Here is a 72,089-nt window from a genome sequence, read left to right on the forward strand (position 1 = left end):
CATCAATCTCAGAACATAGTGGATACTAGGGATCAAACCCTAACAAAACTAACTCAATTACATGATAAATCACATCCAACCCATCACCGTCCAGCAAGCCTACGATGGAATTACTCACACACGGTGGTGAGCATCATCAAATTGGTGATGGAGGAAGGTTGATGATGACGATGGTGATGGATTCCCCTCTCCGGAGCCCCGAACGGACTCCAGATCAGCCCTCCCGAGAGAGTTTAGGGCTTGGCGGCGGCTCCGTATCGTAAAACGCGATGAATCTTTCTCCCTAGTTTTTTTCTCCCCGAAAGTGAATATATGGAGTCCAGGTTGAGATCGGTGGAGCGTTAGGGGGCCCACGAGGCAGGGGGGCGCCCCCCACCCTCGTGGACAGGTGGAGGCCCCCCTGACATGGATCTTCCTTCCCGTATTTATTATATATTCCAAAATAATTCTCCGTTGATTTTCAGGTCATTTCGAGAACTTTTATTTCTGCACAAAAATAACACCATGGCAATTCTGCTGAAAACAGCATCAGTCCGGGTTAGTTCCATTCAAATCATGCAAGTTAGAGTCCAAAACAAGGGCAAAAGTGTTTGGAACAGTAGATACGACGGAGACGTATCAACTCCCCCAAGCTTAAACCTTTGCTTGTCCTCAAGCAATTCAGTTGGTAAACTGAAAGTGATAAAGAAAAACTTTTACAAACTCTGCTTGCTGTTGTTGTTGTAAATATGTAAAGCCAACATTCAAGTTTTCAGCAAAGATTATGGACTAACCATATTCACAATAACATTTAGGTCTCATGTTTACTCATATCAATGGCATAATCAACTAGCAAGAAATAATAAATCTCAGATGACAACACTTTCTCAAAAAAATCATGATATGATATAACAAGATGGTATCTCGCCGGCCCTTTCTGAGACCGCAAAACATAAATGCAGAGCACTTTTTTAAAGATCAAGGACTGACTAGACATTGTAATTCATGATAAAAGAGATCCAGTCAAGTCATACTCAATGTAAACTAACAGTAATGGATGCAAATGACAGCGGTGCTCTCCAACTGGTGCTTTTTAATAAGAGGACGACGACTCAGCATAAAAGTAAATAGATAGGCCCTTCGCAGAGGGAAGCAGGGATTTGTAGAGGTGCTAGAGCTCGGTTTTGAAATAGATATGAATAATATTTTGAGCAGTATACTTTCATTGTCAACATAACAACCAAGAGATGGCGATATCTTCCATGCTACACACATTATAGGCGGTTCCCAAACAGAATGGTAAAGTTTATACTCCCCCTCCACCAACAAGCATCAATCCATGGCTTGCTTGAAACAACGAGTGTCTCCAACTAACAAGAGTCCCGGGGGAGTTTTGTTTGCAGTTATTTTGATTTGATTTGCATAAAGCATGGGACTGGGCATCCTGGTGACCAACCATTTTCTCGTTAGTGAGGAGCGGAGTCCACTCCTCTTGAGAATAACCTGCCTAACATGGAAGATACAGACAGCCCAAGTTGATACATGAGCTATTCGAGCATACAAAACAAGATGTTTATTTGAAGGTTTAGAGTTTGGCACATACAAATTTACTTGGAACGCCAGGTAGATACCGTATGTAGGTAGGTATGATGGACTCATATGGAACAACTTTGGGGTTTATGGAATTGGATGCACAAGAAGTATTCCCGCTTAGTACAGGTGAAGGCTAGCAAAAGACTGGGAAGCAACCCGCTAGAGAGCAACAACAGTCATGAACATGCATTAAAATTAATCAACACCCAATGCAAGCATGAGTAGGATATAATGCACCATGAACATAAATATCGTAGAGGCTATGTTGATTTTGTTTCAACTACATGCATGAACATGTGCCAAGTCAAGCCACTCGAATCATTCAAAAGAGGATACCACCCTATCATACCACATCACAACCATTTTAATAGCATGTTGGCACGCAAGGTAAACCATTATAAGCTCCTAGCTGATTAAGCATGGCATAAGCAACTATAATCTCTAATTGTCATTGCAAACATGTTTATTCATAATAGGCTGAATCAGGAACGATGAACTAATCATATTTACAAAAACAAGAGAGGTCGAGTTCATACCAGCTTTTCTCATCTCAACAAGTTCATCATATAATCATCATTATTGCCTTTCACTTGCACGACCGAATAGTGTGGATAATAATAATAGTGCACGTGCATTGGACTAAGCTAGAATCTGCAAGCATTCAATTCAAGAGAGAAGAGAAGGTAATATGGGCTCTTTTGTCAGATCAACAATAATGCATATAAAAGCACTTTAACATTTTAATCATGGTCTTCTCCTCTTGACCCCCAAAGGAAAGAAAAGAAATAAAACTATTTACACAGGAAAGCTCCCAACAAGCAAAACAAGAACGAGAAATCTTTTTGGGTTTTCTTTTTAATTACTACTACAAGCATGGAAAGTAAACTAATTAAAAGCTGCAACTATTTTTTTGTTTTTCTTAAGGTTTATTAAACACACAAGAAGAAAGCATAAAAAAGGAAAATAAACTAGCATGGATGATACAATGAAAAAGTATGAGCACCGACAACTAGCAATGAGTGTGTGAACATGAATGTAATGTCGGTGAGAAATACATACTCCCCCAAGCTTAGGCTTTTGTCCTAAGTTGGTCTATGGCCACGGCTGGCCTGGCGGATATCCAAAGTAATAGTTGGGGTCGTACTGTGAAGAAGCCTCGGATTGCCACTGGTTGGCAATCACCTCCGGATCCCACTGATAATCAGACTGTCGTGGAGGATCAAATTGTGGTTCTGGCTCCGGCTCTGTAGCTGATGTAGGGTTCCGGTAGGCGTGAATGGCCTCTAGCGAAACAAGGTACTTGCCTACAGATAAATCAAAAAAGGAAGGAGAAGGCAAGGTAATAGTCTCAAGATGATTTTTACCAAATATTAATTTGTACTTAAGCGCCTTTTCCCTATTCTTAACAATAAAATCATGTGCTACCATACTCTTATAATCTAGATAAACAGGAGGCAACAACTTCTCTTCCTTCTCATAATGCCTAATAGGTATATTAAAGTGTGCAGCGAGGCACGAGGCGAAGATGCCTCCAAGGACGGGGCCCTTAGTACGGTTAAGATTTAACCGCTTTGCAATAATAGCGCCCATACTGAATGTGTCATCACGAAATAAGGCATGGCACAAAATAACAATATCAGGGGCACTCAGGTTTCCACAGTTTCCATGCCCAATTAAGCATCTACTAACAAATATAGCAAAGTAACGTAGAACAGGAAAGTGTATGCTAGTAATTCATGTGTCGGAAACCTTCCTCGTTTCCCCTACAGTAATGGTATCAATAAACCCATCCACATCGTCACGATGTGATTCCTCTACGCTGCCCTCGAAAGGGATCAAACAAACTCAACAAAAATCATGAAGTGACATCTCCTTATGCTCATCATATAAATAAAATTCCACCGTAGGTGGTGAGCTCCTAGCATGGAAATGAAAGTTTTGCACAAAGATATTGGTGAGTAAGAGATACTATTCGCATTGGTCGTGGAGGAAGGCGGTGAGGCCTGCATTCTCAGCCAATTTATAGAAATCATCATAAACCTCGGCTGCTCTCAAGAAATTATCAAAAGGCCATTCACACGGCCGAACTTCCGCGTGCGAGGGAGATTATATTTGGGCCTCTTATCCTCCTCATGTTGCTTATCCTTTGAGCTTCGGCTCGATGAGCCCCTCAAAAATCTCTTCATCTTTTTCTGAAAATTTCTGAAATTTTAGTAACTTCAAAATAAAAGTGAACCGAACTCAACAATATTGATAGCAACTACTCCTACAAGTGCCTAGAGGCAATATCATGCATCAAAACTACTTTTGACCATATAAATTTCACATGCAAGCTCAAGAACAAGGTCACCTAAGCAGCAAATATATGCAATAAATAAAGCACTATAAAAAAACTAATTGGACCATTGGAGGAGTCACATACCAAGGAACAATCCCCCAAAGCAGTTTTGTGAGAGGTGCTTTGAGCAAGAAGTTTGAAAATGGCAGCAAAATGAGCTTGGACTCGGGTTTGAGCTGGTTAGTGATGTTTGTAGGAGGAAGAAGGAATGTGTGGTAGCTGGAATAAGTGGAGGGGAGCCACCGTGGGCCCACGAGGCAGGGGGGCGCGCCCAGGGGGGTAGGGCGCGCCCTCCACCCTCGTGGCCAGGTGCTTGCTCCACCTGCTGTGTTCTCAGTGCCAGATATTCCCAAATATTCCAGAAAAAAGCATATTTAAATTTCAGGGCATTTGGAGAACTTTTATTTTCGGGGTATTTTTATTGCATGGATAATTCAGAAGACAAAAGTTACTATTTTTGCTTTATTTAATATAAATAACAGAAAGTAAAATGTAACATCCCAAATTTTCAATTTGGAATGTTATACATTAGGTCATCATGCATATCATATTTTATTTTGCTTTTGGTTTTGATCATAGAAAATCCTAAGCAACTCAAGGACCCACGGAGAGAGTTGGGGATTTCGTTATTTACGTATTTGAGTTTTCTCAAATTATGTAAACAGGATCATTTGATTTTATTTATTTTATCATCAATTATTTCTATTACAAAAATATGAGAGAGGGAATAAAATGACTTTCCCAAAATATAGAAATATTGAGGATTTAATAAAAAATCAAATAAGATTTTTTCGGAGTTTTTCGGTATTTTTATTTGAATTTAGGAAAAATGCGCGTTTTTCAAATTTGTAGTTTGGGCCCAGATAAATGTTCACTTTATCGGGCTTGATTTTAGCAACCCGGCAAAATTTATTTCGTGATTTTTGGAGTCCGTTTAGTATTTCTTTTTATTTTTCTTCCGAGCGGATTTAAAAAAAAACGCGTAACCGACTCCGGGCCGTACCCGGCCGGGAAACCTCCGCCCGAGGCGCCTTTAAATAGCGCCCGAGGCCCGGGCCGAGAGAGCCAGCCCACCTCGCCGCCGCTGGCCATCACCGCCGCCGCCGGAGCGCGCGCCTTTCGAGGTTCGCCGCCGCCTCGTTTTCCGTGCAGTTTTTTTTTAAAAAAAATTTCTGTTCGTAAGGTGCTAGCGCTTCTGAAAGACTATGTCTCGGTCATTCATCTTCTCAAACATCCTGCAGTGCGAGAAACAAACGGAGGCGATCGAGTCTTGTGGGGAAAAGTGCGCAAACCTCTGCAGAGTGTATAAACTAATCATGATTAGCCGTGTCCCCGGTTATGGACTTTTTGAGTATCTAGTACCTGGATTTTCATGTGAATCTCAACATGTTACTCTAAATTAATTTTGATGGGTTTTAATGATGTTACTCAATTGGGATTGAGAATGCTGTCAACCATTCTCAATGTTTAACAACCACCATGATAGTAATTAATTTTATTCCTTTGAAGTAGGGAAAAATTGGCTTTACGCAAAAACTGTAACCATAGAGCTTTCCACCAGCCAAATATGCATATAGTATAGCTGTTGCATTCCATTACTCTCTATGTGTTATCTTGCCAGCATATTCCATGTGCTGACCCGTTTTCGGGCTGCAACGTTAATGTTGCAGACTTTTTCAGACGACGATTAAGGAGTTTAGGTCGTGGTTCTATACTCAGTGATGCCGTTGGAGTTGATGGACTCACTTATCTTCCAAGCCTTCCGCTGTTATCGTTATTAGATGGCCTTAAGCCATATTTATTGTAATAAGTTCTCTTTTGAGACACTCGATGTAATAAGTGTGTGATTGCTACTCTGCTATAAATCCTCCGAGTACTGTGTGGTGTCAGCATTACTGATCCAAGGATGACACCGGAGCACAGAGATCAGACTGTTTGAGGTCTGGTCGCTACAGAGATGGTATCAGAGCACACGCTAACTGTAGGACACGACCACTAAGCTAAAGACCTAGATCACTCTCTTCTCTTCTGACTTCTCATCTTTTCTACTCTTTAGGATGGTGGATGCAAGGAACAAGTTCACACAACCAGATGAAGATACACCCTTTGGACGCCACCTGAAGGAAGTCACTAGATACCTGAACATAGGAATACCAAGCTTCACGGGAACCTACAATGCCACTTTACTTGAAGAAGAGCGCTGGATGATACAAGTTCAAGTTCCAGGAAGGACGTTCATGCCAGTCACTGAGCCCATAGAGTTTTCTTTTGATGCCCCAACTTGGAGTCTAGGAAAGAGCATGGCAGCTCACATCGCCATGGGACGCATTGGAGAAGTCTACCGCAAGGATCTCAAGGATACTATCTACCAGATTTGTGGGCGCCGAGATGAACACTGGGAGATGATCAGCACCAGGAAAAATAGATCAATCACAGCTTTTATCCAGGAGTTAAACCAGCACATTCGACGACAGGAGAATTAGATGTGCGCCGACATGATAGATCTGAAGAAGGCTAAGACTAGAATCAAGGAACTAGAGGAAGAACTCAAGGCTACACACGAAGATTATGAAGAAGAAATTGAAGTATTGGTGGATAAGAATGCCGACCTAACAAAGAAGATTGGAATATTTATGGGAGGCCCGACACCCGTAGATGAAGACGAAGAACCCAAGGAGATTAGCCCGGAGGACTACATCATCATTGCCGCCACCGACTCAGAACAAGATAGTAGCGATGATGACTATGTGGATGAAGCAGGAGCAGATATCATGGAGTCTACAACCGTAGAATATTTCTAGTAGACCACCTCATCAGTAGTAGTAGTCCACCATGTAAATATAGTAGTCCGAGCACTTTTTGCGATAGCTAGATCGATTGTATGCCTTTGATTGATTGATTGAAGTGAATTGTGTGCTTTTTCCTCATGTGCATATGGGTAGTGTTTTCTCTTTAGACCCCCTCTATTCTTATATCTCATCTTTTCTAAAACCCTCAGATGCCTCCGAGACGTGACCCCGGATTTGCCTTTCCGCCGGAGCTCACCCAGTTGATCCAGTAGCAGAACACTTTGATGCAGTTGCTAGTTCAGAATCAAAATCAGGGGAACAACAACAACAACCCACCACCACCACCACCTGTTGACCACTTAGCCCGTTTTCTTAGGCTAAATCCGCCGGTGTTTTCCAGTAGCACCGAGCCGATAGTAGCAGATGATTGGCTCCGCAAGATAGCTAGGGAGTTGACCACCGCGGGATGCACAGATGTGGAGAAGGTGAAGTTTGCCGCACATCAGTTAGAAGGACCCGCAGCATCTTGGTGGGAGAATTTCACAGCCACTTTCCCAGTCGACACTGTCACATGGGACCAGTTTCAACAGGCTTTTCGCACCGCCCATGTTTCAGCAGGAGCAATGGCCATGAAGAAGCGTGAGTTTCGTAACTTGCGCCAAGGAGGACGGACAGTTGGCCAGTATGTGGAGGAGTTTAGTAAGCTAGCACGTTATGCCCCAGATGACGTTGCTACGGATGCAGCTAAGTAGGAGAAATTCCTGGAAGGACTGAATGATGAATTGAGCATGCAGTTGATGGTAGCCACCTTCAACAACTACCAGGAGTTGGTAGATCGTGCTCTTATGATTGAAGGGAAGCAGCAGCAAATTGAGAACCGCAAGAGGAAGTATGGACAAGGAAAGTATAATTCAGGAGCTCAGCAGAAGCCTCGTTTTACCCCTAGGCCAGGAAGACATTTTCAGCATACCCATGGAGTAGGTAGCTCGCACAATCACAATGACACCAAGAATGGTAATGGGAATGGAGGAAGTAATGGACAGAACCGCAGCACCCTATCAACCCCAGCCAAAAAGGATTTGAGCCACGTCACTTGCTTTAAGTGTCAGAAGACCGGACACTTTGCAAACGAATGTCCTGAAGGCCAAAATGGCAATGGAAGTTCTGGAAAGAAGCCGAACCCTTTCAACAGGGGACAGGTGAACCACGTTAGCGTGGAGGAGGTTGAAGCTCAGCCCGATGCAGTAATAGGTAAGTTTTTGGTTAAGTCATTTACTGCACTCGTTCTTTTTGATACTGGTGCATCGCATTCATACATCTCAAGGGGATTTGTGGATAAGAATAACCTACCAACCCAAGCCCTTAGGTCACCCATGTTAGTAACCTCACCAGGAGCAGAGTATGTGGCAAGTCTATGGTGTGATCGGTTACCATTAAGGATTGGTAACTATGTTTTTCCCTCAGACCTAATAGTATTGGAATCTCAAGGATTGGATGTGATATTAGGCATGGATTGGTTATCAAAGTATGAAGGGAATATTGAGTGTGCTAGTAAGTCAATTTTGCTTACCACACAAGAAGGGAGAAGGATCAAGTATGTATCCCGACATGTACCAAAAAGGACACAAGTGAATTGCCTAACAGGAGTTGTGCAGGAGGAAGTACCAGTGGTAAAGGATTTTCCTGATGTATTTCCCGAAGAGTTGCCAGGCATGCCACCGGATAGAGACATGGAGTTTTTGATTGAGCTTTTACCAGGCACTGGGCCAATATCAAAGAGACCGTATAGGATGCCAGCAAAAGATTTGGTGGAAATTAAGAAACAGATTAAGGAGTTACTGGATAAGGGATATATTCGCCCAAGCTCTTCGCCTTGGGGATCGCCAGTACTTCTAGTGGAGAAGAAGGATGGATCATTAAGAATGGTTGTTGATTATCGAGGATTGAACGAAGTAACGATCAAGAACAAGTACCCGCTACCAATGATCAATGATCTGTTTGATCGATTTCAAGGAGCTAAAGTGTTTTCCAAGATTGATTTGCGATCAGGATACCACGAGTTGAAGATTCGAGAACAGGATATTCCTAAGACAGCTTTTACCACCAGGTGTGGGCTGTATGAGTATACCGTTATGTCATTTGGACTGACTAACGCGCCTGCCTATTTTATGAACATGATGAACAAAGTGTTTATGGAGTTTTTGGATAAGTTCGTCGTAGTGTTCATTGATGATATCCTGGTATATTCGAAGAATGAAGAGGAACATAAGGAGCATTTGCGTTTGGTACTTGGAAAGCTCCGAGAACATCAGTTATATGCCAAGTTCAGCAAATGTGAATTTTGGTTGAAGGAAGTAGGATTCCTCGGACACGTTATATCCGGAGAAGGTATAGCAGTAGATCCCGCTAAAGTTGAAACCGTGACCAAGTGGGAAGCACCAACAACAGTTGGGGAGATCCGGAGTTTTCTTGGACTCGCAGGATACTACCGGAGATTTATTGAGAATTTCTCAAAGATTGCAAAGCCTATGACGGAGTTGCTGAAGAAGGATACTAAGTTCAAATGGACCGAGGAGTGTGAGGCTAGTTTCCAGGAGTTGAAGAAACGTTTGGTTACCTCACCAGTATTGATTTTGCCAGACCAAACCAAGGATTATGAGGTGTATTGCGACGCTTCACGTCGAGGACTTGGAGCAGTGCTTATGCAGGAAGGAAGAGTTGTTTCGTATGCTTCACGACAACTGAGGCCTCACGAATTGAATTACACTACGCATGATTTGGGGTTAGCAGCCGTAGTGCATGCATTGAAGACATGGAGACATTTCCTCATCGGAATCATTGTGAGGTGTACACGGATCACAAGAGTTTGAAGTACATTTTCACACAGAAGGAGTTGAATCTCAGACAAAGGAGATGGTTGGAGCTTATCAAGGATTATGATATGAAGTTGCATTATCACCCCGGGAAGGCTAATGTAGTAGCTGAGGCATTAAGCCGCAAGAGCCATGTCAATACGTTAATAACGGGAGAAATACCCAAGGAGTTAGCAGATAATTTTCGTGAACTATGTTTGGAAATAGTTCCGAGAGGCTAAGTAGCAGCATTGGAGATTCAGTCAACATTGATGGACAGAATCAGAGAAGCTCAGGAAACTGACAAAGAGATTGCTGCTATAAAGGAGAAACTGAGCAAAGGAAAAGCTAAAGGATTTCGCGAGGATGAGCATGACACCCTATGGTTTGAAGACCGTATTTATGTACCCAATGACCCGGAGATCAGGAAGTTGATTTTGTAAGAGGCACATGACTCACCGTATTCGATTCACCCAGGAAATACCAAGATGTATTTGGATTTGAAGGATATTTTCTGGTGGACCGGAATGAAAAAGGATATTGCGGAGTATGTAGCAGTTTGTGATGTATGTCAGAGAGTAAAGGCCGAGCATCAGAAGCCAGCAGGATTTTCGCAACCATTGCCGATACCCGAATGGAAGTGGGATAAGCTAGGCATGGATTTTATCACGGGATTACCAAGGACTCGTTCAGGCTATGACTCGATTTGGGTTGTAGTCGATCGATTGACGAAAGTAGCTCATTTCATCCCAGTAAAGACCACTTACACCAGTGCTAAGTTGGCAAAGATATACATGACCAGGATCGTATGTCTGCATGGAGTTCCGAGGAGTATTGTATCAGATACAGGAACCCAGTTTACCTCAAAGTTCTGGAAGCAGTTGCATGAGACTTTGGGTACTAGGCTAGAATTCAGTACAGCTTTTCATCCGCAGACAGATGGACAGACCGAGAGAGTCAATCAGATTTTGGAGGATATGCTGAGAGCTTGTGCGCTAGATTATGGATCTAGTTGGGACGATAATTTGCCATATGCAGAGTTTTCCTACAATAATAGCTATCAGACCAGTTTGAAGATGGCACCTTTCGAAGCTTTGTACGGAAGGAGGTGCAGGACACCGTTGTCATGGGACGAAGTTGGAGACCGCCAGTTGTTTGGACCAGATCTGATTAAAGAGTCTGAACAGAAGGTGAAGTTGATTCGCGATAGGCTCAAGGTAGCCCAGTCTAGACAGAAGAGCTACGCAGATTCTAAATGCAAGGAGACAGTTTACGAAGTCGGAGATAGAGCTTATCTTCGAGTATCCCCACTTCGAGGGATTAAGCGCTTTGGAGTTAAGGGGAAGTTAGCACCACGATTTGTAGGACCATATCGAGTTTTGGAGCGTATGGGAGAAGTGGCCTACAAGTTGGAATTGCCAGAAGGATTAACAGGAGTGCATGATGTGTTCCACGTTTCTCAGTTGAAGAAGTGTCACACGGAGATGGCTGACATACCTTTGAGAGACACAGTGCCAGTGGAAGCAATTCAGTTGGATAACAATTTGACCTATGAGGAGAAACCAGTCAAGATTCTCGAGTTTGCCAGCCGAGTTACTCGCAGCAAGGTTATCAAGTTTTGCAAAGTTCAGTGGAGCCACCACACGGAGGATGAAGCCACCTGGGAGCGAGAGGAAGATTTGCTCAAAGACCACCCTCACCTATTTTCTAGCCAACCCGAAGCTCGAGGGCGAGATTCATCTTAAGGGGGGTAGGTTTGTAACATCCCAAATTTTCAATTTGGAATGTTATACATTAGGTCATCATGCATATCATATTTTATTTTGCTTTTGGTTTTGATCCTAGAAAATCCTAAGCAACTCAAGGACCCACGGAGAGAGTTGAGGATTTCGTTATTTACATATTTGAGTTTTCTCAAATTATGTAAACAGGATCATTTGATTTTTTTATTTTATCATCAATTATTTCTATTACAAAAATATGAGAGAGGGAATAAAATGACTTTCCCAAAATATAGAAATATTGAGGATTTAATAAAAAAATCAAATAAGATTTTTTCAGAGTTTTTCGGTATTTTTATTTGAATTTAGGAAATATGCGCGTTTTTCAAAGTTGTAGTTTGGGCCCAGATAAATGTTCACTTTATCGGGCTTGATTTTAGGAACCCGGCAAAATTTATTTCATGATTTTTGGAGTCTGTTTAGTATTTCTTTTTATTTTTCTTTCGAGCGGATTTAAAAAAAAACCGCGTAACCGACTCCGGGCCGTACCCGGCCGGGAAACCTCCGCCCGGGGCGCCTTTAAATAGCGCCCGAGGCCCGGGCCGAGAGAGCCAGCCCACCTCGCCGCCGCTCGCCGTCGTCGTCGCCGTCGGAGTGCGCGCCTTTCGAGGTTCGCCGCCGCCTCGTTTTCCGTGCAGTTTTTTTAAAAAAAATATCTGTTCGTCATTTTTCTTTTTTGTCGGATTTTTCCGCGGTTATTTTCTGATCGCGATTTCTGATCAGATTTTCGTTTTAGTATAACTTTTCGCTCGTTTATCGGAATCAGGCGATTCAAGCGCCTGGAGTTTCGTCTCGAAACCCTCTTTCCGAATAATCAACTTAAACATGTTTTTGCTACTGTAAAATTTTCCCTAGATCCAGATTACTAGAACGAAGTTGTTTTCTTTCGCCGTTTGATTTCTTTTGCTTCGTTCGATTTGATTCTTTTTGCAAACCAGGGTTCTTAAGTTGAACTTTCTGGTTAGATCTTCTATTTGAGTTTTACTTGTGCATTAGATGAGTACTTATTGTATGCTTGTTGTTTGTCTGCGATAGAATACCCGGAGTGCGCCGCTTGTTACTTCGATCTCTAGGTTACGCGGATCATCAGCAAGGCAAGTAACACTTTGATCATACCTTTTCTACCACCCAGTTTTATTGCATTAGATCAACCCTCACACATTGCATGATTAGGATCTAATTAAATTGTGGGATGGGAAGTAGATGAGGTAGTACCTATTACCTGTTTATTATCAAACCTTTGGGAGTTACTTCTACGTTTGCTTATTATGCCATGCTATGCTAGTAGACGTGGATTGGGTGAGTGATATCCATGACAGATGTGAGATTGATAATTAAGGGTTTATCTAAGGTGGCAACCTAACACACATCTGGGTGGATTGAGGCACCTGGGGTTACCAGGACTTGCCTGTTTTTCTTGGACCGCCACCCAGACCCAAAGGGATCATGAGATTATTCATACTAGAAACTTCCGTGTGCAGCCACAAGCCATTATGGGCTCTAGCATAGTTGACTAAGTTGTGCGAACTCTTACAGTGGTAGACTAGCAGATGTAGGGGATGTAGGTGGTACGGTCTACCCGATCGTAAGGTGCTAGCGCTTCTGAAAGACTATGTCTCGGTCATCCGTCTTCTCAAACATCCTGTAGTGCAAGAAACAACCGGAGGCGATCGAGTCTTGTGGGGAAAAGTGCGCAAACCTCTGCAGAGTGTATAAACTAATCATGATTAGCCGTGTCCCTGGTTATGGACTTTTTGAGTATCTAGTACCTGGATTTTCATGTGAATCTCAACATGTTACTCTAAATTAATTTTGATGGGTTTTAATGATGTTACTCAATTGGGATTGAGAATGCTGTCAACCATTCTCAATGTTTAACAACCACCATGATAGTAATTAATTTTATTCCTTTGAAGTAGGGAAAAATTGGCTTTACGCAAAAACTGTAACCATAGAGCTTTCCACCAGCCAAATATGCATATAGTATAGCTGTTGCATTCCATTACTCTCTATGTGTTATCTTGCCAGCATATTCCATGTGCTGACCCGTTTTCGGGCTGCAACGTTAATGTTGCAGACTTTTTCAGACGACGATTAAGGAGTTTAGGTCATGGTTCTATACTCAGTGATGCCGTTGGAGTTGATGGACTCACTTATCTTCCAAGCCTTCCGCTGTTATCGTTATTAGATGGCCTTAAGCCATATTTATTGTAATAAGTTCTCTTTTGAGACACTCGATGTAATAAATGTGTGATTGCTACTCTGCTATAAATCCTCCGAGTACTGTGTGGTGTTAGCATTACTGATCCAGGGATGACACCGGAGCACAGAGATCAGACTGTTTGAGGTCTGGTCGCTACATAAAAAGAGGGTATAGAGAGTTGTGTTTTCTAAATTCATCCATCTCATGCTCATCAAAAGGAATCCACAAACAAGGTTGATCAGGTCTTGTTAACAAACTCATTCCGAATAACATGGTATCGGAGAATTTTCGAATAACACTAGGTTACCTCAACAGGGATATGCACATCCCCAACAATAAGAATATCATATTTCTTCTCGACAGTAGGAATAGGAAATTCAAAACCTCCAAAAATAGTCGATGGAATTTTTCCAATAGAGTTTATACTATGACCTTGAGGTTGTTTCCTCGGAAAGTGTACCGTATGCTCATTGCCATTAACATGAAAAGTGATATTGCCTTTGGTGCAATCAATAACAGCCCCTGCAGTATTCAAAAAGGGTCTTCCAAGCATAATAGACATACTATCGTCCTCGGGGATATCAAGAATAACAAAGTCCGTTAAAATAGTAACGTTTGCAACCACAACATGCACATCCTCACAAATACCGACAGGTATAGCAGTTGATTTATCAGCCATTTGCAAAGATATTTCAGTAGGTGTCAACTTATTCAAATCAAGTCTACCATATAAAGAGAGTGGCATAACACTAACACCGGCTCCAAGATCACATAAAGTAGTTTTAACATAATTTCTTTTAATGGAGCATGGTATAGTTGATACTCCTAGATCTCCAAGTTTCTTTGGTATTCCACCTTTAAAAGTATAATTAGCAAGCATGGTGGAAATTTCATATTCCGGTATCTTTCTTTTATTAGTAACAATATCTTTCATATACTTAGCATAAGGATTCATTTTGAGCATATCAGTCAAACGCATATGCAAGAAGATAGGTCTAATCATTTCAGCAAAGCGCTCAAAATCCTCATCATCCTTTTTCTTGGATGGTTTAGGAGGAAAAGGCATGGGTTTCTGAACCCATGGTTCTCTTTCCTTACCGTGCTTCCTAGCAACAAAGTCTCTCTTATCATAATGTTGATTCTTTGATTGTGGGTTATCAAGATCAACAGCAGGTTCAATCTCTACTTCATTGTCATTACTAGGTTGAGCATCAACATGAACATCATCATTAACATTATTACTAGGTTCATGTTCATTACCAGATTGTGTTTCAGCATCAGAAATAGAAATATCAATGGGATTCTTAGGTGTGTGTACAACTGGTTCACTAGAAGCATGCAAAGTCCTATCATTTTTCTTTTGCTTCCTCTTAGAAGGACTAGGTGCATCAATATTATTTCTCTGAGAATCTCGCTCAATTCTCTTAGGATAGCCCTCAGGATACAAAGGTTCCTGAGTCATTTTACCACCTCTAGTCATAACTCTAATAGCATTATCATTTTTCTTACTATTTAATTCATTGAGCAAATCATTCTGAGCTTTAAGTACTTGTTCTACTTGAGTGGTAACCATAGAAGCATGTTTACTAATAAGTTTAAGTTCACCTTTAACATTAGCCATATAATCACCCAAGTGTTCAAGCATATCAGCATTGCATTTTAATTCTCTACCAAAATAAGCATTGAAGTTTTCTTGTTTAACCATAAAGTCATCAAACTCATCCAAGCATGGGCTAGCAAACTTAGTAAATGGGATTTCAGCTTTATCATATCTATAGAGAGAATTTACCTTTACTACCTGTGTTGGGTTATCAAGACCATGTATTTCTTCAATAGATGATGGATTAAAACCATGTATTTCTTCAACAGGCGGTAAATAAAGACCATGTATTTCTTTAATAGGAGGTAAATTCTTAACATCTTCAGCTTTAATACCTTTTTCCTTCATAGATTTCTTTGCCTCCTGCATATCTTCAAGACTGAGAAATAGAATACCCCTTTTCTTCGGAATTGGCTTAGGAGTTGGTTCAGGAATTGGATCAGGAAGTGTCCAATTATTTTCATTAGTCGACATATTATTCAATAGAATTTCAGCTTCATCTGTTGTTCTTTCCCTGAAAACACAACCAGCACAACTATCCAGGTGGTCTCTGGAAGCATCGGTTAGTCCATTATAAAAGATATCAAGTATTTCATTTTTCTTAAGAGGATGATCAGACAAAGCATTAAGTAATTGGAGAAGCCTCCCCCAAGCTTGTGGGAGACTCTCTTCTTCAATTTGCACAAAATTATATATTTCCCTTAAAGCAGCTTGTTTCTTATGAGCAGGGAAATATTTAGCAGAGAAGTAATAAATCATATCTTGGGGACTACGCACACAACTAGGATCAAGAGAATTAAACCATATCTTAGCGTCACCCTTTAATGAGAATGAAAATATCTTAAGGATATAATAGTAGAGAGTTTTCTCATCATTAGTGAACAGGGTAGCTATATCATTTAATTTAGTAAGATGTGCCACAATAGTTTCAGATTCATAGCCATAGAAAGGATCAGATTCAACTAAAGTAATTATCTCAGGATCAACAGAGAAATCATAATCCTTATCAGTAACAAAGATAGGTGAAGTAGCATAAGCAGGATCATATTTCATGCCAGCACTTAGAGTTTTTTGTTTCAGCTTAGCTAATAATTTCTTAAGATCACTCATATCATTGCAAGCAAGAAAATCTCTAGCAGTTTCTTCATCCATGACATAGCCCTCAGGTACAACAGGTAATTCATATCTAGGGGGAGAGTCTTCATCATGGCTTTCATCAATATTATCAGTTTCAATAATTTCATTCTCTCTAGCCCTAGCAAGTTGTTCATCAAGAAATTCACCAAGTGGCACAGAAGTATCAAGCATAGAAGTAGTTTCATCATAAGTATCATGCATAGCAGAAGTGGCATCATCAATAACATGTGAGGGAGTCCTGGATTAGGGGGTCTCCGGAGAGCCGGACTATATCCTTTGGCCGGACTGTTGGACTATGAAGATACAAGATTGAAGACTCCGTCTCATGTCCGGATGGGACTCTACTTGGCGTGGAAGGCAAGCTAGGCAATACGGATATGTGTATCTCCTCCTTTGTAACCGACCTTGTGTAACCCTAGCCCTCTCCGGTGTCTATATAAACCGGAGGGTTTTAGTCCGTATGACACAACAATTACAACATACAATCATACCATAGGCTAGCTTCTAGGGTTTAGCCTATCTGATCTCATGGTAGATCTACTCTTGTACTACCCATATAATCAATATTAATCAAGCAAGACGTAGGGTTTTACCTCCATTAAGAGGGCCCGAACCTGGGTAAAACATTGTGTCCCCTGCCTCCTGTTACCATCCGGCCTAGACGCACAGTTCGGGACCCCCTACCCGAGATCCGCCGGTTTTGACACCGACATTGGTGCTTTCATTGAGAGTTCCTCTGTGATGTCGCCAGAAGGAAGGATGTCTCGTCTCGTCTTTAAAGACGGTACTACTGTTGGGGGAGCTTTGGCTGTCGGCCAAACTCTCCGACTAGGCGGGTTCATCATGACCACCTCTACGGCCGCCGCGCCGACGATGACTTCTCGGGTCATCGAAAACAACCTCCACGTCAAATCGGCACTTGCCGAACAGATGGATCGAATGGAGCTCGCCTCCTTAAACGAGCTCTTAGATCGCATCGCCGCCTTGGGAGTAGCTACGGACTATGATCGGATTGGGCTTAAACCTGATCAAAGGGAGATTAATTCTCCACCGGTCACCCATCATATTGCAGTGGTGGAGGAACAATGCGGTGACCTTTCCTCTATCCTGAGACCAACTATGTACGGATTTCCGAGCTCTCCGAGCCAGACGCTCGTTCGCGGGAGGACAACATCCAATCCCTAAACTTAGAGGCAGACAGCGGACCAGGATTAGCGTGTAACACCCCGGAGCCGGAACTTCCAAAATTGGAAACTCCTCGGCCCCTGGATCCCAGATCGGGTAGGGGTTCGTATTCAATTCCACCCGCCCACCCAAACACAAGCGATCTTTCCCACATCAGGCAAGAGCCCCAGGAAACAGTACATCATTACTGGCCAGATTCCTCCTTGCGATGAACAAGGTTAAGGACTGTCGCGAGGAAGACGCAATCCTATTTTTCTGCAATAATTGCACGGACAAGGGAATCCTTAACGCCATAAATCGCCGTGATATAACACGCTTTGCTGACTTGGCATCCATAGTACAAAAGTACTATGCGATGGAAAGTGCCTGGAAAACCAAAACAAACTTTTGGGATAATCCGACCCTGAACACAAATCCAGTCCGAAATAAAAGGGTGCATCATCACAATACACCCGGGTTAACTACCAAAAAGCAAAAACCCTCTACAGGGCAAGGAACCGTACTGGAGGGATGACTCAACGGACCCTGCAAAATTCATAGTACGGCGGATATAATACCAACACACAGCCTTAGAGCATGTTGGATACTCCAGCTGGTGGCCAAAAGTGGTGAAGATCTTCTTATCCCACATACCACAGAGCACCATCCAGTGGATAACAATACGGTGTTAACAGTGTTCGAGACCTTCGCGTCAAATAATAGGCGCAAACGAACACTCTACAGCATGGCCAAAATCTGCCACGTAGCATCAACAAATCCATGGAGTGACATGGCTATTACCTTCAATGCCAGTGATGAACCCAAATTCCGAACAGCCCGAGCACCAGCCGCACTGGTCCTCAGTCCAATCGTGGATGGCTTTCGACTCACCAAAGTACTCATGGACGGCGGCAGCGGACTAAACCTCATCTATGAGGAAACCCTTCAAAAGATGGAAATAGACTGGAACCGCATCGAGCAAAGTAGCACAACCTTTAGAGGAATTATCCCTAGTCGAGAAGCACGCTGCGCTGGGAAAATCACACTAGATGTGGTATTCGGCACGCCGGACAATTACAGGTCCGAAGAAATTACATTCCAAGTGGCCCCGTTCGGCAGTGGCTATCACGCGCTTATAGGACGGGAGGCGTTCACAATCTTCCAAGCCGTACCCCATTATGGGTACATGAAGCTTAAAATGCCCGGGCCCAACGGAATCATCACTCTCGCTAGTGATCCGTACACAGCACTCCGCGCCGAAAAGAAAACAGCCGCATTGGCCCTCGAGGCATTATCCGAAGCCCTCTTGGCCGAGGAATTAACTACGCTAGGCTCCATAGTGCACAGGGATGACGTGATACTTGACAAGAGATCCATGTCCACATCTTTTAAACCAGCGGATGAAATAGTAAAATTCCAAGTCCACCCAACGGACCCTACAAAAACAGCCTCCATCGGGGCACATCTAAGCCCCACTGTGGACACTGCACTACGAGAGTTCCTACGCGAGAACTAGGACATATTCGCCTGGCATCCCTCCGACATGCCAGGAATCCCACGCAGGCTGGCCGAGCATAGCCTCAGTATCCTCAAGGGATTCAAGCCGGTCAAGCAAGCTCTTCGGCGTTTCTCTGAACCTAAGAGACATGCCATGGGAGAGGAACTAGCCAAGTTATTGGAGGCCGGATTCATCAAAGAAATAAAACACCCGAACTGGCTAGCAAACCTGGTGATGGTACCAAAGAAGGACAAATCCTGGCGCCTTTGTGTTGACTTCAAAGACCTCAATAAAGCTTGCCCAAAGGATCCCTTCCCCCTCCCACGCATTGATCAAATCATTGATGCTACTGCAGGACACGAATCATTGTGTTTCCTCGATGCATACTCCGGTTACCACCAAATCAAGATGGCGGAGTCAGACCAAGCCGCAACGACATTCATCACACCATGCAGTCCCTTCTGTTTTAACACAATGCCTTTTGGGATCAAAAACACCGGTGCAACATATCAGTGCATGATTCAGACATGTCTGGAGAAACAAATTGGCAAAACAGTAGAGGCATACATAGACGATGGGGTCGTCAAAACCAAACACGTCGACTCTTTGATAGACGACTGGAGGCTCACATTCGACAACCTCCGAACATATGACATCAAGCTCAATCCAGAAAAATGCGTTCTCGGCGTACCAACCGGAAAGCTCCTGGGATTCATTGTCTCCAGTAGAGGTATTGAAGCTAATCCGGCCAAAATCCGAGCGTTGTCACAGTTGGCTACCCCAACAGACCTCAAACAAATCCAGAAGCTAACTGGATGTGTGGCGGCTCTAAGACGCTTTATCTCCCTCTTGGGAGAAAAGGCTTTACTGTAAGTGCATCTAGTGCCACCCCTAGTTGGTTTTGGAGTATTGACGACAAACCTAGTTGAGGGACTAATGTGTTTGTGAGAATTGCAGGATAACACAGGTAGAAGTCCCTCATTGATTCGTTTTCCTACCAGAGATGACCCCTAAAAATGTATGAAGACATTGAAGTCAAAGGTGGTATGTGAAGACATTCACATTGAAGACTATGACAAGAGAAGACATCGCATGAAGACTATGGAGCGCGAAGACTTAGATCTTTCGTAGTTCCTTTTCTTCTTTGTTGAGTCATAGGAACCACCGTACTGTTAAGTGGGGTGCAAGAAAACCAATCAGAATGACTGAAGTGATGCTTAACCAAAATCCTATGTCTTCGAGTGAAGACTATGAGAGAGAATCTTGTTCAGAGTTGGACAAGTCAGCTTTGCTTGTAGCCCAAGTAAAGTTGCCGTGTGTGTTTGAAATCTGACCATTGGAACACGTGTCAGTTCCTTAGTGACCCAGGGTCATTTTGGACAAATCAGGTCGGGTTGCCTAGTGGCTATAAATAGCCCACCCCCTACAACCATAAATGGTTGGCTGCTCAGAGTTAAAGTATAGCTTTTGTCGTTTGAGAGCAACCCACCTCGAAGCCTTTGAGAGAGAATTCCTTGAGAGGATAAAGCCCTAACCACCCAGAGCCAAAGAGTGTTAGGCATCACTTAAGTCTTCTTGTCTGTGTGATCTGAAGACTTATTACACTTGAGGACTGTGAATCCTCCAGCCGGTTAGGCGTCGCGTTCTGAGCATCCAAGAGTCATTGTGGATCGCCGGTGAACGAAGTCTGTGAAGGTTCGGAAGTCTACCTTGAAGACTTACCAGAGTGATTGGGCGAGGACTGGGTGTCCTTAGCTCAAGGGGAATAAGGTGAAGACGAGGTCTTCTGAGTTGAATCTCAGCCTCCCTAACCAGACGTACAGTTGTCACAGCAACTGGAACTGTTCCAACAAATCATTGTCTTCAACGAGTCACTGGTTTCATCCTTCCCTTCCCTTTACTTGCTGTTAGTCCTTGTGAAGTCATTGTACGATTGCATCACCATTTGGCTTCACTTAGTGATTACTTGTTCTGATTGGCTTTACAATATCTTCCTGCCTGATCCTTACTGCCTAGCTGCTGTTAGTCATTGCGCTTTCACTTCATTGAATACTTGACTATGGTTTGCCTAGTGTAGTCTACCTTCCGCTGCATGGTAATAGGTTTATTTCTATCATTTGTTTTCGAAACTTCCATGTTTTGAAGACTTTCATAAAAATCGCCTATTCACCCCCCTAGTCGATCACTAGCACTTTCAATTGGTATCAGAGCAAGGTACTCCCTTGTTCTGTGTGATTCGGTTTAACCACCTGGAGTTTTAGTTATGTCGACTGCAGGGATAATCAAAGTCTCCGCTGCGTGCCCCATCTTCGATGGAACTGAATATCCCTACTCGAAGAATAAGATGCACATGCATCTTGAAGCCATTGATGTCGACCTATGGTATGTCGTCAAGAACGGCGTTCCCAAGGCTGGAGAACGTGTCACTGGTGCTAATGTCAAGAAGTTCATTCAACTGGACTCTACTGCCAAGAATATCATCTGTGGTCATCTGACCAAAGGACAGTATGGCCGCGTGAGTGCTTTGGAAACATCTAAGCTAGTCTAGGACTGGCTCTCCAAGGTCAACGAAGGCGTCTCAACCCAGAGAGATCAGAGAATCAGTGTCCTTCGCAACCTCTTCAACCGCTTCAAGAGAAATGACAATGAGAATGTCCAGCTCATGTTTGATCGACTCACAGACATCACAAATGAGCTTCAAGCCCTCGGCGCTACTGAGATCACCAAGCATGAAGTCGTCAAGACACTCCTGAGATCACTTGACAGTTCATTTGACACCCTAGCCCTGATGATTCAAGAACGTCCTGATTTCAAGACACTCGATCCGTCTGACATACTTGAAAGACTCAACACACACGAGTTTCAGCTCTCTGAGAAAAGAGACATCTACGGTCCCAACTATGGGCGAACTCGTGCCTTGAAGGCAAAGGTTGTCTCTGTCGTGGTTCTAACTCTGACAGTGATGTAGGGGGGTATGTATGGAGAGGCTAGATCTCAGCTATTGGGAAGTTGTAAACACACCAAGATGTACGAGTTCAGGCCCTTCGTGGAGGAAGTAACAGCCCTACGTCTCGGTGCCCGGAGGCGGTCGACTGGATTACTGGAGTGTGAATAACAGGGGTGCGAACCCTTCATCCTGAGGAGGGGGGTGGCTTATATAGAGTTCGTCGGCCCCCTCCTGCCCTCAGTAATGCAGGGTTTTCAGGTACATTTAAGGTCGGGCGTTACTGGTAACGCCCCTAATAAAGTGCTATAATGACCATAAAGACTACTTAACAGCTGACCGTTTGCCTGCAGAGTGACTATAGGTCTCCTGGCGGTCGAGTGGTTGGCTTCATGGTCGAGTGATAGCTTTCTGGTCGAGTGTCTTGAATCCGTCGAGTGGGATACCTTCAAGTCGATTGAAAGGTGACTTCTCCTAGGGATGTCCTAGGGTAGGGCTCCTTGGACAGGTCCGTGCCCCTACCCTAGGTACATGCCTTCGTCATTAGCCCCCGAATGGATTGAGGTTAGAGTGGGGAAAGAGTTGGAGATCTTTCTGACTGGTTCTTTGGCCTACGTGAGCGCCTCGTTTTGGGTCAATCGTCACGGATGATGTTGCCAACCTTTTTCAGTCGCCTTGATCCATTCCAGGCCTTTCGTCGAGTGAATTTCTTTATTTGTGACATACCGAGCATCGGCGCGGGCGGGGTCTTCCGTTTTGACAAGTTGTTCTGCAGCCCGCAGATGTCGTGGGATTTCGGATTTTGGGAAGCGCGCGGGACGGGAGCGGCCGCAGTAATCGGAAGCGATAAAGCGGAAGCTCCTCAATCCCCGCGTCGCCTTTTTCGCCACGTACTGCGCGCGCGTCCGCTGCGGGATTTGACTGGATAGTTTGGGCCTACCAGTCAGCCACTCGGGAGCGGCCCCTTATAAATCGCCGGCTCGGGGTTTCCAAGCAGTGCGCTCTCTTCTCCTCCTTTCTTCTTCCTCTCTCCCTTCGCAAGTCCTTCTGCCACCTCCGTTCTCGCCCTAGCGCAGCAGGCCCGTGCGAGACTTTGCCGGCGACGATGACGAAGGGCAAGACCTCCGCTCTAGAGCGCGTGAAGAAGGCGGCGGCGCAGGGGAAGGGGAAAAGATCTTCTCGGGGCGGATCCTCCTCAAGGTCCGCTCTGCCCAAGGGCTGGATCCAGGGCGATTGGATGCCGTCAGTGATCCGGCAAGAGGATCTCGACGACATGGTCGAGGGGGGAGTCATTCCCCATGAGGCTGCGCGTCTTCCGGGGAGAGAGATCGAACCTCAACCCCGCGATGGTGAGTGCGTGCTCCTAGCCACCCACATCGACCGAGGGTTTTCTGTGCCGCCCCATCCTTTTTTCCGGAGCTTCTTGAACTTCTTCGGAGCGCAGCTCCACCACTTCACTCCCAACTCCATTGTATACCTTGCCGCTTTCAATTCCATGTGTGAGGCTTTCTTGGGTTGCCTCCCCCATTGGGGACTTTTCAAGCACATCTTTACCTGCCATTCTCAATCGGTCCAGAAGGCCAAGTCGAGTGACGAGAGGACGTAGGTGATCTAGTTGTGCGGGGGCTTGGCGATCCAGACGAGGGGGAAGAGCTGTTTTCCATCCATTACTTTCCCGGAGTCGGTCCGTGGCTAGCAGGCGACCTGGTTCTACTGTCAGGACCAGGCGACCCCAGGACAGTCGACTGGTCTTCCTCCTTTCTCCCTCGACCGAGCTGAAAAACCCGCTTCTCTGAAAGTGGCGCCGGAGGAAAGGGCTCAAGTCAAAGTGCTGGCTGGTCGAGTGGTTGAGCTTGTCCGTGAGGGCGTGACGGGCATGGATTTGCTGGAGGTCTTCCTTCGGAGGCGCATCCAACCGCTCCAGGCTCGTGACCACCCGATGTGGCTGTACTCGGGTCTTGACGACACCACTCGGATCCACCCAGAGGAGGTCACCGATGAGATGCTGGAGGGGTGGCTGTCGAGCATCACAGGAAACAAGGACAACCCCCGAGGAGCCAGGAGGGTAATTCCACTCGACAACTCGTACGACGTGGACCAGGTATGTCTCTATGCTCCTGACTGAGGTCTTGTTTTTCTTCATTGGTCTTCTTTGAGTTGGTCGATTGACCATTGTCTTGTCTGTTGTTTTTCAGGCGACTACTGAGATGTACTCGACGCTCAATGGGGCATAGGGGCCAACTGAGGAAGGGGAGGCAAGCGGAGGTGAGAGCGGGGACGATCAAGGCGAGTGGGAGTCCGACGGTGAAGGAGAGGGAGGCGACGACGTCGACTCCAGCAAAGAGGAGGAGGAGGTTGAACCCCCCCGCCCGGAGGGGCGATCCAAGCTCATGCACGATCTAGCGCGGGAGCGTGGTAGTGCGACTGCTCCTGCTGGGCAGTCGTCGAAACGCCCTCGGACCTCTTCTCCTACGCCGACTGGAAAGGCTCCCAAGCACCCGCGCGCAGCGCCGTCCAAGCCGCCCAAGGCTCTGCCCAAGATGAAGATGGCTGTCCCCACCATTTTTGGGTAATAATAAAACTGTTATCCTTTGTTGACCGTGGACGGATCCTTGGTCGATCCATTGAGCCAACCGACTGACTTTCGAGGCTTGCAGTGCTGCTACTTCTGAGATCTCCGCCAAGGACGACGACCAAGAGATGGAGGATGCTGTTACCTCCAACCCTGGTACTATTACTGACGTTCCGCTTTGAGTCGACTAAACATTTATTGCAACCCTGGTCGATTGAACGTTTCCTTTGTAGCCCCTCCTCATGTTGTCGACCTCCCGGATGACGACGACAACGAACTGCTGAGAATGAGGAGGAACAAGAGGTCGACGGCTGACAAGACCCCCCAACCTGCTCCGGCGTCTGAGGCCATGGCTCGGGATGGTGGTGACACCACTCGGGCTTCTATGACTTTCGCCATTCCTCTGATGAGCGTGCGGCCTTCGGCGTCGACTGCGGATCCACCTTCGCTTTTTGCTGCGTACCCCGTCCCTGAGGACCAAGCGGCTGCTGCAAAGGAGGCTATACGCCAGGCGGGGATCATGATGGAGCAAGTGAAGATGGCTCGGGAGGCCAGCCAAGCAGCCTATGACGCGAGTTCGGCTCTTCAGAGCAACGTCCAGGTCAGTCGAGTCAACACTTGGTCTGTTATGATATGCTGTTTGAAGAGTCTCTTTTCCGAAGATCTTTTGTATCTGTATCTGTACACCCACTGGGTGTGTCTGCCAATTCTTGGACGAGTGGGGGCACGCTAAGTGCACCCACTGGGTGTAGTCCCCGAGACTACGGTGGACTGCTGGCAGTCGACTGTAGTCTTTACATTGTGTTGCTGTAGCTGTATTTCTTCACTCGGTTTTTCCCCAAAGATCTTTTTTCTGGTCGAACCGGTGGGGGCACGTTGAGTGCACCCACTGGGTGTAGTCCTCGAGACTACTGTCGAATGTTTTTGATTCGGCTGTGGTCTTAGAAACATCGTCATTGTCTCTTAGTTACTCGGAAGCAACTTATCTTGGACGTCTGTCGACTGATTTTTCTTTTACAGAAATCCTACGAACTTGTAGCTCGCTATACTGAGTTGGAGAAGCAAAAGATTCAACTGAACCTTGATCTGGAGCTGGCCAGAACAGAGCTGCAGAAAGTCAGAGACGGCGCCGCAGGTAAGACGACTTTGTCGACTGGTTAGTTTTTAGGCTTGAGTATCCTTCTGCTATTTCCGATTCAATCATCATTTCTTCGCAGAAAAACTGAACGAAGCTCTAGCGAAGAAGGATCAGGACTTGGCTGCTGCCCGTAAGGAGGCTGATGACAAGACCGCTCTGGCCGTACAGAAGCTGGCTTCGGTCGACCACTTAGAAGAAGAGAATACCAAGCTGAAGACTGCTCTGAATGAAGCCAACAGAGAGTGTTCACGTTGGAGGAAGGAGAACCTCACCCTGAACGAGAAGATGGAAGGCATCGCTCGCAGGAGGGACGACCTGGAGAGCTACTTGAGGAGCCTCGCCAAGAAGTTGTACATCAAGCTTGAAGGTGCACATTCAGTTCCGACTGGGTTTTTTTTTGTGTCGACTCAGTCTATGAAAATTGACTTATCCTTGGATCGTGTATGCAGAGCTTTGCCAGAACTTTGAAGAGGAGACTGGGCGGATCGAAACAGGTTTGGATCCAATCAACTCTCCCGTGAAAGATGAAGCTGCCATGAATCTGCTCCGACTGGAATCTCGCATTGACGGCGTCGTGGACTACTTGGCTCGACTGAAGGTTGCCATGTCACGGATCGACCCAGCACTTTGGCCAGAGGCTACGCTCCAAAACGATCTCGAGTCTCTGATGACTCGACTTAACGGAATCCCTGACCGAGTGCAGGAGTGGAAGAGGTCTTCTGCTCGGTGTGGCGCTGATGTGGCTCTGTCTCTGGTCCGCGTCCATTGCAAGGAGGCGCGAGAAGAGAAGCTGGTTGCCATCCAAGTTGCCAATACCAAGAAGCACAACTTTCAAGATTTCATGGAGACTTTCATCGCTGCTGCCACCCGTATTGCAGACGGGATCGACTTGGACGAGTTCATCGCCCCTTCCAGTCCTCCACCTGAGGAGTGAAAAACTTTTAAGCTCCACTTTAAATTTGCCTCGGAACGCCGAGTGGATTTTGTAACCGTTAAACTCCGTCGAGCTGAGGGCTCGATTACTTTGGCCTGAGGTCTGGGACCTTTAGGTCTTATCTGAATTGGATTTATCGTTGAATATCTTCATGGATGATCCGTCGAGTGGAACTCGATCTTCACTCGAAATAACTTTTGTATTTGTGGTGCAGCTCCGAAGGAGAAGGTAGCAGTCGATTTGCACCTCATCGTCCTTGTCGGTAGGATTTTTTCAAACTTAGGCGAGTGCCGGACTGCAGTTGAGTCTCTAAGTGAGAGAACTTAGGCGAGTGCTGGACTGCAGCTAAGCCCCCGAGTGGGAGGTTTGCTCTCCACTCGGTAGGATTTTTTAAACACTTAGGTGAGTGCCGGACTGCAGCTGAGTCTCTAAGTGAGAGAACTTAGGCGAGTGCTGGACTGCAGCTAAGCCTCCGAGTGGGAGGATCGCTCTCCACTCGGTAGGATTTTTTCAAACTTAGGCGAGTGCCGGACTGCAGTTGAGTCTCTAAGTGAGAGAACTTAGGCGAGTGCTGGACTGCAGCTAAGCCCCCGAGTGGGAGGTTTGCTCTCCACTTGGTAGGATTTTTTCAAACTTAGGCGAGTGCCGGACTGCAGCTAGGTCTCTAAGTGAGAGAACTTAGGCGAGTGCTGGACTGCAGCTAAGCCCCCGAGTGGGAGGTTTGCTCTCCACTCGGTAGGATTTTAAACACTTAGGCAAGCACTGGGCTACAGCTAAGCCCCCGAGTGGGAGTCTGGCTCTCCACTCGGTAGGATTTTCGAACTTAGGCAAAACGGATTCGCAGCTAAGTCACCCACTGAGGGATTTTGCACGCAAACAAAAGTGACAGCAATATTGGAACACTCTTGTCTTTGATAAAAATGAACTGCGGGAATTTTTTTTCTTATTACATCCCGTCCAAGGGAGAACTCAAGTGTAAAAGGCGCGGAGTAGTTCCGCATTCCAAGCTCGTGGCTCGTCGATCTGGCGATCAACATTGTAGAGGTGATACGCTCCATTGTGGAGGACTCTGGTGATGATGAAGGGGCCTTCCCAAGTAGGAGCAAGCTTGTGTGGTTTCTGCTGATCCACTCGGAGGACCAAATCCCCTTCTTGGAAGGCTCGACTCTTGACATTCCTGGCGTGGAATCGACGCAAGTCTTGCTGATAAATGGTCGATCTGATCATGGCCATCTCTGTTTCTTCTTCTAGGAGGTCGACTGCGTCTTGCCGGGCTTGTTCTGCTTCATCTTCGGTATAAAGTTCGACTCGGGGTGCGTTGTGAAGAAGATCACTTGGCAGAACTGCTTCGGCTCCATAAACCAGAAAGAATGGAGTTCTTACAGTCGACCGGTTCGGGGTGGTCCTCAATCCCCACAGAACTGACGGAAGCTCATCGACCCAAGCACCTGCCGCGTGCTTGAGATCACGCATCAGTCGAGGCTTTAGTCCTTTGAGAATCAGACCATTTGCTCTTTCAGCTTGTCCATTCGACTGGGGATGGGCGACCGATGTGTAGTCGACTCGAGTGCCTTGAGAGGCGCAAAAATCTCTGAACTTGTCTGAATCGAAGTTTGACCCATTGTCAGTGATGATGCTATGCGGGACTCCATATCTGAATGTTAGCCCTCTGACGAAACTGATAGCAGTGGAAGCATCAAGATTCTTGATAGGCTTAGCTTCAATCCATTTGGTAAACTTGTCGACTGCCACAAGCACATGCGTGAATCCGCTCCTGCCTGTTCTCAGTGGACCGACCATGTCCAGTCCCCAGACAGCAAAGGGCCAGACGAGTGGAATGGTCTTCAGGGCTGATGCAGGCTTGTGTGACATGTTGGAGTAGAACTGGCAACCTCCACACTTGTCGACTATCTCTTTTGCCATCTCATTTGCTCTTGGCCAGTAAAATCCTGCTCGGTATTCTTTATCCACAATGGTCCGAGAGGACGCATGGTGACCACAGGTCCCCGAGTGGATATCATCAAGGATCATCTGACCCTCTTCTGGTGTTATGCATTTCTGACCGATTCCAGTCGCGCTTTCCCTATACAACTGTCCCTTTATGACTGTGAAGGCCTTGGATCGGCGGACGATCTGTCGAGCCTCTTCCTCGTCCTCCGGGAGTTCTTTCCTCAAGATATACACGATGTATGGTACCGTCCAGTCAGGAGTGATAGCCAAGACCTCCATGACTAGGTCGACCACAGCAGGAATTTTGACTTCAGTCGGATCTGTGGCACTTTTCGGTTGCGGGGCTTCTTCTGCGAAGGGATCCTCCTGGACTGACGGCGAGCGGATGTGCTCCAAAAACACATTGCTGGGAATGGCTTCTCTCTTGGAGCCTATCTTTGCCAGATCATCTGCTGCTTGATTTTTCAGTCGGGGGATGTGATGAAGCTCTAACCCCTCGAATTTCTTTTCTAACTTTCTTACTGCGTTGCAATAGCCAGTCATAGTTGGGCTTCTGACGTCCCACTCCTTCATCACCTGATTAACCACCAAATCAGAGTCGCCGTAGACCATGAGGCGCCGGACGCCGAGTGAAATGGCCATGCACAACCCGTACAAGGCTTCATATTCTGCTTCATTGTTGGAGGAATCGAAGTGAATCTGGAGAACGTATCTGATCTTATCTCCTCGGGGGGAGACCAATACTACCCCAGCACCGGAACCGGTCAGCATCTTAGATCCATCGAAGAACATGGTCCAGTGCTCCGAGTGAACTTGAGTCGGGAGTTGCTGTTCAATCCACTCGGCGACGAAATCTGCAATTGCTTGGGACTTGATAGCCTTCTTTGCTTCAAACTTGATATCTAGGGGGAGGAGTTCAATCGCCCACTTAGCCACTCGACCATTTGCATCTCTGTTGTGCAAGATCTCTGACAGTGGAGCGTCACTGATGACTGTAATGGAATGGTCAGAGAAGTAGTGTGCAACCTTCTTCGTGGTCATGTAGATCCCATATACAAGCTTCTGGTAATGGGGATATCTTTGCTTCGAAGGGGTCAAAACTTCAGACACATAATATACTGGGCACTGAACTCTGAAGGCCTTTCCTTCTTCTTCCCACTCGACCGTGAGTACTGTACTGGCAACTTGTCCCATGGCCGCAATGTACAGCAGCAGAGGCTCTTTACTGATTGGGGCAGCAAGCACCGGCTGGGTGGAGAGCAGAGCTTTGAGCTCTGCAAACGCTGCGTCAGCTTCTGGAGTCCACTCGAACTTGTCAGACTTCTTCATCAGTCGGTAAAGAGGCAACGCCTTTTCACCGAGACGAGAAATGAATCGACTTAGAGCGGCCAAGCAACCTGTAAGTTTCTGGACATCGTGTACACGCACAGGGCGCTTCATCTGGAGTATGGTGCCAATTTTCTCGGGATTGGCGTCGATTCCTCGTTCGGAAACGAGAAAACCGAGTAACTTTCCACCTGGAACTCCGAATGTGCACTTTGATGGATTGAGCTTGAGATCGTATCCCCTGAGGTTAGCAAAGGTTTCGGCAAGGTCAGTCAGTAGATCGGAACCTTTCCGTGACTTAACCACAATATCATCCATGTATGCTTCTACGTTCCGACTGATCTGAGTGAGTAAACACTTCTGAATCATCCTCATGAACGTGGCTCCGGCATTCTTGAGGCCGAAGGGCATGGTGACATAACAGAAGCACCCAAATGGGGTGATGAAAGCTGTTTTGATCTCGTCGGGTCCATACAGATGGATCTGATGGTACCCTGAATAAGCATCTAGAAAAGACAAACGCTCACACCCCGCGGTCGAGTCCACTACCTGGTCGATGCGGGGGAGAGGGAAATGATCTTTCGGGCAGGCCCGATTGATGTGTTTAAAGTCAATGCACATGCGAAGTGACTTGTCCTTTTTGGGGACCATGACAACATTGGAGAGCCACTCGGAGTGGTAAATCTCTCGGATGAACTCCGCTGCTAAGAGCCGAGCCACCTCCTCGCCAATAGCTTTCCTCTTCTGGACGGCGGACCGTTGAAGATGTTCTTTCACAGGCTTGAACTTCGGGTCGACTCATAGACGATGCTCGGCCAGCCCCCTGGGAACTCCAGGCATGTCAGAAGGCTTCCATGCGAAGACGTCCCAGTTCTCACGGAGGAACTGGATGAGCGCTTCTTCCTATTTGGAGTCGAGCGTCGTCGAGATGTGAGTCGGAGCAGCGTCGGGGTCGGTCGGGTGAATGTGAGCTAGCTTAGTTTCACCGGACGACTGAAAAGCAGATTCTGAAGCAGGCTTCTTGGCTCGTAACAATTCACTCGGATCAGCAGTCTTCTGGTACTCTTGTAGCTCAACAACTGCCATCTGAGCGTCAGCAATGTTCGATCCTTTCTGAAAACACTCTTCTGCTTTCTTCCGATTGCCGGTAACGGTGATCACACCTCTGGGGCCGGGCATCTTCAACTTGAGATACACGTAGCATGGTCGAGCCATGAAGCGTGCATAAGCTGGCCGGCCCAGAATAGCATGATAAGCACTTTGGAAGTCCACAACCTCAAATGTCAACTTTTCCTTGCGGTAATTCTTCGAATCACCGAAAACCACATCAAGAGCGATCTGGCCGAGTGATTCGGCTTTCTTTCCAGGAATGACTCCGTGGAAGCTCATGTTACTGGTACTGAGCCTGGACATCGGAATGCCCATTCCTTTCAATGTTTCAACATACAATATGTTCAGGCCACTGCCACCATCTATCAGGACTTTGGTCAGTCGAGTGCCTTCGACAACTGGGTCGACCACCAAAGCTTGCCTCCTAGGGGTGGCAATGTGCATAGGGTGATCAGACTGGTCGAATGTGATGGCAGTCTGAGACCACTTCAGATAACTGGGTGTTGCCGGAGCAACCATATTCACCTCACGGTTAATGACTTTCAGTCAACTTTTGCTTTCGACATCAGCAAAAATCATTAGGGTGGAATTGATTTGGGGGTATCCATCGTCACTATCTTCCTTGTCCTCTCTGTCCGACTCTTTTTCCTTATCTTTGGACTGTTTGCCCTGAAACTGCTGGATCAGGAGCCGACACTGTCGAGTGGTATGCTTTGGGTAAATAAAATTACCCTCCTCATCTTTCTTGGTGTGGATGTGACATGTCAGATCCAAAACATCATTTCCATCTTGATCCTTGACTTTCTTGGGCTTCCAGGGGCCTTTGGGTTTTCCCTTGAAATTTCCCTGGGTTGCGGCTAGGGCCTCCCCAGGGGCGGCTGGCTCGGCCTTCCGCTTCTGCTTCCGACTGGAATTGCCTCCGGTTTCCTGGGCGACTGCTTTCTGCTTGCCACTCCGGAGTCGATCTTCATCTTCTCCGTTAGCGTATTTGGTGGCAATTTCCATCATCTGATTCAGGGACATTTCTCCCGTCCGACCGAACTTCAGGTTCAACTCTCTGTTCTTGACGCCTTCTTTAAAGGCACAAACTGCTTGGTGATCCGGTACGTTCTCAACTGTGTGATGCAAAGTGATCCACCTCTGGATGTAATCCCTCAGAGTTTCACTCGGCTTCTGCACGCAAGACCGCAATTCTGTAAGGCCTGCGGGTCGCTTGCATGTTCCCTCAAAGGTTGTGACAAACACTCGAGAGAGGTCCTCCCAAGTGTAGATGCTGCCGGGTGCTAACTGATTCAGCCACGCTCTAGCCAAGCCCTCTAATAGGAGAGGCAAATGCTTCATACCACCTCATCATTGCCACCGCCGATCTGTATAGCCACTCGGTAATCTTCGAGCCAAGTGTCAGGCTTAGACTCACCGGTGAACTTGCTGACTCCAGTCGCCAACCGAAAGTTGGGAGGAATCACCGCGGCCCTGATGGCTCGACTGAAACACTCTGGCCCTGAAACACGTATTCTGCTGTTGGCGGGCGCATCTCTGTTCTGGCCTTCCCGATGAGCCCTGTTCCTGTCGACCAAGCCTTGAACGAGGACAGATCTCGCGTCAAAGCCTGGGTCCCTGGGGTCGACGGGAATCCTCTGCCCAACGCTATGAGCGCGCCTGTCATCTCGATGTTGAGGCGCATATGACCCACTCCTCGGGGGAGGGGTTGGCACTCGACGTCGATCATCACGATCGGATCGGTGATCATACCGCTCATTCCTTCTGTACTGATCATGCCGGTCACCACGTCCCTCACGCCTCGGGGGCGACCGCGGGCTGTGAGCCGACTAGGTTGTATCTGTTGCAACGGATCGACTGTGGATCCTATTCCGCGACTGAGAAACAGCGGAATTCTGGTTTCCCGCCGCCCGGAGCAACGCTCTGATCTGTAACAAGCCCCTGCCAGCCTCCGACTGGGAGGGCTGAGTCGATTCTGCTATACGGGCCGCGGCGGCCAAATTCTGAACTGGGGTTCGGTATACCTGCGTCGGCGGGAAGAGCTGGCGTCGACTAGGCTCGGGAGCTCGCTGACGCGCTTGCTCGTCGAGTGCTCGCTGGAGATTTTCCAGTCGAGTGCGCTCGGCCAAATTAGCCAAGCGCGCGTCCTCCAAGGCCCGGGCCTCGGGGGACTCTCCGACGATAGGAGTGCGGAGTGCGTCCGTGTTCCGGCGGCGAAGCTCCTCTCGCCGTAATGACGTGAGAGGTTCGGGGAGATACTCATCCTGGGGACGCGACGGGTCGCCCCCACCCGCGCCTCCATCGGCGCGAGGGAAACCGGGAGGACCGTGCGTTCCATCGACCGCCAGGATCTCAGCCGCTGGGTCGCTCCTGTCGCACTTGGATGCGGTCTCCGCGGAGCCAGTCGACAGGTCGAACAGGCCGCAGAGGGATTCGACGGGCTCGATTGCCGCGACTTGCGGGGCGGCCGACTGGCGAGCCACGGCATGCCTCACCCACCTTTGAAGTCTCAACCGACCGGAGCGCTTGCGCCGGTGGGAGACAGAGTGGGGAGACGATACAGGGGCCGACCGATACTGGGTCGACGGCTGCCGCAGGAGAATGCCACGAACGCATGCGCGGAAATGCGTCGCACCGCGGACGGGGAGCGCGTCGATGTCGAGTGGCGCCTCCTGAAGCCAGGTGGAGTCGTCGGCGATGAACGTGAGCGCGCCGAGGCGGATCTCGCGGCCCTCCACCAAAACTCCGCATGAAACCATGATCAAAGGGATCGGAAAAATCGCAACTTCTCCAATCAGGCGCTAAGATTCCCGCCCCACGGTGGGCACCAACTGTCGTGGTTCTAACTCTGACAGTGATGTAGGGGGGTATGTATGGAGAGGCTAGATCTCAGCTATTGGGAAGTTGTAAACACACCAAGATGTACGAGTTCAGGCCCTTCGCTAGGAAGTAACAGCCCTACGTCTCGGTGCCCGGAGACGGTCGACTGGATTACTGGCGTGTGAATAACAGGGGTGCGAACCCTTCATCCTGAGGAGGGAGGTGGCTTATATAGAGTTTGCCGGCCCCCTCCTGCCCTCAGTAATGCAGGGTTTTCAGGTACATTTAAGGTCGGGCGTTACTGGTAACGCCCCTAATAAAGTGCTATAATGACCATAAAGACTACTTAACAGCTGACCGTTTGCCTGCGGAGTGACTATAGGTCTCCTGGCGGTCGAGTGGTTGGCTTCATGGTCGAGTGATAGCTTTCTGGTCGAGTGTCTTGAATCCATCGAGTGGGATACCTTCAAGTCGATTGAAAGGTGACTTCTCCTAGGGATGTCCTAGGGTAGGGCTCCTTGGACAGGTCCGTGCCCCTACCCTAGGTACATGGCTTCATCAGTCTCCTCATCTGAAGAAGAGTCTGACAGCAGTTCTGATGATCCTGAAGACATTGGAAGGGAGCTTTCTATGCTTGTGAAGAAGTTCCAAAAATTCAACAAGAAGAAAGGCTTCAGAAAGTCTTCACGATCAAGCTCAAGGAATGATGAAGCTTCTGCTCATGACTACAAGAAGAGAAAATATGTCACAAGTGCAAGAAACCTGGTCACTACATCTCTGAGTGTCCACAATGGGACAATGAGAACAACAAGAAGAAGATGAGCAAGGAGTATGACTCTGATGACAAGAAGAAGAAATACTCAAAATCTTCTTCCAAGTCTTCCTCCAAGTATTCATCACACAAGAAGAGCTCATCTGGCAAGGCACGTGCGTTTGTTGGCAAGGAAATGGACTCTGAGGATGAGTCCGCTTCTGAGGAGGCGGAGGTGGAGTCTGAGGAGGAGTCTGATTCTGGCGTTGCAAGTCTGGCTACAACATATGTTGCCAAGTCCATCTTCAACACTGAAGACAATGACTTCATCACCGACACCGATGCAAATGACAAGGACTACTCCGCTCCTTCCTACTGCTTCATGGCACGTGGTGCCAAGGTAAACAAATGCACTACTCACTATCAAACATCTAGTGACGATGACTCTGATTGTGGTTCCAAACCCAGCTACAAAACACTTGCTAAAATTGCAACTGAACAACAGAAAACCATGGAACACATTCAAAAACTATTAGACAAAAGCGATGATCTGTTAGACGCTGAAGTGACTCGATCTCAGTCCTTAATTGAAGACATAAAAAATCTTCACGTTAAGTATGAGGAACTTGAAAGTCGTCATGAAACGCTCTCAACAGCTCATGAAAGGCTTTCCTATGATTATCTTCAAAGGAAGCAAGATCTTGAGAAATTGAGAGCAGCTCATGAAGATCTTCAAAAGGAAAACGAGTCACTTCGCGCCGAACAGATCAGTTCAGCTCGGGAAGGATTTGAACCACCATGTCTTAAATGCATTGAGCGTGATAATGCTACTTCTGTTGCTGAATGCTCTACTGCTGCTACTATTGCAATATCTTCAACTGTTGATGTGGAAACTAACCCCTCTGCTGAGGACACCACTGCTATTGCTGATGAGAATGCTAGGTTGAAGACACTCCTTGAAACAGGGATGTACAAAAGTCTCAAAGGGCATTAGACACTTTGTGATGTCCTCAAAAGGCAGATCCTGGACCGAAACCATAGGAAAGAGGGTGTTGGGTTCGTAAGGAAAATGAATGCTGATGGCTCTTACTAGAAAGCTGAGCAGTACCCCAAAACCACATGGGTTGCTGCAAAGGAACCTTCAGCAGATCCATCCACTCTATCTAGCTTCACTTGTGCTAACCCCATTGTTATTGATGAATCCTTTGATGCAAACTATAAACTATTTAAGAATCAGAATGGTGAAGTTTTTGCCAGGTACATTGGTACTAACTACAGGAATGGACCGCCTATGAAGAAGATCTGGGTGCCGAAAAGGTGTTTGGAGAATCTTCCTGTGAATGTCATCATGACACCACAGGTGAAGAAGACAAACCCCAGACCACAGGCTTCATACGGTCCAAAGGCTTCATACAGACAGAGGACTCACCGGAGTCAAACTAACGCAAATGTTTTGCAGGGAAGCCATACTCAGGCCTATGAATATGAGTGCGGTCCTTTAAACCGCCATGTTCATAAGACCAAGAACTATTCTGCTTATTCTTATGAGTACTACTGTCCACCTGCAAGACTTTTTGCTAGGACTCCAAAGCCAAAGTTCTCAGATGCTGCACTTAGACTCATGGCTTCGAAGCCACCCCTGAAGATGTGGGTGGCTAAGAAAGCTTAACTCTCTTTTGCAGGGAAAGGTCTCCAGCCGAAAACCAAAATCGTCTGACACTATTGCTGGGGACCTTAAATATCTTGTAGGGCACAAGATCAAATGCCCAAATGGTCTTCCTATGTACTTTGTTTCTAAATCGCTTGCAACTTGCCCTATCAGTCCTAATATCGACCTAAGCTTTAATAATCCACTGGTTCGTCAAATGTTTTTGCTTCACAATTCTCTTCGTGAAGCCTATCCCCCTAACTGCACTGTAGGGTACGACACCAGCGTCTTCAGAATGGATTATTGATAGTGGGTGTACAAATCACATGACTAGCAAAAGAAGCCTTCTTATGGACTCAACCTTACGTCCATCCGACAAGAGCCACATCACATTTGCTGACACTGGTAAAAGTAAGGTATTGGGTCTAGGTAGAGTTGCAATCTCAAAGGATCAACACATGGACAAAGTCATGCTTGTTGAATCCATTGGCTTCAACTTAATGTCTGTCTCAATGCTTTGCGATTTAAACATGATTGTGATGTTTGGAAAATATCATTGCCTTGTACTAATGGAATTTGACAAGTCTCTAGTGTTTGAAGGGTATTGAAAAGATGATTTGTATGTGGTAGATTTCTCAGCAGGACCACAACTTGCAGTATGTCTTCTAGCAAAAGCTTTTGAATGTTGGCTCTGGCATCGAAGGCTAGGGCATGCTGGCATGAGGAACCTCCACACCCTTGCAAGGAAGAAGCATGTCATAGGCATCGAGGGCATCAAGTTCAAGAAGGATCACTTATGCGGTGCCTGTGAAGCAGGAAAGATGACGAGGGCCAAGCATCCCTCGAAGACAATCATGACAACGACTCAACCCTTCGAACTGCTACACATGGATCTTTTCGGTCCCACTCATTACTCAACTCTTACTACTACTGCTTGTCTCTATGGCTTTGTCATTGTTGATGATTATTCAAGATATACTTGGGTGCATATAATCCTTTACAAGACTGAAGTGCAGGATGTCTTCAGACGCTTCGCCAATTGAGCAATGAACAACTATGGAGCCAAGATAAAGCACATCAGAAGTGACAATGGCACTGAATTCAAGAACACTGGCCTTGATACATATCTTGATACTTTGGGCATCACACATGAATTCTCAGCTCCGTACACGCCACAGCAGAATGGCGTCGTCGAACACAAGAACAGAACACTTATTGAGATGGCTCGGACGATGCTTGATGAATACAAGACTCCAAGAAAATTCTGGCCTGAAGCCATTGACACTGCATGCCACATCATCAACTGTGTTTATCTTCAGAAGCTTCTGAACAAGACATCCTATGAACTCCTTACTGGCAAGAAGCCAAATGTCAGCTACTTTAGAGTATTTGGCGCCAAGTGCTGGATCAAGGATCCACATCACACTTCAAAATTTGCACCAAATGCACATGAGGGTTTTATGCTTGGATATGGAAAGGATTCTCACTCCTACAGAGTCTTCAATCTCTTTCATTACAAAGTGGTTGAAACAGTGTATGTGCGGTTTGATGGAACTAACGGCTCACAAAGAGAGCAACTCCCAAATGTGCTAGATGAAGTTCCATCCAGTGAATCAATCAAACTTATGGGAACTGGAGAAATCATACCTTCTGAAGCTCAACCTGAAGAAGAACTTATCATCCCCACACCTGATCAACCTGAAGACAATGCTCAGCCTGAAGACAATCCCTCTAACAATGATAATGATCAACAAGAGCAAAATCTTCGTCCTGTACATCCTCATGTTGCAAATGAAGTGCAGATTGAGAGAATAATCGATAGCATCAATGCACCAGGTCCACTCACTCGTTCAAGGGCAACTCAGCTAGCAAATTTCTGTGGGCACTTCGCATTCGTCTCAAGAACAGAACCCAAGAAAGTTGAAGAAGCCTTCATGGAACCTGAATGGATTCAAGCTATGCAAGAAGAGCTTCAATAGTTTGAGCTGAATAATGTATGGGAACTGGTTAAGCGTCCTGATCCTCGGAAGCACAATATAATAGGCACCAAATGGATATATCGCAACAAGCAAGATGAGCATGGTCAAGTTGTCAGAAACAAAGCTCATCTCGTTGCTCAAGGATACACTCAAGTTGAAGGGATTGACTTCGATGAAACATTTGCTCCTGTGGCTAGACTTGAAGCCATACGCATACTGCTGGCCTATGCAAATCATCATAACATACTTCTGTATCAAATGGATGTGAAGAGCGCTTTTCTAAATGGCAAGATTGAAGAAGAAGTGTATGTCGCACAACCACCTGGATTTGAAGATCCAAAACATCCTGACATGGTATACAAGCTCAACAAGGCACTGTATGGCCTCAAACAAGCCCCTCGGGCTTGGTATGACACACTCAAAGACTTCCTGAAGAGCAAAGGCTTCAAATCTGGTTCCCTCGACCCCACTCTCTTCACGAAGACATATGATGGTGAACTGTTTGTGTGCCAAATATATGCGTATGACATTATCTTCGGCTGCACCAATCAGAAATACAGTGAAGATTTTGGATATATGATGCAAGAGCAATATCAGATGTCCATGATGGGTGAGCTGAAGTTCTTCCTTGGTCTTCAAATACGTCAGCAACGCAACGACATCTTTATATCTCAAGAGAAGTATCTCAAAGATTGTCTGAAGAAGTTTGGTATGCAAGACTGCAAAGGTTTCACGACGCCAATGCCAGCCAAACATCATCTGGGTCCCGACGACAATGGTAAAGAGTTCGATCAAAAGGTATACCGCTCCATGATTGGTTCCTTACTTTATCTATGTGCATCTAGGCCAGATATTATGCTTAGTGTTTGCATGTGTGCTCGATTCCAAGCGGCACCAAAGGAATCGCATCACTTAGCTGTGAAGCGAATTCTTTGATATTTGGCTTACACCCCAACTCTGGGATTATGGTATCCAAAGGGCTCAGAGTTTGATCTGGTTGGTTTCTCGGATGCTGATTATGCTGGTGACAAGGTGGATCGCAAGTCTACATCAGGCACATGTCATTTTCTGGGACGATCACTTGTCTGTTGGTCTTCAAAGAAGCAGAACTGTGTATCTCTTTCTACTGCTGAATCTGAATACGTTGCTGCTGGATCTTGCTGCGCTCAGCTTCTGTGGATGAAGCAAACACTCAAAGACTATGGCATTCATCTGAAGCAAGTGCCACTCTACTGCGACAACGAAAGCGCCATCAAGATTGCCAACAACCCAGTTCAGCACTCGAAGACAAAGCACATCGAAATTCGTTATCACTTTCTCAGAGATCACGTTGTGAAGGAAGATATTGATATCATACACGTCAACACTGAAGAGCAATTGGCAGATATCTTCACCAAGCCCTTGGATGAGAAGAGATTTTGCAAGTTACGGTGTGAGCTAAATATCTTGGAATCCTCAAATGTCCTGTGATCAGGCACACATCCTAACACTTATGCATATTGATGACTTAGATGTGCAACACACGAAGTAAAGTATATCTTCAATCAATGAAGACATACATTCTAAGTGTGAATACATTAATGTGGAATTTGACTTCGGAGCGCCATGATAATTGTGCGCCGTGTCTGGGTCTAATACTTCCTATACGGTGGGTAACGCCGCCACCAAATTCTTCTGTCTGAAGTGTTTTACCCATGGCGTTACAGCTATGTCTTCACATTTTGTTTGTCTTCATTCTCAACTTGTCCTCATGATTATCTTCACTATGTTGATTTGATTGTCTTTTTCACATATATATATACATAGTGTTTTGTCCTCTACAGCATTCACTTATAGCTATGTCTTCTTGTTGAATCTTTTGAACTAAGTGAATGTGATCGGACCCTAACCTCTCTATGCTTTCTATCTCAAACTCTATCTCTCCAAATCATATGCATTCTATTGAAACTGTCGAATGTCTTCTCTGCGTCCTTGTCAGCAAAGATATAGAGACAAACATTAAGTCCGTTTTCAATGCCAATTCCTTCACTCGAAACCCGGAGAAGTGGGAACGACCACCCGACAATCCAGGCGTGCGTGGGAACGTGGAACAACCTCCGATAGGTTGCATGATGGCCACGTGTTCTTTAGATGTGAATCGCCAGGGGCACCTGTGTAATAATGCTGTGCCGTCCCTGTCCCTATAAATACACGCCTCACCACAGTCATTATCCTTCTTCCACTCTCGCACGAACCCTAGCACCACCGCTAGCCCTCGACGACGCCGGTGACGAAGCGCTTAGCTGTCGCGACCTCTCCGACGCCGTCTTCACGCCGGCCACAGACATCGTCTTCTCCGCCGTCCCCGTAGGTGTCCTCCGTCGCCAAGTTAGGGCACGGACGATCGAACTGCTCGGCCTCCTCTTCCACTCCGTCTAGCAGTTTCTTGTGTGGTAAATAAAACTTCCTTTTTACGGCCTCTTTGATCCTATAGATTCGTCACTTTCTACCACAAGAAGTTTCTGTTCACACAAGTTGGATCCACTTCATACTGCATCTCATATTATGCCTAGTATGTTCACTTATGCTTCACAAAGTAGTTAGATTCCTCACTTGTACCGATCTGTGGATTCGTACAAATCTGGAACCAACTCCTTATCTATGAGTGAATGTCTTCGCACGATGAGGTCAATGTCTTCTAAACTAATTTATCTTCAAAATCTTCTGAGAATGCATATGACCTCTTCCCCTTCCCTCGCACCTTAATGCTGTCACAGGTACATGTCCGTGGGAGAATCCCTTGGTTCTCATAGTCTGCATTCATTTGCAAAATTCTTACAGCATCACATACATTCTCCCGAAGCCAGTTCCTGTTTGTCCAGCAAGCGAAAGCCCTTGAAGCCTTTGAATGTATTGAAGCCATTCAGTTTAAAGTTCATGGCTGCAGAGAAATCAGCAAGGAAGGGTGGCAAAAAGCGTCGAGGTGAGACATCAAGAGATCTGCCCGATGACCTCTCAGAACTATACAAGACAGATCCAGAAGAGGATTACAATCAGCGCAAGACACGAATCCAATGGATTCGACGATATTGGGTAGAACAGTGGTTCAAGTACAGATTTGTGACATAGGAATATGCTGAAAAGAATGCCATCAAGTGACCATGGGGAGACATCCTATACAAAAATCTTCAACCCAGGCCCAGAGATGAAGCCATTGAACAAGGCTTCTATCCCTGCATGGTCCGTGGACCACAGCCTGCGGATGCTGACCCATCATCACTGCTCTGGTGTCGTGACGACAATCTGTTCAAGCGCAACTTCCAGTTTGCCCAGAATTCGGCGAAGCAAAACAAGAAGTCATTGGGACTAGACTTCAACCCTGGTCCCTCTGCTCCCCGTGCAGATGGCACCCGCGATGCCGAACCCAATGTCGTCGGTCCGTTCTACAACCTGGATGGCCTCATCACTCACATCTCTGTTCAAGGTGCCAAAGTCGATCATTCTGATGATGATGCTGACACTGATGAAGCCCCAACTCCTACTCCAAAGCCGCAGAAGCCAAAGCTGCCTAAAGCTTCAAAGCCTGCCTCAGCACCAAAAATCTCACGGGCGAAGCCACTGGCTACTGCACCTCCTGAAGACAGTGTGCAGTCTGAAGATCTGTCACGCATCTCCAAGCCCCCAAGAGCCAAGATGCCTCTGCCACATACCAGCCAAGAACTAACTGCTGCTGCTATTCTGCGCAACGATACCATTGATCTATCCAGTGATGAAGATCTTGCAGATGACGCTCTTGAGCAACTAATCAAGAGCAAAGAAGAAGCAGAAATCTTCAACAATTTGCCTCTCTTTGACGTGGCAATCATCCACGACTTCACCGATGAGTGGTTTGACATGCCCAACCTTAGCTTTGAAGATCTGCAACTTCCCATTGGCCTCAGTGTCGCTTTCCATGGCGCCATTGCTTCAGAGTTATCTATAGCCCAGCGCATCGTTGAACTGAAGCAGAAGATTGACTTTGAGAAAGCTCAGTTCAAGAAGCATATGGCCAAGCTCAGTGTGCAAGAGGTCAAGAACTTCAAGATCATGCTGCACGAGCTCAAAGAAGCCTTTCTCAAGAAGCGTGAAGAAGCTCAAGGTTCTCGTGAGCGCATGAAGAGCCTGGCTGACAAGTGTGTGCAAGCCTACAATGAGGCTGAGAAGCACAAGGCTCTTGGGCGTCCTGGCATTGACCCCAGGATGGCTGCAAAGCAGCAGAAGAAGAAGCCCACTATGGCCGACCCCGACGCACCAAGGCAGGAAGCACATCCCATTGTCTTCCCAACCAGCATGACTGGCTCGAAGCCAAAGGCCAGGTCTACCGCTTCAGACCTGAAGAAGACGAGGACAGCTGAGGCTGAAGCCAGAAAGAGGAAACATCCTGAAGCCTCTGCCGCTGCTCCCTCCAAAAAGAAGCGCAAGACCAAGAAGGAACGGGCTGCTCCCACAAAGCCCTTAATTGTTGAACCTATCTCCATGGTTCGCCCTGCCGCTGAACATCAAGAGCGCCAACTGACTGTCCATGAGCCTGCTTTCACAGAGGCTCATGAAGCTGAAGGCATACCAGCAGCTGATCCCACCGCTGCTGAAGACATTGATCATCATGACCATGTTGAAGATGATGTAGTTCTTCCTCAGATCGAGCACCAACAGGTATCATCGCCTGTGCTTACACACAGCGAACTCATCAGCATTGGTCGTCCTCTGACGCCAATTTCTCAGGATGTAACATGGGCTGATCACCCACAACAACGACAAGTCACACCACCCCGTCAAGAACAAGATGATGACTTTGGGGCCCAGCCAACTCCGTCTCCAAAGGCGTCGCCTGCGTTACGCAGGCTTCGCAAAGGACCAAGGTCTCAAGTCTTCGAGTCTGAAGCTAAAACTGCTGAAGACATTCCAGCTGCATCAGCCGATGACACCCAAGAAGAAGAATGTATTCCTACTCCCCCAACTACTGAAGAAGCTGTTCTCGAGGAGAACGTGTTTGTTCCCGACCCTCCAGCTCATCAAGTGGAGGTAGAAAATCTTGAGGCTGCCACCACCAACACCAATGAAGCCATTGACGTTGTCATGGCTGAAGCAAATGTGGAGCCTGCACCAACCCAAGAACCAGAAGTCAGCGAAGCCAATGATACTACTGCTTCTGTTCCTGCGCCTGCTGCTGGTCCTCAGTTTGACTATCATATTGAGCATAGGCCTCAGGTACAGAAGCCAATGCCAAGGTTGCCCAGGTTTCTAGGTCTTGCAACAGCACCTGGATCCTTCAATGTCAACGGCTTCAAAGCAGATAACACCTTCTTCAATAGCTCCAAGAACCCCTACTCAAGGGAATGAATATCTTCTGATCGGTTCTGGAGCTATCCGCAGCGAAGCTATTACTCCTGCATTCTGTACAATCAAGGTCGCATCTTCCCACATATGCGTCTTGACAGCGAAGCAATAGCTGGTCTGCCCTGTCTGGAAGAAGCTATGGATTGCTTCAAAGAGGTTGGATTGTTGCCCTTCATCACCGACCAAGAGCACTGGAATGAAGAGTTGCTGCTCCAATTTTATGCCACACTTCACATACGTGGTTACAACAGAGATCCGAAGACTTGGGTCCTGGAGTGGATGACAGGAAATGTTCATCACGAAGCCAAAGCCTTTGATATCATTGAGCTCACTGGTCTGCCCACTCCTGGAGATCTCTATGAACCTGGATGTCAACTTCACAGTGAAGCTATGGAAAGCATCTTTCAGAGGCCTGAACCGAACATGAGTCAGATGCTCAGTATGATGAAGCCTTTGCCACAAGATGCTGCATATCCTAAGGAGTTCTTTGTTGAAGACCTTGAGTATCTACCAAGGACTATCTATCACATTATAATGCGAACTCTCTGGCCCATCAAAGGACATTCTCCACATGCAAAGCTGGAAGGTGCAATGAAGACTTTGGTCTTCTATATTCTTCATGGCAAATGCTTCAATGCACAATACTTCTTCATCCGCCAACTTGCTGCATCAGGATCTGATCTTTTTGGCTTGAAGTTCTACGCTCCATGGATAATGGGTCTGATTAAACTCCACTCAGCTATCTCATATCAGCCATCTGTTCGCAATCATCAGATCTTTCTGCCTGATGTGGATATGTCCGTTGAAGCCATTTATCCTGAGCCTGCCAAGGAACTTCTCAGTCTTCAGAATGCGGAGCATCAAAGTTTCACTCAGAACATTGAAGGAGTTGAAGCAGTCACTCGTGTTTATCCTCTGGCAGGTACTACACGTGCACCTCATCGTGCTCTTACTGAAGCCACTGAAAGCACTATTGCCCAACGAACCAAGAAGCGATCTCGTGTTCTCAATGACCGAGAGCTTCTGGTTGCTCTTCATCAGAAACAGGATAGGCATCATGATTGGCTGAAGCGCCAAATGCAAAGCCTCTTGGTGGATGTCAACCGCATTCGCAATCTTGCCACCAAGAATGCATTTATTGCCCATGAAACTTGTCGGCGTACATGGAAAGGGCTAACGCTTATGTGTCCTAAGGATGATCTTCAAGAGGATGGCTTCTCTGAACGTTTCAAGTTTGACTCCACACCTCCCAGAAGGGCTGTGCTGTGATGAACCCCATCTATTGAAGACTCTGAGTTTTCTTCCTCTGCGGCAACTGTGAATGCCAGAGTGATCGAGGACGAAGATGATGCCACTTCACCGCCCCCTACTTCTGCACGCCTCGACACTGCCCCAAGTTCTTCTGCACCGCCGAACACCACCGATGACCCTGCTGCCTCACCTACTCTTTGTGGGAACGAGTAGATGCTCTATGTATTCAAACCTTTTTGGTCCTCACTGACAAAAGGGGGAAAGCTTATGAGTTTGATAGTCTTCAAGCGGGTCCATATGGGCGGTTACTTTATGTTTTGCCTAGTGTTTACAACTCTCATTTTCATACATTTGGTTCTTTGAGTTGTAACACTTAAACTCGATGGTCGTCTGCTACTTATTTGCTATTTTGTGATGCGATGATAAATTCCGCATGTGCGACGATAAATTCCGCACTTAGATCATTTTGCAGATGTCCATTTTTCATTATGCATGTTCATTATCTTCACATACCTTTCATGCGTGATGAATTGTCATCATAAGTTGAAGAGGATCTCCACAATTACAACCTGCCATGTGCATTTGCATTCCAAAAGCAAATTACTTATATGCACATCTTCAGGGGGAGCCCTTGCAACTTATGAAGACAATTCCTTATCCTTTACAATTTCACATATTATATTCCCCGTTGAAAACTTCAACTAGTTTGTCATCAATCACCAAAAAGGGGGAGATTGTAAGTGCATCTAGTGCCACCCCTAGTTGGTTTTGGAGTATTGACGACAAACCTAGTTGAGGGACTAATGTGTTTGTGAGAATTGCAGGATAACACAGGTAGAAGTCCCTCATTGATTCGGTTTTCCTACCAGAGATGACCCCTAAAAATGTATGAAGACATTGAAGTCAAAGGTGGTATGTGAAGACATTCACATTGAAGACTATGACAAGAGAAGACATCGCATGAAGACTATGGAGCGCGAAGACTTAGATCTTTTGTAGTTCTTTTTCTTCTTTGTTGAGTCATAGGAACCACCGTACTATTAAGTGGGGTCCAAGAAAACCAGTTAGAATGACTGAAGTGATGCTTAACCAAAATCCTATGTCTTCGAGTGAAGACTATGAGAGCGAATCTTGTTCAGAGTTGGACAAGTCAGCTTTGCTTGTAGCCCAAGTAAAGTTGCCGTGTGTGTTTGAAATCTAACCGTTGGAACACGTGTTAGTTCCTTAGTGACCCAGGGTCATTTCGGACAAATCAGGTCGGGTTGCCTAGTGGCTATAAATAGCCCACCCCCTACAACCATAAACGGTTGGCTGCTCAGAGTTAAAGTACGGCTTTTGTCGTTTGAGAGCAACCCACCTCGAAGCCTTTGAGAGAGAATTCCTTGAGAGGATAAAGCCCTAACCACCCAGAGCCAAAGAGTGTTAGGCATCACTTAAGTCTTCTTGTCTGTGTGATCTGAAGACTTATTACACTTGAGGACTGTGAATCCTCCAGCCGGTTAGGCATCACGTTCTGAGCATCCAAGAGTCATTGTGGATCTCCGGTGAACGAAGTCTGTGAAGGTTCGGAAGTCTACCTTGAAGACTTACCAGAGTGATTGGGCGAGGACTGGGTGTCCTTAGCTCAAGGGGAATAAGGTGAAGACGAGGTCTTCTGAGTTGAATCTCAGCCTCCCTAACCAGACGTACAGTTGTCACAGCAACTGGAACTGGTCCAACAAATCATTGTCTTCAACGAGTCACTGGTTTCATCCTTCCCTTTCGTTTCATCCTTCCCTTCCCTTTACTTGCTGTTGGTCCTTGTGAAGTCATTGTATGATTGCATCACCATTTGGCTTCACTGAGTGATTACTTGTTCTGATTGGCTTTACAATATCTTCCTACCTGATCCTTACTGCCTAGCTGCTATTAGTCATTGCGCTTTCACTTCATTGAATACTTGACTATGGTTTGCCTAGTGTAGTCTACCTTCCACTGCATGGTAATAGGTTTATTTCTATCGTTTGTTTTCGAAACTTCCATGTTTTGAAGACTTTCAAAAAAATCGCCTATTCACCCCCCCTAGTCAATCACTAGCACTTCCATTTACCCCTTTATCGCCTCCTTCGACGCACCGAACACTTCGAGTGGACAGACGCGGCCACAGCCAGATTGGAAGAAATAAAGGCCATTCTGGCAACCAACCCGATCCTGGCCGCACCAAACATCGGCGAACCAATGATGTTGTACATTGCGGCAACTCATCAAGTTGTAAGCGCGGTGCTCATTGTTGAACGGGATGAGGACAGACACAAATTCCCTCTTCAAAGGCCGGTATACTATGTATCCACTGTCCTCACTCCATGCAAATCACGGTACCCGCATTACCAAAAAAATAGCATATGCGGTATTCATGGCATCGCAGAAACTGCGACACTACTTTCAAGAGTGTTCGATTACAGTACCCTCGGAAGTGCCACTTAATGACATTATGAACAACCGCGACGCTACGGGCCGGATTGCCAAATGGGCCATTGAGCTGCTCCCATTCGACATAACATACAAACCTCGCCAAGCCATTAAATCGCAAGTACTGGCCGACTTCGTGGCCGAATGGACGGAGGCCGAACTCCCTAAAGAGTACGGCGCATACTCCAATTGGATCATGCACTTCGACGGTTCTAAAATGCTAGCCGGTCTAGGGGCTGGCTTCGTCCTGACGTCCCCAACCGGAGATACCGTTCGGTACATACTGCAAATATTGTATACAGATTCCAATAATGCAGCCGAATACGAAGCTCTATTGCATGGTCTTCGGATGGCAGTGTCCATGGGCATTCAACGCCTGGAGGTGCGTGGGTATTCAAACCTTGCAATATCCCAAATAAACGGAGATTTCGACGCCAAGGATCCGAAAATGGCTTCCTATCGAAACGCCGTCCTAAAAATGTCAGCTCGGTTCGAGGGACTCGAATTTCACCATGTGGCTCGGGAAAACAATCAGGCGGCAGATATCCTCGCCTGCATCAGCGCAAAACGCGAGGCGGTCCCCCCAACATATTTTTGGAAAGGCTTTTTAAGCCATCTGTAGTATGGGAAGGGGACACCTGTAACATCAGTCCAGACCTGGCCAAAATACCTGATACCGAACTCTCTGACACAATCGGCGGCTCCGCCACCAAAATAACACCTCCAGCCCACGAAATAATGGCCATTATTGGCCCGTGGACAGAACCATTCCTGGCCTACCTAACTAGACAGGAACTTCCGGAGGACCAAAATGAGGCACGCTGCATAGTGCGGCGATCTAAGGCCTACAGGGTCCATGAGGGAGAATTGTACAAAAAAAGCACTACCGGAGTCCTTCAAAGGTGCATCTCCGAAGAGGAAGGGCGGAATCTTTTGGCAGAAATTCACGGCGGACTCGGCGGTCATCACGCTGCAGCCCGGGCTCTCGTAAGCAAGGCCTTCCGTACAGGATTCTATTGGCCAACGGCCCGAGAAAATGCACACGACTTGGTCCAACGTTGTGCCGGTTGCCAGCTCTTTGCAAATCAAAGCCACATGCCACCCACCGCCCTCCAAACAATCCCCATTACATGGCCCTTTGCGGTCTGGGGGCTCGACATGGTTGGACCCCTTAAAGGGGGAACCCACAAGAAAAAATACTTATTGGTCATGGTGGATAAATTCACCAAATGGATAGAGGCCAAACCGGTTAAAACAGCCGAATCCGGACCGGTGATAGATTTCATATTCGGGGTTGTACACCGATACGACATCCCCCACAACATCATCACTGATAACGTCACGAACTTCACGGCCAACGAGGTAAAACTCTGGTGCAGCAAAATGGGCATCAAGCTCGATTATGCGTCAGTCTATCACCCACAAACCAACGGTCAAGTCGAGCGAGCAAACGGTCTTATAATGAGCGGCATTAAACCTAGATTAGTGCGTTCCTTAACGGAGTCTAACACGCACTGGGTAGAGGAGCTCGACTCCGTACTCTGGGGGCTGCGGACCATGCCGAATCGTAGTACCGGATATACACCCTTCTTTATGGTGTATGGCGCAGAGGCAGTCCTGCCCTGTGACATAATCCATGACTCACCTAGAGTGCGCATGTACGAAGAAAGAGAAGTTGAGCTCGATCGGCAGGACAATCTGGACACCTTGGAGGAGGAGCGTGACGTAGCCAAAGCCCGTTCCGCATTTTATCAGCAACAGGCTCGCAGATACCAAAGCAGAGAAGTACGGGCCAAAACTTATAATGTTGGCGAACTAGTTCTACGCCTGCCTGATAAGAAAAAGAACAAGCTCGAGCCCAAATGGGAAGGTCCCTTCATTATCGACCAAGTTCTGACCGGTGGAGCGTACCGACTGCGGGATGCATCGACTAGTCGACTCGAGCCGAACCCATGGAACGCGGCCAGGCTTCGAAGATTCTATGCCTAGCACCGGACTCTAAGTTAGTCCCCTCCCCTTGTTCATTTTTCACAAATACATTATCTGTATTGTTTTCCTTTCTTTCTTTATTTTCCTTTTTCTCTAGGCCTTCAAGGGCCACCTTGTGCCTTGTTTGCACAGTACAGATGCGCTAGCCGCACTTTTCATACCTGGGGGCTTCTCTAACTGAAGCTTAAATTATTTATCCGGGCCTCATGCCCAACACATGTGTTATACTTCCGCATGTACCTTTTTTCACCACTATATGCATCGATATGACTTAAGTTTTGGCCAAGCTGGGTTGCCTGGCTCTTGTATTTATGCCCTACGTTCCCGTTAATTCGGCTAGGGCATAAGGGGAGCACCTCTGCGATTGTTACTGCCGGGTCAGCCGGATGTGTACCTCAGACTGGGTGAAGCCGAAAGCTAGCGTTCTTAAGGGAATATTCAGTCGGTGAAAAAAGATGACTTTTATTTTTCCTATCTGCCCCCAGATGTTTTTCCTGCGTTTCCTATCGGAGTCCGGACATGCACTTTAGGGCATGCTTGCCCAGGGAAAGGAACCCTTAACGGAACTATTCTGCCTGGAAGATGTTTCTTACTACCCATGTAATATAACATAACTAGTTGGGCACTTGTCTGATAAAGCACTAATGACCCCTACGCCTGGTCTCCACGCATACCCCGGTTTTATATAACTAAGCGGGTATTTGGATTCACTCCGGACTATCGGGCTCGGAGGTTGAAGCGAAAAGGTCTGCAACGACAAATGATCTACAATCCGGCTAGAAGGCATTATACATGTCACTTTAATTACATAGTCATGCGGACTGACTAAATTCCTCATCTATACCATCCAACAGGCGGTCCAGCTTACAGTCCTGCTGAGAATACTTTGCGGCTAATTTTACTTGCCCATAAACTAAGCTAACGGGGATCTCTTTTCCGTCGGGCCCCACAGGTCTGACCTCGGCCATGTGATTCGGGTCTGCCTTGGTATACCGTGTCTTCACCATGGCCCAGGCCTCTCTGGCACCCTGTCGGCAGGATGATATCTTCCAAAAACGGAGGCGCCGCCGTGCTCCCTTCAGCTTCTCCGCAAGCTCTGCAACGCCTTCTGGCGGGGAGACGGACGGCCACAAGGCCTGGGCAACGCCCTGCATCACCTGCCGGACTTGTTCGTGCAGATGTGACAGCTCGGACAGAAGATCACCCGCAGACTCGGGTGTCGGTGTCAAAACCGGCAGATCTCGGGTAGGGGGTCCCGAACTGTGCGTCTAGGCCGAATGGTAACAGGAGGCAAGGGACACGAAGTTTTACCCAGGTTCGGGCCCTCTCGATGGAGGTAAAACCCTACGTCCTGCTTGATTAATATTGATGATATGGGTAGTACAAGAGTAGATCTACCACGAGATCGGAGAGGCTAAGCCCTAGAAGCTAGCCTATGGTATGATTTTTGATGTGTATGTTGTCCTACGGACTAAAACCCTCCGGTTTATATAGATACCGGATAGGGTTAAGGTTACATAGAGTCGGTTACAATTGTAGGAGATCTGTATATCCGTATCGCCAAGCTTGCCTTTCACGCCAAGGAAAAGTCCCTCCCGGACACGGGACGAAGTCTTCAATCTTGTATCTTCATAGTCTAGGAGTCCGGCTGAAGGTTTAGTCCGGCTATCCGAACACCCCCTAATCCAGTACTCCCTCAGTAGCCCCTGAACCAGGCTTCAATGACGACGAGTCCGGCGCGTAGATTGTCTTCATCATTGCAAGGCGGGTTCCTCCTCCAAGTACTTCATAGAAGATTTTGAACACAAAGATAGTGTCCGGCTCTGCAAAATAAGTTTCCACATATTGCCATAGAGAGAATAATATTTACACCAATCTAATTTGCTGAAGTATTCCGTAGCGTGTCACACCACGACCAAGCCTTTATCCGAGTCGTTTTATTATCCCACCTCAGCGCGTCGTGCGAGGCGGTTTCCTTGGCACGTCTTGTTAAAGTAGAGATCGTGTCCCCTTATTCTGGGATTCTCATCAATACGGGCGTGGGTAACCCAACCGCTTCTAGGACTCCTAGATTATAGGCAAGTCCAAACGGACACGGAGAGGACGCTTGATATTCACCCTCTTTATAAAGGGGACAAGGCCTTTATTTTCCCCTCCCGTGCTCAATCGAATCCTTCCCCCACCTCAAGCTCAAACGCCCGAAGTTCAGGTCAGGTGCTCTGAACCTTCAGTCATGTCCGGATCTAGCCTTCAAGGCCGATGGGTGCCTTCCTCCGTCATGGAAGAAGACATAAAAAAGTTGAGGGAGGCCAGATATCTGACCGCCGAGATTTTGCATCGGCTACCTCCCCGAGGGCAGGCCGTCCCTACCCCCGAACCTAACGAAAACGTCGTGTTCCTCTCCCACTTCCTCCGAGGTCTAGGCCTTGCTCTGGATCCTTTCGTAAGGGGTTTGATGTTTTACTATGGGCTAGACTTTTATGATCTAGCTCCGGACTCCTTTCTTCATATCATGACATTTATTGTCGTGTGTGAGGCCTTCCTCCAGGTTACCCCTCACTTTGGCCTATGGCTCAAGACCTTTGAAGTGAAGCGAAGATGATCGAGGGGCAACATGCAGCGTGTGGAGGTGCCTTAATACGCAAGATGACGGGAGCTCCGTGGCCCAAAGGTTCCATCCCAGAGGTGTCTGAATTGTGGCAACAAGAGTGGTTCTACATAACGGCTCCTAGAAGTGCCAAGTGGGCGGCCCCCCTGTTTTTCGCTCGGGCCCCCCACCACAGCTGATGTCATGGATCAGCAGAGGTCTAAGCTGGGGGCCAGCCAAGGACGTGCCTGTATTGCAAAGCCGCATTCGAGATCTCTTCAATGGAGATTTCAGTTTGGTTGCGGTAATACAGGTTATGCTGGTTCGTCAAGTCCAGCCTTGCAAACGCTGGCCCCTTCATCTGTGGGAGTTCAATCCCGAGGGATCGCGTGCCATTCAAAATTTCCTCGGCCTGACGCACGAGGAGATGTACAAGTCATTCTTCGGACCTCAAGTGGAGTGTCCGGAAATCACCGAGGACATGGGCCTGAGTAGTAACCGCGCCACCAAACAGGTAAGGCATCTTCCAGCCGAACATACTATCTCTCTTTGTTACGAAGTTATTTCTGAAAGTTCGCTTTTTGACCAGGACTGGCTAACAAAGGCGAAGTTGATTTAGTGTTCGGCCCCCCTCCCTGAGGGTTTGGAAAATCCGGTATTGGAAAAGATGCTCCAGACCGCACCTTGCCCGGAGCCCTTGAAGGAAGACACTGTGGAGGATAATGCGGGCGGACGCGGGCCCCCAACGCTGCCCATTCTAGCCGAGGGAGCGAGCGTCTCCATGAAGGAAGACGACCAGAAGAGGAAAAGGACTGCACCCGGGGATTCGGAAGCCGAAGCTTCCAAACGGGAGAAGAAGTCTCCCCCAGAGGGTCCTACCTCGGGGGGCGCCATTGCTGCACAAAGTCCACGGGGGGGATCAATTCTCCCGCGAGTCGTAAGTGACCAGAAATACTTTTAATAGTACAGATATGCCATCTTTTTCTTCTGAGAAAATAACCACCGCATATATTTTTACAGTTCGAGCCTTAGCCCCTCTCAAATGAGCTCGTCTTCGGGGGATCTTCTTCCAGAGATGATGGAGAGCGAAACGCCTCCTCCGGACTCCTCCGCTCCAGAAGCGGGCGACCCTGAAGTGTCGTCGCGGAGGGCCTCTCCGAGTCCGGTGAGGCCAGAAGATAATCCCATTGACCCCCAAAGCTCCCAGTGTCCGGCTCCCGAAGAGAGCAGACAAAAGAGTCTGGCATCGTCTGGTGTGCGATCAGATGTTCTGAGGGAGTTGGTGGGGTGAGCGGCCATCTCAGATGAACACCGTGTGCTGATGAACACGTTGATGGAGAGAATATTGTCCGCCGAAAGCGGATTGCATGAAGCTTTTATGAGTCTACTGACAGGCTTTGAGGTACGTAAAAGAATGTATGATAGTCCTGCACATGCTAGGTGTGCCCTGTGTAGATAGTAGCCCCTGAGACTCTGGTTGTCGTCGGAAACGACGACGAACAGAGGATCATATTCCCAGGTAATAACCATACTGCCTCTATGTGCAGGTGATGGAAGCTCCGATGGCTAGCCGGACTAGCGAGTTTGCCCATTTAGAACGGCAGTTGGATGCGGCAGACGCCGACATCGAGCTTGTTAACAAAAGGCTTGACGAGGCGCAGGGTAAGTGTCATTATCTGGTAAACGTCACATAGGAAGAGCAGCATGATGCCAGTATCTTTAATATGTTGTGACTGCAGATGGAGCTGCCACTTTTGAAGCCTTACGGGCGGAACTTGCCCGAGCCAAGGAACAAGCGAGGTTGGGTAATGCGGCTGCTGTGAAGGCGGCCAAACAGTTGCAAGCCGAGAAGGCCGCGCATGGTGAGACCCGAGACAAGATGGCCAAGATGGCTATAGAAATAAAAGCCGCCGCCGACCGTTGCCGGGTTCTTGAAAAGGAAAACCAAGCGAAGGCATCGGACCTTGAGAAGGCTGCTGCGACGAAAAAGGATCTCCGCTCTGCTATGAGGGCAAAGAAGGAGGAGCTGCGGGAAGCCGGGGATATTGTAGCTGGGAAATCCTTTATGTTGCGGAGGAAATTCGGAGATCCACGGTATGCCCCTCTGGATCGGCTGTGGAGTTCGGAGGATGTGTATATGGATTTGGCGGCGAGTGCTACCGATGCGGCCAAGTACTTCCAGGGTCAGACGGACCGTGAAGTAGACCAGCTATTTTGGACACAATTCCATTCTCCCGAGCGTCCACTTTCATTGACTAACCAATTAGCCGAATGGGCCGAACTAAATAGGTTGTTCGGACTCTTCATGAGGTCTATTGTGGATCAGCTATGGCCGGAAAGGTCAAAACCGAGCAGCTATTTCGGCTTGGTGCAGCAGGTCCTTGACGTGGTGCCGCGCATTGATGCGATGAGGAAGTCGGCGTGCATAGAGGGTGCACGGATGGACTTTGCCCGTGTTAAGGCATACTGGGCGGAGATGGATGCTACCAATGTTGCAGCGCGGGATTCGGCTATAGGTCGAAAGGCTGCTGAGCACTACTTTGAAGAAGTTCTTGAGGGTTCCTGTTTGATAGAGACCCAGTGCTCAAAAAATATTATGTTTGAGTGATATGTAATCTCATTGTAAGCGAAATGCTTTTATGAATTTTTATAAGGCTATTTTTATACTTTTGCCTAAAAGTAATATGATGCCTCCTGGGCGGTCGTTTATGTATACATGCGTATAACCTGAAAGATTGCAGTTGTCGGCTTCAACCCCCACGCATATAATGCGGAGGTGCTCGCAAAAACATGCGTTCACACTTAAACCAACGTCTTGGTCCTATTAAGGAGGTGATAGCGGAGCGAGCGAGGCAACCGGACTATAATGCTTTAGCACTTTCACTTAGCCATAGGAGTTTGACAGTGGGGCTACTAGATAGCCCCTGGTGGCTCCGCACTCTCCCGATTCCGGGGTGCGTACATGCCTGGCCGGAAAACGGCCCTTCGTTAAGGCGGAGGAATTCTAACATTCCCACAAGTCATTGAGTGGTTGACCAGTCTCACGCTATATCATGACAGTCAGTTTTCGGCTTTCTCTACTGAGGTGCTCGTCCGGATGAACCAGTGCACAATCGCAGTAGTTCTCCTGGTGCTACCTTAGCCGGCAAGGCGGAACGTAAGGCACCAAAACACAGGAGCCGGGCAAACCCAACATTTGACCAAAGACAATGATTCGGAGCTGATGCATATAGGGCCAAACTCGCGACGCCAAACACTCCCTAAGGTATTCGGTCTTTGTGGTATAAACCGGGCCTAAATAGTGGCCTTTGTAAGAAGCCCCTTGTGTCTAGGTACGCGCATTGTTCTAGCGTGGCCACATGCCAAGACGCCAGCATCCTTCTCAACGGTGGATATGTATCAACAAGAGACAGTAAAAAAGGTTTACGCGGGGTCTTAATCTAAAAAGAATCCTTGGAGCGGGTCCCTGCTGCATGTCTGTGCCTGTGTCTCCATTGTGCCGTATCCTGGACGGGTGTCGCACGATGATCGTCTGTAAAAGAGAGGAAGTTAAGTGAAAAAGTTGTCGTGCAAAAAGATAGTTTTTAAAGAAACCATGTATATTTCAAGATGATAAGAAGTTGCCACTTGTCTGCGCGCGTTGAGCCCCTTGTAATGACAAATGGGGGGTGTGACCACTTATTCCGTTTAAATAGAGGCGCCGGACTTGGTTAGTTGTATCTAAGGTCTTGATGACCTATTGGATGCGTTCGCTTGTCCGGGTGCCTTTAGTGTGCGGCTGCCAAGGCAGCCTCACTCTCTTCGGCACGCAGAGATCGCTTGATATTTCCGTGCACTGTAATGATGCCACGTGGACCGGGCATCTTGAGTGTGAGGGAGGCGTATTGTGGTATTGCATTAAAGCGAGCGAAAGCTTCGCATCCGAGCAGTGCTTGATAGCCACTTTGAAACGGAGCGATGTGGAAAGTTAAATGCTCGTGACGGAAGTTATCGGGGGAGCCGAATATAACTTGTAGTAGGAGGGAGCCCGTACAACAAGCCCCTGGGCCTGGCGTTACTCCTTTAAAGGTAGTATTGCTATGGCGAATTTGTGTTGGGTCTAACCCCATCCCGCGGATTGTATCCTGATATATTAGGTTTAGGCTACTGCCGCCGTCCATCAAGATTCTTGTGAAGTGATATCCACCAATTACTGGGTCTAATACCAGGGCAGCCCATCCCGCATGTCAGATACTTGCTGAGTAATCGCGATGGTCGAAAGTGATCGGTTGAGATGACCAGTGGCAGGACTTTGTGGTGAAAGACACTTGGGTATATTTTCTTGGGAGTGCCGTGTTGTTTTTTCCCTTGATTACGTGTAACACGTTTACCGTTTTGACTTCTGGTGGAAATTTCTTTTGTTCCCCCGTGTCTTGCTTGGGGGGCTCGTCCTTGTCTTCACTTGGTGTATCCTCCCCCTTGTGTACGGCGTTGAGCTTGCCGGACTGCTTGAAGACCCAACATTCTCTGTGGGTATGATTAGCAGGTTTGCCAGGGGTACTATGAATCTGACATACTTGGCCCAGAATTTTGTTGAGGCTGGACAATTCATCCCTGGTGCCTTTAGGGGGCGGCTTTTGACCTAGCCGAGAGCTTTTGAATCCGGCATTTACTGTTGTGCCCTTCATGCTATCTTCTTTATTCCGGCGTTTGTTATTGCTGTTGCGCCGTGATTTCCTGTTTCCATCTCTAACTTCAGATGTGCTGGGGTCGCTGGTGCTGCATCTGGCTAGCCAGCTGCCCTCACCCGCGCAAAAGCGGGTCATGAGGTTTTTTAGTGCGGCCATCGTTCTCGGCTTATTTTGGCCGAGGTGTCTGGCGAGCCATTCATCACGGACGCTATGCTTGAAAGCTGCCAAGGCTTTGGCGTCCGGACAGTCGACAATCTGGTTCTTTTTAGTAAGAAACCTCTTCCAAAGCTTTCGGGCTGACTCTCCGGGCTGTTGAGTTATATGACTCAAATCGTCCGCATCCGGAGGTCGGACATAAGTCCCTTGAAAATTTGCCCGAAAGGCGTCTTCGAGCTCTTCCCAACTTCCAATGGAGCTTTCGGGTAGGCCTTTGAGCCAGTGACGAGCTAGCCCTTTGAGCTTGAAGGGTAGGTACTTGATGGCGTGGAGATCATCTCCTCGAGCCATATGGATATGAAGGATGTAGTCCTCAATCCAGACCCCAGGGTCTCTTGTTCCATCGTATGCCTCTATGTTTACGGGCTTGAATCCTTCTGGAAATTCGTGGTCCAGCACCTCGTCGGTGAAACATAGGGGGTATGCGGCACCCCTGTAGCTGGGTGTACCGCGTTGTTCGAATGTTTGTTCTATTGCATTGTATGCTGGGGCGCGCTTGCGTGGTCCATAGATGGATCTTGTTGCGCCGTCCTTTGGGTGCGAGCCCTCTCATGGGTCGCGTATTGTATTGTGAGCGGCGTTGTATGCCGATCTGTGTTGGTAGAGGGGTCATCTATCCGACCAGGTGGCTGCTTTGATATTTGTTTGTGGGGGTTCTGAGGCCTCCTCATCGAATTCGGGTAGCAGCTTCCGCTTTGGGTAGCTCTTGGAGGGGCGATTGTCGCCGTACCTTGCTGCAGTGTTGAGTATTTTACTCCATCTGATTTGGAGTGTGTCTTGCGCGGATTTGAGCCTTTGCTTCTGCTTTTTCAGACTCCTCGCAGTGGCAACAAGCCTTTTACGGGCAGTCTGCTGCTCCGGGTGCCTGTCCGGCGTTATGTCGTCCGGACCATTAGCCTTGATAGGATTTGTTTGTTCGGTTTGATTATCCAGATTGTCGTTGTCCGGCAGCGGTTCGCCCTGCTCCAGCACTGGGTCTGTATGATTGCTATTTCTGTCGAGGCGGGATTTGGGGCGGCGCTTGCGTTGCCGCTTTGACTGCTTTTTGAGGGAACAAGCTTTCAGTGCGTCCTTCCGCTCCTCGTCGTCATCTTTTGGTGCGTCCACCATGTATACGTCATATGACGAGGTGGCGTTCCAGGGCCCAATAGACGCTGGTTCTTCATCGTCTCCTTCATCAGTGTCCATACCATCGATGTCTTCGGAGTCGAAGTCGAGCATGTCGGTTAAATCGTCGACAGTGGCTACAAAGTGGGTGGTGTGTGGGCTTTGAATTTCTTCATCGTTCGAATTCCAACCTTGCTGACCGTAGTCCGGCCAGGGCTCTCCTGATAAAGAGAGAGACTTCAGTGTCTTCAGAATGTCGCCGAAAGGCGAGTGCTGAAAGATGTCTGTGGCAGTAAACTCCATAATAGGCGCCCAATCGGATTCGATCGGCAGGGGCGCGGAGGGTTTGGAGTCCGGAGAGGAGTCCAGCTCCTTGGAGTCACGAGTCTCGCAGAGTACGGGGCTAGTGTTCGGCTCAATCACCGTTGGGATCGCAGCCCCCGAGGTGGCGTCCAACCGCCCATCCTCGATCGGCACAGTTGGCTCCGAATTAAGGGTCGAAGCTGATGCGGGTGTGGCCTCCAGGGCACTGTTCGGCGGCAGAGCTAGATCATGCTCGTCGGGACAGTGCGGCACGCTCGGCAGTGGCTCGAATCCGTCGAAGATCAAGTCCCCGCGGATGTTAGCCGTGTAGTTTAAACTTCCAAATCTGACCTGACGGCCAGGGGCGTAGCTTTCGATCTGCTCCAGACGGCCAAGTGAATTGGCCCACAGTGCGAAGCCGCCGAAGACGAAGATCTGTCCGGGGAGGAAGGTCTCACCCTGGACTACATCGCTATTGATGATCGTAGGAGCCATCGAGCCTGACGGCGACGACACAGGGGAACTCTCAATGAAAGCACCAATGTCGGTGTCAAAACCGGCGGATCTCGGGTAGGGGGTCCCGAACTATGCCTCTAGGCCGGATGGTAACAGGAGGCAAGGGACACGAAGTTTTACCCAGGTTCGGGCCCTCTCGATGGAGGTAAAACCCTACGTCCTGCTTGATTAATATTGATGATATGGGTAGTACAAGAGTAGATCTACCATGAGATCGGAGAGGTTAAACCCTAGAAGCTAGCCTATGGTATGATTGTTGATGTGTATGTTGTCCTACGGACTAAAACCCTATGGTTTATATAGATACCGGATAGGGTTAGGGTTACATAGAGTCGGTTACAATGGTAGGAGATATGTATATCCGTATCGCCAAGCTTGCCTTTCACGCCAAGGAAAAGTCCCTCCCGGATACGGGACGAAGTCTTCAATCTTGTATCTTCATAGTCCAGGAGTCCGGCTATCCGAACACCCCCTAATCCAGGACTCCCTCACCGGGCATTTCCTCCGCGGGAGGACCCGTCAGCATACCTACAGACATAACTTTGTTAGTCGACTTCTTCGCCGAACTCCTTTAGCAAGATTCGTTCAAGCACTTACTAAAAATGCCGTGCCGAAGCCGCTTATTCTCCTTCTCGGAGTCCACAAGCTGGCCCCGAACGTCTTTTAGTTCAATGCTCAGCTTAACATTGGCATCTTGGAGACTGTTTTTCTCCAGCATAACCTTACTCAGCACGCGTTTGCCAGCTTCTAGCTGTCGCATAACATGCTGGTCCCCCGGACTCCTCTGCAAAATCAATTGTTAGATCTGCAGACACACCACACACTATATGGTAACCACCATTCTTTAAAAGTAAATGTTACCAGCAGGAGGCTTTTTCTGTTCCTGCAATGCGGCAAGAGCAGCCCCCAGTTGGTTCTTGCATTCCTCCAGCTCCTGGGACAGCCTAGTATTCTTCTCTGTAAGAACCTGCACATTATTGATGATCCTTAAATCAGTTCTGCTAACTGTTTCAAGTCTCAGGGGCTACTGATACATATAAATTGTCAAATTTACTCAACCGTACATCCTTTACATACTGATCCGTGGCTCTGGTTAAACCATCTTGAGCAGCACGGAGGTACGCCTCTCTAGAATTGAAGGCGTCAAACGCCTCTGGTGAGAAACAAGCATCGTGGAGTACGGCCCGACGGCGCTTATGATTCATGGAGCTTTCCACTTCTGAGTTTGTAGCAGACAATCTATCCGCATCCTCTGTCGGGGGATTATCCGGCGCCTGCCCCATATCGCCTTCCGCCTCTATGTCCAGTCCTGGCGCCCGACTGGTGGAAGCTTGGTTTGCAGCATCGCCGGACATGTTCCGGCGAGTGTTCTTTCTGTCAAAGAAACGCGGGCGTCATTACATTTTGAGAAAGATGACAACCGCGGAGCGGGGTTTTCCCTATACCTTTGCGCCGGCGTATCTGTCCTGACCGCCTTCCTTTTCGGCCTACCCGGCCTCGGCACCTCTTGTTCGCGAGTTGCCACGGGTTCGGGAGGGCGTCCCGAATGCCTTCCCTGTAAAAGATGCCATGTGTATATGGTGGGTGAAGTGCCTAAAAGGGGATCCTAGTTTTGGAGTTGGGACCTTTTGATTTTTCTTACCTGCGATGCAGGGAGCAGTCCGGGATAGTCGGCCGTAATGGCCACCGGAGTATCGTCCCAACTTAAGTGATAGAACTGCCGGTCTATCAGTTCCACGGAGATAACCGGATCTTCTTCGAGTCCAGAATCGGTGGCCCGGTCAGGGTCCTCTGGTTGTGGAGAAGGGCTGCTGACCTCCTTTATGGCTTTTCGTAGTTCCTGCCGCAAAGTGGCAAGGTGAATACTCACGACTAAGAACGCGGGAAAAATGGGAGCAGGGAAATATAACTTACCCAGCTTGGAGGATTGTACATAGATAATCCATCCTGCGTCTTGATGCGGGTGAACTCCTCTTCCTCGCCCTTGAACAGTTCGGACAGAATCTTCGCTAGAGCGGCAGCATTGTCCGGACCCTTACGCCCGCTGCGGGTGGCGTCATCCGCCCCGTTATAACACCACAAGGGGTGCCCACGATATTGGAGTGGCTGCACTCCCCACATTATGCAAATCGACATAACTTCGATTATTGTCAATCCGGATCGAGCTAGTGTTTTGATCTGGTTCATCAGATAGAGGATTTCACCGTTGTCTTCCGCCTGGGGGCTCCGTGGGCGCCAACTTTGGCGCTTCTTCAGAGGAGCATTGTTGAACTCGGGTAGACCCCGCCGAACAGGGTCTGGAAGGGGGACGTCCTCCATATAAAACCATTCTGAAGGCCAGTCTTCAGACGGCTTCTTCGGGGTACCGGACAAATATCTAGTATCGGCGACGCGCCATACTTCGGCTCCGCCCACTTGATAAAGTGATTCCCTCTGTGTGCGAGGGACAAGGCAAAATAGCCTTTTCCACAACTCGAAATGAGCCTCGCAGCCGAGAAACAACTCGTAGAGAGAAACATAGCCGGCGATGTGAAGGATGGAGGCAGGGGTGAGATTGTGTAGTTGGAGTCCGTAGAACTCCAGGAGCCCGCGGAGGAACGGATGAATTGGAAATCCGAGTTCCCTTAGTAAGGAACAAGGCAAACCCGTTCCCCCACGGAGGGACAGGGAAAGTTCTCCGCTTGCCCACCGCCATTGTAGGTGGCGACCCCGGCTCGAACGGGCACCATGTACGCCGGAGGAAGAAATCCCTTAGTCTGCAGCTCGACTAATCGACTATGCGGGACTGAACACCTCTCCAAATCACCGGGCTTAGGGCTACAGGGCCGGGAGGAGCTGCGGAGGTCGGCCATGCTGGAATGGATCTTTCCGGAGCATGCTCTGATAAATTCTCGCTGGGGGAGGAGGATGTGGATTGGATCTAAGAATCCCCATCCCTTTAATAGACAATTCATTTATCTGGCTGGGGGAGGCGAATGTAAAAACGCCCTGGCGCCTCGTATTCATTCGACGCGTGGGAGATAGCCCTTATTGGGCACAGAAGCCAAGAGGTTCAACATTTATGGAGCCGGACACTGCTTACGAACACTTGAAAGTTGGAGAAGAACCCGCCTTGCAATGCCGAAGACAACACTGCGCGCCGGACTCATCGTCATTGAAGCCTGGTTCGGGGGCTACTGAGGGAGTCCTGGATTATGGGGTCTCCGGACAGCCGGACTATACCCTTTGGCCGGACTGTTGGACTATGAAGATACAAGATTGAAGACTTCGTCTCGTGTCCGGATGGGACTCTACTTGGCGTGGAAGGCAAGCTAGGCAATACAGATATGTGTATCTCCTCCTTTGTAACCGACCTTGTGTAACCCTAGCCCTCTCCGGTGTCTATATAAACCGGAGGGTTTTCGTCCGTAGGACACAACAATTACAACATACAATCATACCATAGGCTAGCTTCTAGATTTTAGCCTCTCTGATCTCGTGGTAGATCTACTCTTGTACTACCCATATCATCAATATTAATCAAGCAGGACATAGGGTTTTACCTCCATCAAGAGGGCCCAAACCTGGGTAAAACATTGTGTCCCCTGCCTCCTGTTACCATCCGTCCTAGACGCACAGTTCGGGACCCCCTACCCGAGATCCGCCAGTTTTGACACCGACAACATGCGACATATCAGAATGAATAGCAGGTGTAGGTGTGGCAAGCTTACTCAAAATAGAAGGTGAATCAAGTGCAGAGCTAGATGGCAATTCCTTACCCCCCCCTCGTAGTTGAGGGATAATTTTTTTGTTCTAGCGTCTTTCAAGTTCTTCATAATGATAAGCAGATATAAATCCAAAGTGACTCAAAGAATAGATCTATGCTCCCCGGCAACAGCGCTAGAAAATAGTCTTGATAACCCACAAGTATAGGGGATCGCAACAGTTTTCGAGGGTAGAGTATTCAACCCAAATTTATTGATTCAACACATGGGGAGCCAAAGAATACTCTCAAGTATTAGCAGTTGAGTTGTCAATTCAACCACACCTAGAAACTTAATATCTACAGCAAAGTGTTTAGTAGCAAAGTAATAAGATAGTAGTGGTAATGGTAGCAAAATTAACGGTAGAAAAATTAATATTTTTGGTGTTTTGTAGTGATGATAATAATAGCAAAAAAAAAAGTAAATAAGCGAAGAACAATATATGGAAAGCTCGTAGGCAATGGATCAGTGATGGAGAATTATGCCGAATGCGGTTCATCATGTAACAGTCATAACCTAGGGTGACACAGAACTAGGTCCAATTCATCAATATAATGTAGGCATGTATTCCGAATATAGTCATACGTGCTTATGGAAAAGAACTTGCATGACATATTTTGTCCTACCCTCCCGTGGCAGCGGGGTCCTATTGGAAACTAAGGGATATTAAGGCCTCCTTTTAATAGAGTACCGGAACAAGGCATTAACACATAGTGAATACATGAACTACTCAAACTATGGTCATCACCTTTAAGTATCCCGGTTATTGTCACTTCGGGGTTAACGGATCATAACACATAGTAGGTGACTATAGACTTGCAAGATAGGATCAAGAGCTCTCATATATTGATGAAAACATAATAGGTTCAGATCTGAAATTATGGCACTCGGGCCCCAGTGACAAGCATTAAGCATAGCAAAGTCATAGCAACATCAATCTCAGAACATAGTCGATACTAGGGATCAAACCCTAACAAAACTAACTCGATTACATGATAAATCTCATCAAACCCATCACCGTCCAGCAAGCCTATGATGGAATTACTCACACACGGCGGTGAGCATCATGAAATTGGTGATGGAGGAAGGTTGATGATGACGATGGCGATGGATTCCCCTCTCCGGAGCCCCGAACGGACTCTAGATCAGCCCTCCCGAGAGAGTTTAGGGCTTGGCAGCGGCTCCGTATCGTAAAATGCGATGAACCCTTCTCCCTGGTTTTTCCCCGGAAAGTGAATATATGGAGTCTAGGTTGAGGTCGGTGGAGCGTCAGGGGGCCCACGAGGCAGGGGGCGCTCCCAGGGGGTAGGGCGCGCCCCCACCCTCGTGGACAGGTGGAGGCCCCCCTGACATGGATCTTCCTTCTAGTATTTATTATATATTCCAAAATAATTCTCCGTTGATTTTCAGGTCATTCCGAGAACTTTTATTTCTGCACAAAAATAACACCATGGCAATTCTGCTGAAAACAACATCAGTCTGGGTTAGTTCCATTCAAATCATGCAAGTTAGAGTCCAAAACAAGGGCAAAAGTGTTTGGAAAAGCAGATACGACGGAGATGTATCAAGGACGATAGGACACTGGCCTTCTTGGACCATAGGGCAACCTTGGACGGCATTGTTCAGAAAAACGTTGAGCTTGCCGCCAACGCCGCTGCTCCTCACACGTCGGTTGGTGACCCGTTGCACTAGGGCGTGAGGATGTCGTTGATGGATCCGTATGTATCTTTATCTTTCCGTCAAATCCATGTAGTTGTATATGGTACTACTAGTAATTATCTTACCTTTCGCATCAACTTCATAATTTTCCTATGTACTCCATGCATGAACCGCGCCAGAACCATACTTCTCATTACTCTAGGGAAAATCGTTATTTCTATCTATCGGTTGCCCCATGGAGCAGAACCAAATTTTACAAGTTATAAGTTCAAAAGGAGAAGCCTGCCGTGTTCGCGTCGCATCCCCACGCGGTTTGTCCGGCACGCCGCTCAAGGGGGAATGCGTGTTGTGTTGCATTTTCACTTACAAGTGGGACCGCAGTTGAGCAAACTGACTATCGGCAAACCCCCACACCGCCCACCGCGTGATGGCTGATAAAACAGGAGGGAGAAGAGATGACTTTAGCTAGCATAGACTCCAAGAAAATCGGTGACGGATGGGACTCGTGTGGGTGGCGTGTGCCGTACTACTAGGCATGAATGCTAGTTATGGCCCATGCCACCCCACTATATCGAGGTGCCGGTTACGTAGAACAAATTTCCTGGAGTCTGTCCTCAGCCCTCCTCTATCTCTCTTCATAGCCAGCCAGCAGACGCGCGGAGCCCATTGACTGTTTGCTCATACACGGTCCCACATGTCAGTGAAAACGCAAGAGGACCCACTGAACCTGCACATCTTTCACCTCGACGTGCTGGTGATGAAAAACAAATCCAATAAAGATCTTCGGTGGCCGCTTTTGGAGTTACTCAAGAGTAGTAAGATTCTATTTACAGTTTAACCCAAGATGCACATCACGTGGCTTCACCTACCACTCTATTTTCTTGCATGACACGACCTGGATGCTGGATGTCCCACGTGTCAGCAAAAGGAGGAAGAACTCGACCAAATCTTCGGTTGTGCTCTCGGATTAGACTAGTTGTGCTAACTTAAAATTTTATTGTGTATAATGGATGCAAGTTTTGGTATTGGGAAGAAGAGTACAACGATATATTGATAGAGCGCAATTTAGTAGATGTTCTAGCACTTTTAGCTAGCATAGAGGCTTAGAGATGAGATTAGTGCACTTCTTGATACAATATAGGCTAGACACGTCTACTTGTTTACACTCGAAGAAGAAAGAAGCACACAGGATCGAGCCTCCGCAGACCAACAATGAATGCATCGAGAAGGCACTAATCGAACTTACAGGAGCAGTTATGGAAGATGGATATCTTCTAAAATGTATTCTTGCGGTTCTTGTTTTTCTATTCAAAATTTTGATGATGTATTTCCATGTACCAAAAAATCAATGATGAAAAAAGATATGTGTTTGCAAAGAAAAATGTATGCGGCCGGGATGCATCCGCGCGTTCGGAGCACAACCACCGCATTCGAGAAATGGCCCGGACACGACCCCATTGCCCTACCCAAACAGACAGAATCCGGGAAAACGGAGGTCCGTTTCGGGTCGTGCGTTGGAGTTGGCCTTACAAGTAGGACCGCAGTTGAGGAAACCGACTATCGGCAAACCCCCACCTCGCCCGCCGCACAATGGCTGAGTTAGAGAAACGACGAGGTTGAACAGATTGTTGTAGCACGGACTCCAACAAATATGGTGTCAGATGGAAGTCGTGCTGGTGGCATGTGCCGTACTCCTGGACGTGAATGCTTGTTCTGGCCCATGCCACCCTACTACTCCTACTACTTATAGTAGTAGTATCGAGGATTCGAGGTGCTGGTTACGTACAGCGAACACATTAACATATGGCCCACCTCACACTGTGGCCAAATTTCCTGGAGCCTGTGCTAGGTTAAAAAGTGTTCTTTGTGAGGATGGGTGGCTGGTCTCAAGTTTAAAACTTGTTGTATTACGTACGTAGACATAGAGATAGTCCAGCATGTGAAGCTAGTACAAATAGTGTACTATTGTTGATTGGCCTCATCCGATAACCTGTTGCAATGCACGTACAATTATGTATTCAGAAAATATTTTTTTGCCTCATCGCAACACCCACTCAGAGAAGCGACTCGAAAGCCATTCATAAATTTAGTAAATTTATCACAGGCATATCATTTTATTACATACAACAGGTCATCAACCCACAACGACAACGAGGATACATTATAAATACTAAAGTTTTCATCACACAACAAATAACAAGCAATGAAATGAACTTCAACTCAACCAATCCTCGGCGTTGGAAATGCTTGCTTTGAACCACAAGTGATTCTCTGGGAATGGCCAGCTACTTTCAATCTCGAGACCAACGCAGGACTGTTCATCCAGGCTGAAGCGACCTACTATATCACGACCAGGGTAGGGAACCACCGCAATGTGTCTGACATATAGATACAGTTGCTTCTCATAAATGGTAGTAACGTTGTGTCAACGGCAATTGGATCGCCTTTCACCGTCATTGGATAGTTTTGTCCAAGGAAGAGCGAGTTTGTCCAAGACTATCAACCAGGGAGAAGGTGTTGGCGCTAGCACAGTAGTATCCATCCCGAATACCATACAACGGGTGTTGGAATAGGTCTGGAGAGTGCGACCATGGGAGACAACACCTGCTTCCTTAGTAGTAACATCAGAAGTGTGCTATATACAGACAAGAAGGAGTGATCCATCAAAAGTTGCCAGGCGCCACTAAGTATATCGGCCCTCCTCATCCTCATCTCCCCCTTGGTTATAAAAATTTTCAAGTATAGGTGGTGGAATGTCCACAGGACCTTGGAAACACAAGAAGAAGGTTAATTAGTAGAGAAGGGAAACTTGCTAACTCGCATGCATGTGGATGAAACAATTATAATTATGGTGGAAGACAAACGTACCGAAACTACGAGGACCCCATGCAAAAACAGTGCCACGAGTGGTGGCAGCAAACACAAGACCCTCGTATTCAATTGCATCACAGTACACATCCGTGTATAGAAACTGATTTTTGAGCAATATCCATCCAGTCGAACCACGACGGACGGCAAAAAACTTGTCGAAGATAGCAACAACTTGATAGTTCTTGTAATCCCAAGAGCGGTTGGGAACTCGAGAAATTGCTATCTTCCATAGACGACAGTCACCGTGATCATATTTGAACGTACGTAGATCATCTGTGTGCTCAACCTCATGGCACTCGGAGATTTTTGGAAGTGGAATCCGCTGACAAGTGTACACATTCACAAGTTCCCACTCGCAATTGTACCCAATATAAACAACCTAATCTCCATTTGCGCCTGCCCAAGCCTTGCCCTCAAGTGATGGCATCTTAACATCATACGTATCATTATCAAGCGGCATCAACTTGCACAAGGCGAGGCTTCCCTCGTCCCCGCGCCAGTCAGCAGGGTCATGGCGAAGAAGATAGGGGAGATCAAACCGCTCCTGGACCCTTGGGTTCCTTGTAATGATGTTATTAGTTGAGTCGAGAATGTTCTTGAAGGAACCTGCCAAGCTAGCCGAAGTGATGACGTCGCATCGATTAATGAGTTCCCCCTGCACGTCATCTTTCAGATCGGGGAAAGTATAATGGGGTTGTTTCCGGCTTGTTCCCTCCATGGAGAAGACGATCGAACAATGGCAGAAGGAAGGGTGAAGGCAAATGGGGAAGGGAGGAAGAGCGTGTGACAACAGTTCCAAATCGAGAGGGAAAGGTGAAGAGTCGATGGACGGTTGCCAGTTTGCCATGGTACACGAAGAGGCGCCCCGGCCTACACGTCCTTTTGGAAATTGTACAAAAGGACTCTCCGTCGTCTCATTGACATGTTGGAACGGGACCACATGTCAACGGAACATGGTGTGTAATTTCTCGTGCAAAATGCGATCTGGCCATGTTGGCCCGAGGTGCCGCATTAGTTATCGACCTTTATTTTTTTTAACATACAATCTAACTGGATAGCTCCTGTGGTCATCACACATGAGCGGATATATAGGTGGGCTAGGTGGGCAGGCGGCAACAATCTAAGTGCTAAAAGAGTTTATCTCGAAAAAAGAGTTGAACCAATGCTTGGTTTTGTTTGGATTTCCCAACTATGACCATTGGATAGAGTGAGTCAATGGCTTATGTTCAAAGTTATTCTCATAGTACTATAGAATGGTATAGGAACGTGGAGATATTTGGTTGATTTTATATCACTGAATAATATAAAATATTATGAGTGTAGACACTCCACCCCGAGGTTTGTAGCTCCTTCTCGGTCGTCGGGAATCTATGTTCTTCCACTCTTTCGTTTAAGACATGAGCTTTGTTCATCCTGTTGCCGGCACGCGGGACATCTATATGCCTCCATTTTACAAAATCATACTATATGCCTCCATGACACGCGGGACATCTAGCATCAAGGTGGCGTGTCATGCAAGAAAATGGAGATATGCAGTGCGTAAGTGAGTCGTGCACTTCAATGGCACCTAGTACTACGCAATATTTTTTCTCCTTGATGGCACATGAATAGTGCTCGTGCTCAATGACATAGCACGGGATGGTAGCCATGGACATGGTCGGCCCTTTTTGAAGAGAGTACTAATAAATAACTTTGATGTGTCCCGTCAACTCGCAAAACGACGAGAAGCTTGCTTACTATGCCTTCTCACTCGCCAACGCGTGCACGGTGGCTCGCAGCACGAGGAGAAACTTTTGCTTACAAACGGTGGACGTGTAGCAGTTCATTTGGTGTCATATTGCCAGAAGTACTACTGTAGTACCATCATTATTGTTCGACTTCCGGAAGAGGAGAAGAGCCAAGCGCAAGGTCACCTACTAACCTAGTACAGTACTACTATAGCCAAAGCTGGTCCACCTTTTTTGAGCATGGTTAATTAATATAGGAGGCTCTTGCAGCGACACATCATTTAGAGCAAGTACTCTCTTCGTAGGAACAAAGGAAGTGAAACAAAAGTTGGAGTGGATGCTAGATTGCCAATGAAAACATGATTACATAGAGAAAAAAAATCCTATAGCATTCTATCCTATGAATCAAACGACAAATGTAGGAAAATTATGAGGGGGGGGGTTCTCTCCAATAGTGTTCCTTGGCTCGCACCTAGCATCACAGTGGTCGAACTTGGAGTCATTCATCTGGTACACGTGGCATCTCAGATCTGGACACAAGGTGATGCGACCTCTCACTTCCTCCAGCATTTGAAGTGGCGCGCTGGTGGAGGGATAGCATACTCCAATATTAGGTTGGCTCTATGTGATGTGGCAACTTCATATACTAACTGTATGCTGGCTATACTACTACGGTACTCACACTCCAAGAAGTGACTCGAAAACCATCCATAAATTGAGTCTATGACATGCATTTCCAACTGAAATGTACCATTCATTAAATACAACAAGTCATCAACACACAACGACAACGAGGATACATGTTGGATTATAGATTATTTCCAACAAAACATTCTAGCAAATACTAAAGTTTTCATCACACAACAAATAACAAGCAATGAAATTAACTTAAACTCAACCAATCCTCGGCACTGGAAACACTTGCTTTGAACCATAGGTGCTCCGGGAAGGGCCATCTACTGTCAATATCGAGAGAAACGCAGGACTGATCATCCAGGCTGAAGCGGCATATATCAGGACCAGGGTAGGGAACCACCAAAATGTCCGAGGTATAGATACAGCTGCTTCTCATAAATGGTAGTAACGTTGTGTCAACAACAGCTGGATCTCCTTTCACCATCATTGGATAGTTTGGTCCAAGGAAGAGCAAGTTTGCTCCAAGACTATCAATACTGAACCGGGGAGAAGGTTTTGGTGCTCGCACACTAGTATCCGTCCTGAATACCATGCAACGGGTGTTGGAATAGGTCAGGAGAGGGCGACCACGGGAGACAACACCTGCTTCCTCAGTAGTAACAATCTGAGTGCACTGTATACAGACAAGAAGAGGTGATCCATCGGAATTAGTTGCCAAGCGCCACTGAGTATATAAGTTCTGCTCCTCCTCATGCTCGTGATCATCACCATCGTCATCCCCCCCTTGCTTATAATTTTTTTCAAGTATAGGTGGTTGAATGTTCACAAGATCTTGGAAACACAAGAAGAAGGTTAATTAGTAAGGGAAACTTGCTAACCCGCATGCATGTGGATGAAACAATTATAATTATGGTGGAAGACAAACATACCGAAACTACGAGGATCCCATGCAAAAACAGTACCACGAGTGGTGGCAGCAAACACAGGATCCTCGTATTCAATTGCATCACAGTACACATCCGTGTATAGAAACTGATTTTTGAGCAATATCCATCCAGTCGAACCACGAAGGACGGCAACAAGCTTGTCGAAGATAGCAACCACTTGATAGTTCTTGTAATTCCAAGAGCGGTTGGGAGCTCGACAAATTGCTATCTTCAGTAGACGACAGTCACCATGATCGTATTTGAACATATGTAGATCATCTGTGTGCTCAACCTCAGGGCACTCTGAGATTTTTGGAAGTGGACTCCGCTGACGACTGTACACATTCACAAGTTCCCACTCGCAATTGTACCCAACATAAACAACCCAATCTCCATTTGCGCCAGCCCAAGACTTACCCTTAAGCGATGGCATCTTGACATCACACGTATCATTATCAAGCGGCATCAACTTGCACAAGGCGAGGCCTCCGTCGTCCGCGCCCATGCGAACAGGCTTATAGCGAAGAAGATAAGGGAGATCAAACCGCTTCTAGACCCTTGGATTCCTTGTAATGATGTTATTAGTTCAGTCGAGAATGGGCGTGAACGAACCTGCCATGCTAGCCGAGGTGATGACGTCTCACCGATCAATGAGTCCCCCACCATGTAATCTTTCAGATCGGGGCAAGAATAATGGGGTCGTTTCCGGCTTGTTCCCTCCGTGGAGAAGACGATCGAACAATGGAGAAGGAAGGGTGTGCTACCTCTTGAGCACTGCGTTGGTTTTCCCCGAAGAGGAAGGGATGATGCAGCAAAGTAGCGTAAGTATTTCCCTCAGTTTTTGAGAACCAAGGTATCAATCCAGTAGGAGGCTACGCGCGAGTCCCTCGTACCTGCACAAAACAAATAAATCCTCGCAACCAACGCAAATAGGGGTTGTCAATCCCTATAAGGCCACTTACGAGAGTGAGATCTGATAGATATGATAAGATAATATTTTTGGTATTTTTGTGATAAAAGATGCAAAGTAAAATAAAGGAAAAGTAAATAGCAAAGGAAATAACTAAGTAATAGGAGATCAATATGATAAATATAGACCCGGGGGCCATAGGTTTCACTAGTGGCTTCTCTCGAGAGGATAAGTATTCTACGGTGGGTGAACAAATTACTGTTGAGCAATTGACAGAATTGAGCATAGTTATGAGAATATCTAGGTATGATCATGTATATAGGCATCACGTCCGAGACAAGTAGACTGACTCCTTCCTGCATCTAGTACTATTACTCCACTCATCGACCACTATCCAGCATGCATCTAGAGTATTAAGTTAGAAATAGAGTAACGCCTTAAGAAAGATGACATGATGTAGAGGGATAGACTCATGCAATATGAAGAAAACCCCATCTTGTTATCCTCGATGGCAACAATATAATACGTGCCTTGCTGCCCCTACTGTCACTTGGAAAGGACACCACAAGATTGAACCCAAAGCTAAGCACTTCTCCCATTGCAAGAAAGATCAATCTAGTAGGCCAAACCAAACTGATAATTCAAAGAGACTTGCAAAGATAACCAATCATACATAAAAGAATTCAGAGAAGATTCAAATATTGTTCATAGATAGACTTGATCAAAAACCCACAATTCATCGGTCTCAACAAACACACCGCAAAAACAAGATTACATCGAATAGTTCTCCACAAGAGAGGGAGGGAACATTGTATTGAGATACAAAAGGAGAGAAGAAGCCATCAAGCTACAAACTATGGACCAGTAGGTCTGAGGTAAACTACTCACACTTCATCGGAGGGGCTATGGTGTTGATGTAGAAGCCCTCTGTGATCGATGCCCCTCCGGCGGAGCTCCAGAACAGACCCCACGATGGGATCTCATGGATACAGAAAGTTGTGGCGGTGGAATTAGGGTTTTGGCTCCGTTTCTGATCGTTTGGGGGTACGTGGATATATATAGGAGGAAG

The sequence above is a fragment of the Triticum urartu genome, chromosome 1, assembly GCF_003073215.2.
Source record: "Triticum urartu cultivar G1812 chromosome 1, Tu2.1, whole genome shotgun sequence".
In the NCBI taxonomy this organism is placed as follows: Eukaryota; Viridiplantae; Streptophyta; class Magnoliopsida; order Poales; family Poaceae; genus Triticum; species Triticum urartu.